Source organism: Nicotiana tomentosiformis, chromosome 7, assembly GCF_000390325.3.
Source record: "Nicotiana tomentosiformis chromosome 7, ASM39032v3, whole genome shotgun sequence".
NCBI lineage: Eukaryota > Viridiplantae > Streptophyta > Magnoliopsida > Solanales > Solanaceae > Nicotiana > Nicotiana tomentosiformis.
Genome location: NC_090818.1, coordinates 106439773 through 106511534, shown reverse-complemented (window position 1 = coordinate 106511534; position 71762 = coordinate 106439773). Strand labels below are relative to the sequence as shown.

At 38.7% G+C, this 71762-nt stretch overlaps 6 protein-coding genes and 1 pseudogene across 6 annotated transcripts in view; 1 reads left to right on the top strand and 6 right to left on the bottom strand.

The window, feature by feature from the left end:
* Positions 1 to 5904: 5904 nt before the first annotated feature.
* On the bottom strand, positions 5905 to 11707 carry LOC138896155 (uncharacterized). Its single transcript, XM_070180940.1, has 5 exons — positions 10727 to 11707; positions 9274 to 9549; positions 8691 to 8871; positions 8208 to 8534; positions 5905 to 6068 (listed from the first exon to the last, which is right to left on the bottom strand). Exons 1-5 carry the CDS (start codon positions 11705 to 11707, stop codon positions 5905 to 5907), a joined length of 1929 nt encoding a protein of 642 aa, XP_070037041.1.
* Positions 11708 to 12054: 347 nt separating this feature from the next.
* Positions 12055 to 12981, bottom strand: LOC138896154 (uncharacterized). Its single transcript, XM_070180939.1, has one exon. It carries the CDS (start codon positions 12979 to 12981, stop codon positions 12055 to 12057), a length of 927 nt encoding a protein of 308 aa, XP_070037040.1.
* A 17457-nt stretch (positions 12982 to 30438) lies between these two features.
* On the bottom strand, positions 30439 to 31258 carry LOC138896555 (copper transporter 6-like). Its single transcript, XM_070181809.1, has one exon. The coding sequence runs from the start codon at positions 31086 to 31088 to the stop codon at positions 30609 to 30611; it is 480 nt and encodes a 159-aa protein (XP_070037910.1). The 5' UTR covers positions 31089 to 31258; the 3' UTR covers positions 30439 to 30608.
* A 4371-nt stretch (positions 31259 to 35629) lies between these two features.
* Positions 35630 to 37770, bottom strand: LOC138896153 (uncharacterized mitochondrial protein AtMg00810-like; annotated as a pseudogene).
* A 3013-nt stretch (positions 37771 to 40783) lies between these two features.
* Positions 40784 to 42562, top strand: LOC138896152 (uncharacterized). Its single transcript, XM_070180938.1, has 4 exons — positions 40784 to 41036; positions 41671 to 41819; positions 41931 to 42035; positions 42158 to 42562. The coding sequence occupies exons 1-4, from the start codon at positions 40784 to 40786 to the stop codon at positions 42560 to 42562; spliced, it is 912 nt and encodes a 303-aa protein (XP_070037039.1).
* A 5676-nt stretch (positions 42563 to 48238) lies between these two features.
* On the bottom strand, positions 48239 to 50554 carry LOC104090713 (18.1 kDa class I heat shock protein-like). The gene is made up of 2 exons (XM_009595881.4): positions 50169 to 50554; positions 48239 to 48677 (listed from the first exon to the last, which is right to left on the bottom strand). Exons 1-2 carry the CDS (start codon positions 50454 to 50456, stop codon positions 48435 to 48437), a joined length of 531 nt encoding a protein of 176 aa, XP_009594176.1. The 5' UTR covers positions 50457 to 50554; the 3' UTR covers positions 48239 to 48434.
* A 17088-nt stretch (positions 50555 to 67642) lies between these two features.
* The window catches only part of LOC138896151 (uncharacterized), a 5043-nt gene continuing 923 nt past the window's right edge, over positions 67643 to 71762 (bottom strand). The window contains exons 1-4 of the mRNA XM_070180937.1: positions 70197 to 71762; positions 69578 to 70014; positions 67749 to 68308; positions 67643 to 67648 (exon numbers count right to left, since the gene is read on the bottom strand). The exon at positions 70197 to 71762 is cut by the window's right edge and continues 923 nt beyond it. Coding sequence (XP_070037038.1) covers positions 67643 to 67648; positions 67749 to 68308; positions 69578 to 70014; positions 70197 to 71762 — 2569 coding nt within the window. The remainder of the gene's footprint in view (positions 67649 to 67748; positions 68309 to 69577; positions 70015 to 70196) is intronic.

Here is a 71762-nt window from a genome sequence, read left to right as displayed (position 1 = left end):
GTGTTTTACCCCTCTCTTATTTTTCTTTAGGTTCCATCAGGGGGGTTACAAGAATGAACATGGTGCCTGTTCCCTCATTCATGAAGAGAAGGGTCGCCACGCCTTCCGCCTCCGCCCCTATTTCAGCTCTTGCGCCCGTTCCTCCCTTGTTTTCACTTATTGACAAAGATGATGAGGTCCCTCCTCATGACACGGACCTGAGGCCCTGCAAAAGGAAGGCCGTGGATGTAGGAGGATGAGTTCACTCAGCTGTCGACTTGGTAGAGGATGAGTTCGTTATACAGGAGACGACGACGATACATATCGAGGACGATATTGGGGTGACTTTTGAGAGGAGAAGAGGATGCGGATGGGACAACTAGTGAAAGTTCTGCACCTTTAGGGCAAGAGGAGGCTTCTTCTTCCAAGCGGGCAGGGGATGCTTCTCCTGCCGATGGGGAAAAGGCAAAAGTGTCGTTGACGAGGGCGACGGATTAGGTTCTGACATGGACCCTGATGATCTTACGATGATCGACAAAGGGACTACCCATAAATAGGTACGGATGAGGGGGAGGGGGGGGGAGGGTCAAGGACTATCGCGATTCCCAAGGATCATTATCTGCTGAAGAATATCGAAGATGTGGTCAACGCTCTCGGTCCTCTCTGCTTCGAAGCTGAGCGGGTTACTCTCAAGGAACTGACTAAAGGCACTCTGTCGAAGAGCATTGCCGGCCTCGCCCTCAGGGTAAGTGTGGTTGTTCCTCATTCTTCTTCTTTTCCTTTGACTTGTTTCTAGGCTCTAACTCTTACTTTTCCTTGTTTTGTAGACTATTATTCTTGAGATTGAAAGTGTGCGGAGGGAGAAGAAAAGGAAAGAGATTTATCAGAGGCTAAAGGGCAAATGCCAGGAGTTTCGCGACAAGTACTGGGATGCTCGGAGGCGGCTTCGTGAAGAGGGAAATGTGTCGGCCATGATGGAGGAGCTAAAGAATAAAGATGAGGAGTTGATGGCGGCAGTGGAGAGTGATCGGTGCCAAACCTACACCAATATTGAGTAGCGAAGATAGTCGATGCAGTTTTACCCAACAAGGCCGAGATCGATTTCCACAGGGAGTTAATTGATTTGGAGTTAGGTATTTATCTAAATTTAGATGTGTGTGATGTTCCTAATTTCACTTCCAAACATGATGGTGTTGATTCTATTTCTATTTCTATTGTATGCTAAGATAAAAGCTAAATACAATATTTTTTATAATAGCTTTTGTTTAAAAGGACTAGGGTAGTGACTTCCGCCTAGGTGGATATCTAACGGGTATCGAGAATCTAGGGCGAGTTTGATTTGATTGGGGTCATACTATAGCTATCACACCCAAGTACTCACTCTATACCTCTCGGTAGTCCAAATGGGTATTCGTGCAATACAAGTGATATTAGCTCAAGTCGGGATTACTATCTCTAGGTTTAAAGCTCAAGTCGGGATTACTATATCTAGGTTTAACCCTTTTATTGGGGCTATCAATTTCTTGAGTTCACCCCAATTCCTTGTTAGCCTAGTTTTCCTAGACTTAGTCCCTCTTTCTCAAGAAGAGCCTAAGTCACAAAGGCATGAATCAGTATTTGCAATCACTAATTCTACAATTCTAGCATGAACTAGGCTAAATATCACTAACCCATAAACAATCAAGCCCTAAAATTCAAGACCCATTGAATACCGACACTAGGGTTGGGTCACAACCCTAGCTATCGGTCTAGCTACTCATAATAATAGCAAAAATCAAAAATAAAGAGAAGATATAATCCATAATACTAAATTAAAAGATGAAAATCTAATGTTATAAGGTAAATCCTATATAAAATTGCCCCAAAGGGAAAACCTAGTTGTCTCACGTACTCAGCAAAAACATAACATAACCTAAAATTGACAAAAATATCTATTTATACTAAGATGAAATTTAGGACAAAAATACCCCTGCGGAAGTTTTTGCGGCCGCGTAATTCTGACCGCGGCCGCACACGTGCTTTCGCGGCCGCGTAATTCTGATCGCGGTCCGTATTTCTTCACATCTGGACCTGGGTTGAACCTTGTTTCGCGAACCGCATAATTTTCACCGCTTCCGCGTGAGAGACTTCCGCGACCGCGTAACTTTGTCGCGGACCGCCCTTTTCATTTTTGCTTGAATTAAGCTCTCTCTGAACCTTAGCAATCGCGGTTCGCGAAATTCCCATCGTGGTCGTACTGGTAATTTTGCTGCCGCATCTTCTTGTCGTGGTCCGCGTTCATGTACCATCTCTTTGATTCTTCATATCGCGGACCTCGAAATAATGGCTGCGTCCGCGTTGATACTTTCGCGGCCGCACTTATTTGTCGCGGTCCGCGTTCCACACCTCTTGGCCCAGTTTTGGTTTTTGTTCAAGTTTTGACTCTTTTAAGAGTTGATTATGGCTCCTTTGTCTCAGTTTGAACAATCCATGTAAGCAAGCATATTAAGTTAGTTTTTGGGAATACCTTCACACATTTTTGGCCCAAAACACAGGTAAAAGAGAGCAATTAATAGGCCAAAATTCCTCCTTATCAACTCCCCCAAACTTAAGCTTTTGCTTGTCCTCAAGCAAATAAGATAATTCCCACCTCCACAAGAAAAAGAAAAGGATATTTCAGCTGGCCTAAGGTAACTTCATCAAGAATCAATTGGGACTAACAATTACCCTCAATACAAATGATTTATCAACAACGTCATGTTATGACCTTTTGAGTTCTATAGTTCTAATGTGACACTAGAGCATCAAGAGTTGACTCAATTCATCAAGGAAGCTCACTCTCTCACGTAAGTCATTGTGGATCCCACACTCCTCCTCCTCTAATCTCCATGAGCAAATCTCGCTTTTTAGAATGTAACACTCAAAATAAGGATTGTGAAAAAGTGCGCTCATCACTCTCAAAAGAATCCCACAAGTCCAGCTCTAAGTACCATAAGCTTGTCCCTTATGTAAATCACCACTAATGTAAGCTCACTCAACTTGAAATCATATAGGGCTTTAGCAGGGATGTAATGAAGGCTTTTGGATCAAGGTAGGACATAACAAATTATGATGATTTCATCTTTCCTTAAGCACTCCATTTTCTTATTTTGGCTCATACTTTCTTGACTCTTTGAGTCATTTTTCTTCTTCCTTAGGGGAACTAGAGAGACAAACCGTCAATCTTTCTTACTCATGACAATCATTTTTCTCCTTTTTTCATCATTCCTTGCCTTTCATCATTATGTTCTTTGAATCCCTTCAACCTTCTCTTTCTTTTTGACGTATTTCTTTTTGGCTTTTCTTCCTTTTCTTTGCCTTTCCTTTTCAACAATTCTTTTTCTTCTTTGAACCTTTCATCACTTTCAAATTACTCGTCTCTCCCCCAAACTTATGCTTTTTCCAATTGTTTATCATGAATGCTAAGGAAAGATTGGGTGCCAAGAGAGGGTCATTATAGAATGGATTACGGCTTGTAATGTGGCTATTGAATGAAAAAGGATTAGGCTCAAAAGAGTTGACTAGGGATATCATATTGATAGGCTACGTAAGCTTTCAAAGTTCAACTTGGACCAAGGAGATCCTACAATCATTTCTCAAGTCGAGCTACACTTAGAATTTCGCCTAGACAAACATTCAGGGCTAGTTCTAGATTTATTGGCACGAGACTTGGACTTGCAATTCAATACCCCACCTCTCAAGCCGATGGATTGTTAAAGAGAACAGAGTCGAGGGCCCACAACAACCCTAGATAATATTGAAAATCACAAATGGCTCAAGGAAACTACTCGATGATTATTTTAGCCAACGCAAGAGTCTAAAGGTCACAACTAGAGCTAATCTTTGCCAATCAACTTGTCTCTAATCATGAGGTCGAAGGTAAATGAGACACTTTTATTCATTACTACTACTATATACACCAAAACAAAAAGAAAATAGACTCGATCCCTTAAGAAGGTTGTCACGCTATCCATCGTTGGGAAGAGCCATCCGGTTCACACAACATCCACCTTTTGAAAAAACCGTGGCATTAAGAAAATCAAAGGCTTATTGATCATGCAGAATGCAAAAATAGGCTAAAAACTCAAAAATAAGCTACTAAAGGAAATAAGAAGCTAAGCTATTAAGGAAAAATACAAAAGAAGTTATGAAGTAAACTATGGACAGTAAAATGAATATGTACAATAATGGAGTGAAACAAATATATACAAAATGGAAATGAATATATACATCGAATGTAAAGTTATATACATACCAAAAGTGAAAAATAACGATAAATAAAGGTAAAGAAAAATAGTATCATAGTTATTACATACCAATGTCATCAAATCATAACCAAATCAAAATGGACCACCCCCCAAATAAAAGATAGCATTGTCCTCAATGCTAATATCAAAATAAGATCAGTGAAGGGTTAGAGAGTAAAGAAAACTCCCTATGCGGTCTCTGTCTGCATGGGGTCAGGAATATGAGTGGGGTCCTTAGACTGCATAGGATCATCAGCTCCCTCCGGGTCCTCTAACTGGATCTCCAAATCCTCAGACTGGGGGACCACAAATCTTCTAACTGGAGCTCTATCTGCCTCATGCTCTGCTACCTGTGCTGCTGGGGAAGTCTCCTCTATAAGCAAGTCAAGTGGGATATCTCCAGCAGAAGTGAACTTCTCTACCTCCTTCTTCAGCTTCTCTACTGACTCCTTTGAGGCCCGAGTCTTTCTCATCTTCTTTACCTACTTGCCCAAATCCTTGATCACCTTGCCATGAGTATCCAAAGTCTCCAGGATCTTCTTTTGGTTGTCCAGGAGCTTCTTCTGGTTGTCCAGAAGCTCCTTCAATGAATCCTCCACTGATGGAGGTACCTGAAGCTGTTCTGGGGCTGACTGTGCTGCTAATGCACTGGATAAGACAGGCAACTTTGATGTAGCTGCCTGCATCAAGTTGTTGATGCTGGATAAGGTCTGAGAAACCCGCAGTGCAGTCTGGGGGTAAGTCGAAGATGAGGGTACAGATAGTGGCACAGTGATGGATGGCCTGGATGGAGGAGGAGGCATGGCAGCTGAAAGTCCCTCTGCTGTGGAAGGCTCTGACCCGGTGGCAACTACACTTGGCTCTTCAGACTGGCCAGTGGAGGTAGTGGATTTACCCTTTGCTTTAGGGTTGTCCGGTCCTTGGAGGCTATACCAGGAGAAAGGTTTCTTCGGCTTCACCTTCGTGTCATAGTGCCTCCCCTCTACCCTTTGGTCCTCGAGATACATAGTGATGAAGTTGGGGTAGGGGCATGAACTTTCTCCTTTTCCGATTGCTTTGGAGATGTGGTAGGACATAAGGTTTCCCATATTGATTGGATACCCCGCCATGATGAAAGCTATTAGGATCACCCGGGAGAGTGGAATGACACTATCATGCTGGCTAGGATCAAGTCGGCTGCATACAAATGTGCACTACCCTTTTGCTTCAAAACTGAGGGTGTTTTTGGCGATTGGGACTCCAGCTGCGAGCCAGACCGGTGTTGTCCCTGGGATGGCTATTATTTCCGCTAGCCAAGGCCGGGCTACTTCATATAGGGCCATCTTCTCCAAATACTATACAACTTCCACATCCTCAAATCTGGCATATTTGTTCAAGGTGTCGCCATCAACCGTATCTTCATGTTCTGTACCTTTATAACAGTGGTGCCCTTATTGATGTGGGCAACATTTGCGTAGAACTCCTTGACAAGGTACTCATTTACATCCGGAACCTTGCTGGTAAAGTACTTCCACCCTTTTCTCTCCTCAAGCTGTCTCTTGACATTTGGATTGTGGGGAAGGAGATCTCTGTCTAAAAACTATCGCTCAAGGGTGAGCGACCTTTGGGGCCACCATTCTCGGAATTTGAGGTATGCTTTCTCGCTCACGAATCTGTCCACCTACACCTCGGGCTTCCTTGATCTAGCAAGACCACCCACATTGGTATCACCCCTTTTCCCGTCATCCGGGACCTTGTCATCCTCATCTACATTGATAGGAGTAGTTGTTGAGGCTAGAGTTGCAGCAGGTGGGGAAGATGGCTCCGATGCCTCACTACCTCCCTCTGAGCCATCAGACGACCCAGAAGAGGAGGTAGCTTCATTGATTAGGCGAAAGGGTTGTGATTGGGCCTCTTGTCAAGGTTGTGTAGATTCCCCCTCAGAAATCTCCCGGGATGGGAGATATTCACTTGTGTCTCATAATTCGGTAGGAGGTCTAGTGAGGGTTTTCTTTTTGCTTATGATTCTTTGAGCTGCTAAGGGCAAAGCCTGCTTTCCTTTGCCCCAGCCTCGGGAGGATTCTACCCTCCATTTTGATGTGTCTGCTCCTCCACGAGATCGCACCATTTTCTGCAACAAACAATTAGTGAAAGATAATTAGAATTGGGGTTCAATCATGCCTTAAAGCAGTACAGATGAAATGAACAACAAGGCTTCTCAAAACAGGGCATCGCGGACAGCGAAAAAGTGGACGCGGCCACGAAATGCCCATCGCGGACCGTGAAAAAGTGAACGCGGCAGCAAAGAGGTCAGGTTCAGACTACTGTCTCTCTAATCTTGGACACACGCGGACCATGAAAAATTAAATGCGGCCGCGAATGACCAACTGCGGACCGCAAAAAAATGAACGCGGCCGCGAAAGCAATTAACAGACTATTTGAAGTTCACAAGCGCGGACCGCGAAAACTTGAGCGCAACTGCGAAGGACCAATCGCGAATCGCGTAAAAGTGACCGCAACCGCAATCTCTTAGTAATCACTCAGTAACTAAAAGCTGGGGTAGCGCGGACCTAAAAAAAATGAACGCGGCCGCCTACCCTATCGCGGACCGGAGCCGCGAAATTCAAATAGGATCGGCACTAAGAACACTGATAACTAGGGTTTTCACTAAGTGTGCAAAAATTTATTCAATTAACCATGCAAAGTTACTAACCCCAGCCCCCATTAGGCATATAAACACTACCCACATGCATTTAAGTATCAATTAAGCATTAATTTGAGATCATGGCATGCATCTAACCCTAACTAAAAAGAAAACACTAAAGCAAAGAGAAAATAAAATAAAAAGATAAAATCATATCATGGAATTGAACATACCAGTTATAAAATTGTAGTAGGAAATGAACTCTTAATGTGTATGAGAAGAAAATTGAGAGCAGGATGAGTTGAACAGTGCTTTTTATGCGGCGAAACGTTAGGGTTCGAAAAGTGTAAAATGTTTAAGGAACCCTAATTTAGATTAATCAACTGGGAAACCCACCGCCTTAACTGAGCGCGGCCGCGAAATTCTATCGCGGTCCGCGCTATTTTACCTTGTGTAGACCAGCTTCACGCACATGGGCGCGGTCCGCGGAATATTGGCCGCACCCGCGAAATTCAACGTAGTCCGTGAAAATTGGAACACGGCCGTGATCTCTGAAGGATTTTTGATAGTCCAACTTCAGAGAGTTGGCATTTTTCTCTTTTTCAAGTATGCGTCCGCGGGCAAAAATATGCTGCCGCGAAATGCTCACGCGGAGCGCGAAATTTTGGGCGCGGTCCGCGAACTTCCAACACTTAGCCAAATTTTTTCTTATCAAAATCCTGCACTGCACAACCAATTCCTACATACACTTCACAACAAGTTAGTCCAAAACAATGTCTAATCTAGGAAGAGAATCAAAAGCAAGAAAGAAAACACACATGGGTTACCTCCCAAGAAGCGCCTGATTTAACGTCGCGGCACGACGCATGTTACCATCATCATTTGAAATGGATCAATGCCACAATGTGGCTATCATCAATCTTGCCAAGGTAGTGCTTCATTAGGTGCCCATTGACTCTAAAGATCTCACTATTCTTGTTTTTAAAATCTAGAGCACCAAACGAAGTTACATACCACTTCAAAAGGGCCACTCCACTTTGACTTGAGCTTTCCCGAAAACATCCATAACCGAGAGTTGAATAGAAGAACCAAGTCACCCTCCTTAAATTCTTTGTTTCGGATATATTTATCATGTAAGTACTTCATCTTGTCCTTATACAAGGACGAGATGGAATAAGCATGGAACCGGAACTCATCAAGCTCATTTAGTTGCTCTACCCAGAGATTGGCAGCTACATCCCATTCAAGGTTCAACTTCTTCAGCGCCCACATAGCCTTGTGCTCTAATTCAACCGGAAGATGGCATGCGTTCCCAAATACCAACCGATACAGAGACATACCAATTGGAGTCTTGTAAGCTGTACGATAGGCCCATAAAGCATCGTCAAATTTCCTTGACCAATCAGTCCGATTTGCATTGACAATCTTGGATAATATGCTCTTGATCTCCCTGTTGGAGACCTCAACTTGTCCACTAGCCTGTGGGTGATAAGGGTTTGACACCTTATGATTGACACCATACTTAGAAAGTAAAGTGTCGAAGGCTTTGTTGCAAAAATGAGAACCCCCATCACTAATGATAGCCCTTGGGGTGCCGAACCTTGTGAAGATATGTTTCTTTAAGAAAGCCATCATACTTCGTGCCTCATTGTTGGGCAAAGCCACAACTTCAACCCATTTGGAAACATAATCAACAACAACCAGAATATAAGTGTTCCCACATGAACTCACAAATGGCCCCATAAAGTCGATGCCCCATACGTCAAAAATATCAATCTCAAGGATGGTGGTGAGAGGCATTTCATTCTTCTTGGAAATTCCACCGGCTCTTTGGCATTCATCACAACCACTAACGAGCTCGCTAGCGTCTTTATACAAAGTAGGCCAATAGAATCCACAACTTAGGACTTTTGTAGCAGTTCTCGCCCCACCATGGTGACCATCATAGGGCGAGGAATGGCAAGCTTCAAGAATACTCAATTGCTCTTCTTCTGGAACACATCTCTGGATAACACCATCATTGCAAATTTTGAAAAGATATGGCTCGTTCCAATAATAATCCAAGCAGTCCCGTTTGAGCTTATTCCTTTGGTTTGAAGAGAGCTCATTCGGGACAATGCCGATCACACGAAAGTTAGCCATATCGGCGAACCAAGGTATCCCAGTCACAGACACGGAGAGGAGTTATTTATCCGGAAATAAATCATTAATCTCGAGGCCATCATGGGGCTTTCCCTCCTCTTCCAAGCGGGACAAGTGGTCCGCCACTTGATTCTCACTCCCTTTTCGGTCTCTGATTTCAAGGTCAAATTCTTGTAGAAGAAGAACCCATCTCATCAACCTAGCCTTATAGTCCTTTTTACTCATCAAATAACGAAGTGCCGCGTGATCGGTGTGCACAATCACTTTGGCACCCATGAGGTACGGCCTAAACTTTTCCATGGCGAAGACAATGGCTAATAACTCATTCTCGGTCACTGTATAAACTGGATGAAATATCTTGTTGATCCTTTGCCCCAAAATCGCTCCTACTGCAACGTCGCTAGCATCACACATGAGCTCAAATGGTAAGCTCCAATTTGGTGCGGTAATGATGGGAGTGGTAGTCAATATATACTTGATAAGCTCAAAAGCTTTCATGCAATCATCATTGAATACAAACTTTGCATCTTTTTCCAACAACTTGCACAAGGGGTTCACCACTTTTGAGAAATCCTTGATGAACCTTCGGTAAAACCCCGCATGACCAAGAAAGCTCCTCACTCCCTTGACGGAAGTAGGAGGCGGGAGTTTTGAAATCACTTTAATTTTTGCTTTGTCCATTTCAATACCGTTCTTTGAGATCTTATGGCCGAGGACAATGTCCTCCTCGACCATAAAGTGGCACTTTTCCCAATTAAGCACTAAGTTGGTCTCTTCACATCGGGCCAACACTTTGTCAAGATTATCCAAATATTATTCAAATGAATCCCCCACAACACTGAAATCATCCATGAATACTTCGAGGAAGTCCTCCACCATATCCGTAAATATTGCCTTCATACACCGCTGAAAGGTAGCCGGTATATTACACAAACCAAACAGCATCCATGAGAATGCAAATGTGCCATACGGACAGGTGAAGGTAGTTTTCTGTTGGTCTTCAAGTGCAATGAGAATCTGGTTGTACCCGGAGTACCCCTCCAACCGGTAACAGTTCTGGTGGGGATCAACTCATTTTTCTCATTTGTGATCACAGTCATACCCCCTTCTTCGGGACACATTGTACTGGCGAAGTCCATGAACTATCCGAAATGGGGTACACAACCCCTGCATCTAGCCATTTGATTATCTCTTTCTTGACGACGTTTTGCATGGCCTTATTCAACCTTTGTTGATGTTCCACGGATGGTTTGGCATCTTCCTCGAGTATGATTTTGTGCATGCAAAAGGCAGGGCTTATACCCCGAATGTCAGCCAAAGTCCATCCTATTTCCTTCTACTTTCTTTGAAGCACCGCAAGGGTGGAATCTACCTGCACGTTAGTTAATCACGAAGAAAGAATAACAGGTAATGTGGAACAATGGCCTAAGAATTTATACCTGAGGTGCGAAGGCAAGGGCTTCAACTCCAATGTTGGTGGCTCCTCGATTGAGGGCTTTGTTGGCGGAGTCTTCCGGTTCTCAAGGTCCAAGGAAAGTGTACGGGGTCCATATGTGTAGGATCCCATTCCTTACAAAGCATTTGCACATTCTATCAAGCCTACCTTCGCATCATCCTCATGATTCAACAACACAGCTTCTAGAGGGTCTTCCACATTGATCATAGCACTCGTTTCATCAACAATCACCTCCGTCATAAGATCCACAAAAGAGCATACTTCATTGCTATTAGGCTGCCTCATTGACTTGCACACGTGGAACATAACTTTTTCATCGCCCATCCGAAAGGTGAGCTCCCCAGCTTCCACATCAACCAATGCCTTCCCTGTTGCTAGGAAAGGTATCCCCAATATTATCGGCACCTCATAGTCAACTTCGCAGTCGAGAATCACAAAATCTACGGGAAGAATGAACTTGTCGACCCGAACTAGAACATCATCAATAATCCCCAACGTCTTCTTCATTGTCCGGTACGCCATTTGCAACCTCATGGAAGTAGGTCTTGGTTGCCCAATACCCAATGTCTTGAACACAGAATATGGCATCAAATTAATGCTCGCTCCCAAATCACAAAAGGCTTTGGCGAAATTGGCACTACCGAGATCTTCTAGCTTTGGAGCCATGGAATTCACAATGGAACTCACTTGATGTGTTATATTGATCATCTCACAATTCATTGACCTCTTCTTTGTTACCAAGTCCTTCATGAACTTGGCATATCCCGACATTTGTTCTAGAGCTTCAACCAAAGGCACATTGATGGAAAAACTCTTCATTATATCAATGAATTTCTTAAATTGGTTTTTATTGTTTTGCTTTGCAAGCCTTTGAGGATATGGTGGAGGAGGCCTTGGCAAATGAGCCTTGGCTTTTGGCACTACCGTTTTCGGTATGTCTATCATGTGTTCCCTAGACGGGTTCACATCATTTTGTGTCTCCTCCATGTTGTCATCAATGTCTATCCTTACTTCATCATTCACATTCTCATCTTTGGCTTGGATCTCATCATCTTTTTGCACAACCACATCATCATTCACGATCTTTCTTGGATTGGAGGTACTAGCAACTCCACCTCTACCACTTCTTGTAATCACCGCCATAGCATGGCCAGTATTATTTCCACCCTTCGGGTTTACTACCGTATCACTTGGTAGTTCCCCCTTAGGGCGAGTATTCAAGGCTTGAGAAATTTGACCCATTTGGACTTCCAAGTTGCGGATAGAAGTGTTATGGGAGGCTATTTGGGCATCAAAGTCGGCGTTTCTTTCCATCATTTTCTTGAACATACTTTATATCTGTCCCATCTCATTGTTGGAAAAACTTTGCCCTTGTGACAGATATGGAGGTGGGTTGTTGGGTTGTTGATACATCGGGGGCCTTTGAGGGCCCGACCCCCGGTTCCTTTGATTACTGTTGTTCCAACCACCTTGGTTTTCATTGCCTCCCCAATTGTTATTATTGTTGCCACTTCAATTGCTATTATTGTTTCCTCCCAATTGCCTTGTTGATTACCCCAATTGTTTGGATTGTTGTTGTTGCCACTATTCTAATTCCCTTGGCCTTGGTTGCCCCAATTTTGATTATTTTTTTGTGATCTCCATTGTTTATTTGGAGCATTGCTCCGTTGGCCTTGGTAATTATTGGCATATAAAACTTCCTCACTTTGATCATCATAAGAATAGTCTTGATTGTAGCCACTACCACTCTGCTCAAATTGTTTTTGATTGCTTTGCACTTGTTGACCACGCTGTCTTCTCTTGTTGACCATTACATTCACTCCTTCCATGGCGTTTACTTGCTTTGGCCCCTGAACCTGCTGAAGCTGAGCCTTTGCTAACTGGTTCATAGTAGTTGTCAATTCTGCTATGGCTTGTCCGTGATCATGAAGTTCCTTGTGAAGTTGGATGACATTAGGGTCACCCTGAGGAACGTTTGCCCGACTTTGCCAAGCTGAGGAGGTGTTCGCCATCTCATCTAGAATTTCACATGCTTCCGAATATGGCGTGTTCATGAAGTTACCCCCTGCAAGCTGATTCACCACACATTGGTTGGTTGTGTTGATACCCCTATAAAATGTTTGCTGGATCATTGCTTCAGTCATATCATTGTTGGGGCATTCTTTTAGCATTGTCCGGTACCGCTCCCAGATTTCATGTAAGGGTTCATTTGGCTCTTGTTTAAAGGCTAAGATTTCATCTCTCAATGTTTCCATATGTCCCGGAGAAAAGAACTTCGCTATGAACTTCTCGGCCAACTCATCCCAAGTGGAGATGGAATGGTTGGGTAGCCTCTCAAGCCAATCCAAAGCCTTCCCTCTAAGTGAGAAAGGGAAAAGCCTCAACCTTAAAGCGTCTTCAGATACATTCGTCTGCTTTCTCCCCCAGTATGTGTCTATAAAACCTTTAAGATGCTTATATGCGTTCTGATGTAGAGCTCCGATGAAGAAACCCCTTTGTTCCAATAGAGTAAGCATGACATTGGTTATTTGAAAATTTTTCGCCCGAATCCGGGGCGGGACAATTGACACATAAAAATTAGAAAAACGGAAGGAAAGAAAAACAAAACACATAAATAGTTAGATATATAGCTAATACCGCTTAACTCCCCAGCAACGGCGCCAAATATTGATCGGTGCCAAACCTACACCACTATTGAGTAGCGAGGATGGTCGATGCAGTTTTACCCAACAAGGTCGGGATCGATTTCCAGAGGGAGTTAATTGATTTGGAATTAGGTATTTATCTAAATCTAGATGCGTGTGATGTTCCTAATTGCACTTCCAAACATGATAGTGTTGATTCTACTTCTATTTCTATTGTATGCTAAGATAAAAGCTAAATACAATATTTTTGATAATAGCTTTCAAGTGTTTAAAAGGACTAGGGTAGTGACTTCCGCCTAGGTGGATATCTAAAGGGTATCAAGAATCTAGGGCGAGTTTGATTTGATTGGGGTCGTACTATAGCTATCACACCCAAGTACTCACTCTATAGCTCTCGATAGTTTGAGTGATTTTACCCAATTTGGCTTTCTCAAGTCCAAATGGGTATTCGTGCAATACAAGTGATATTAGTTCAGGTCGGGTATTACTATCTCTAAGTTTAACCATTTTATTGGGGCTATCAATTTCTTGAGTTCACTCCAATTCCTTCTTAGCCTTGTTTTCCTAGACTTAGTCCCTATCTCAAGAAGAGCCTAAGTCACAAAGGCATAAATCAGTGTTTGCAACCACTAATTCTACAATTCTAGCATGAACTAAGCTAAATATCACTAACCCATAAACAATCAAGTCCTAAAATTCAAGACCCATTAAATACCGACACTAGGGTTGGGTCACAATCCTAGCTATGGGTCTAGCTACTCATAATAATAGCAGAAATCAAAAATAAAGAGAAGATATAATCCATAATACTAAATTAAAAGATGAAAATCTAATGTTATAAGATAACTCTTATACAAAATTGCCCAAAAAAGAAAACCTAGCCGTCTCACGTACTCAGCAAAAACATAACATAACCTAAAATTGACAAAAAGATCTATTTATACTAAGCTAAAATTTTCGGACAAAAATACCCTCCTGAAGTTTTCATGGCCGCATAATTCTGATCGCGGCCGCACACTTGCTTTCGTGGCTGCATAATTCTGATCGCGGTCCACTTTTCTTCACATCTGGACCTGGGTTGAACCTTGTTTCGCGGACCGCGTAATTTCCACCGCGTTCGCGTGAGAGACTTCCGGCCGCATAATTTTGACGCGGATCGCCCTTTTCATTTTTGCTTGAATTAAGCACTCTCTGAACCTTAGCAATCGCGGTTCACGGAATTCCTATTGCGACCGTGCTGGCACTTTCGCGGCCGCATCTTCTTGTCGCGGTCCGCGTTCATGTACCATCTCTATGATTCTTCATATCGCAGACCTTGAAATAATGGTTGCGTCCGCGTTGATACTTTCACGGCGACACTTATTTGTCGCGGTCCGCGTTCCATACCTCTTGGCCCAGTTTTGGTTTTTGTTCAAGTTTTGACTCATTTATGAGTTGATTATGGCTCCTTTGTCTCATTTTGAACAATCCCTACAAGCATGCATAGTAAGTTAGTTTTCGGGAATACCTTCACGCATTTTTGGCCCAAAACACAAGTAAAAGAGAGCAATTAATATGCTAAAATCCCTACTTATCAGAGAGGTAAAACATTCTTGAAAGGACGTTAAAGAGGAACTCTAACTGATCAAGGGCATGGAGTCCCAATGTAGCAACCTCTAGAGTCAGGGGGTTCAGCTGCATAGTCAGTTGGACTAGTGCCGATTTCAAATAAAGGCTCTCGGGGAAGGGGGGGGATCGCCGAGAAGCAAGAGATGTTCAAGCAGGCGGAGTCCTTCGACTAGATGCTCGGAGGAAGGTGGACATTCTCGAGTTGGCAAACAGAACTCTCCGTTCTGAACGGGATAATATTCAATCAGCTGCAGAAGCTAATGAAGCCATTCTCTAGGAGAGGATTGGGGAGTTGAGTAAGGAGAACTCCGAGCTGATCGAGCGAGCTTATGCTGACGAGGCTAAGAACGCTCGATTGCTTAAGCGGGTTTCTGCTGTTGAGGTCAAGAGTGCCGAGCGGCCCTCTACGGCTCATGCCTCTGAATTTCCTAATATTCTTCGGGAGAGGTACAAAGATTGGATCCTCGTTGAATCTCGACTGGACGTGATCCATGATTTAAAAAAGGCGGGTTGCGATTTTAAGACGGCCATTGAGGAGGCTCGAGTCAAAGCTCGTGATGCCTGGCTCGCCTGTGATTTTGATCCTGATACTCCTCAGCCTGATTCTGAGGAAGGCGATGGTGGGGATATGGACCAGCTCGCGGAAAGTGCCTAGTATGATGTTGCTTACGGTCGAGGCGGGGAAGGAGAGGATAATGGAGACCAGAGTGGCAATGGCCATTAGATATTTTGCCTTAGTTTTTGTATAACTTTTTGTACTTTTTGTTGGCGAATTCGAGCGCCTTTGTAAAGTCCCTTTTTCTAAATATCAAAGTTGATTTTTGTTTTATACGCATCTTTTTTATCTCTGTGTTTTATTTCTGTACCTGCAGTTTTTGCTTTTGTACTACCTTTCTTCATTGTTATCCTCTAGTTTGCGGTAGCCTTGGGGCCGAATAGCTGTGGGGTTGTCTTGGCCCTTGTTCAAATTAGTTGAGTGTGACTCTTAGTTGAGGTGCGACCAAGGATCGATAGGTATTTTTCGATATGATCGAACATACATTTAAGTTAAGTCGTGGACAAGGGTCGATAGGTGTTGCACGAACTAGTCGAATGTACCTTTGTGTTCGCCGAGGGCCGATAGGTGTTGCTCGAATTGGTCGAACGTACCTTTGAGTTAGTTGTGGCCGAGGGTCGCTAGGTGTTGTTCGAGCTAGTTGAACGTACCCTTGATTAGGTCGTACTGTATTTTACTTTTGTTTGAGCTTCAATGTTAGTGTATTGCACTTATTATGTATTTTATGCCTTGGAGGAAATGATTCTGAGCTATTAAGATAATTTGGAGCTAATTTGAACAAGTTGGATCTTTGAAGTCTAAGTAAAAGCCCAAGAAATTAAGCTGGGATCACGTTCGGGGGTCGAGGACCAAGTCTGGATGTCAAAAAGTGAGAAAACAAAATTACTATGAGAAAATTTCACTACCGCCCCGCGCCATGCGTAGCGGGGAGCTAGTGCAAAATTCCTGTAGAGTGAAAAAATAGGCCTCTAAACTTTCCCACTAATGCGGCGCATGGTATGCTGCCCGGTGCGGCGCGATAGTGTATTTTCTCACCCAACTTTTTCCACTTCGATTTGGAAAGAATAGTTTCCTCCGGGCCCGTTACTACATGGTATAAATACATCAAAAATACGAATTTTAGAGGACTTTTGACCTTAGAAGCTTTGGGAGAGCATTGGAGGCTACAAGACAGAGGATTTCATCATCTTTCCATCAATTTAATACGGGAGTTTGGATTGTAACGTTAGATTGATGCATTCTTACTCTTTAATTATATTTGTGATAACTTCCTCCATGATTATTGAGTAGTTTTCCTTAGGGTTTGACGGATATGATGTTTTAATAAATATTTATAGATTTTAACTCTAGTTCTTTGCTTGAATTAGTTTATGGAGCTTTGAATTGTTGCAACTTTATTCACCGATTTATTTAATCGAAAGAGAAATATTTTGGTGATTATCTTTGTATTATTTTATTTTGGTTTAATTCAGTGATTCTCTTAAGTAATCAAAAGAGCTTATTGAATTGTTGATTAAATCAAGTTAGGAGAATATTCAAGAGACATTTTCCTGCAGACTAATACATTAACGCATGCTTGCATATTTTCACAGTGCTTATATTAGTTCACCTCGTAGAGTTAATATTTAATTGAGAGAGGAGTCTTGACTACACATCTGCACTAATCATCAAGTGAATTCGTGAGAATTATTAGAACATTAGAGTGAATTAACTAGAGTTAAATCCCAAATAGCTATCTTGTACCTATCCTGTCATGACCCTTATTCCTCACATTGATAAGAACCCAACTTTGCTAATCTCTAGCTCTTGCAGTCAATTGTCAATTGATTTACTTTAATAGTTAATCGTAGTTCGAAATCATTCTAATTCAAGTTTTCATCATCCTGAATAGCAGTTAAACCAGAAATTACTAGAGCATTGTTTAAATCCAACCCCAACAGAGACGATAATTTTACTATACTATCTTTGGCAAGTGAGCATCAATTTCGTGTTGTATTTTGTGCTCATCAGTAATTGAGGAGGTGCTCGGGCTAGGGCTTTGAGAGCAAGGGTGGTGACGACAGGCACTCCTTCAGTTCTCGTAATGCTTTTACTCACTCGGGCGTCCACTCGAGGCCGTTGTCCTTTTTGACTACATTGAAGAACCTGTGACACCTATCAGATGATCGCAAGATGAATCTAGATAGGGTAGTAATTCGACCGGCCAGCCTCTGGATTTGCTTCTTAGTGGTTCATTGTTCTGGTATCCCGTTGATGGCCTTAATTTGATCAGGATTCACCTCAATGCCTCGTCGTGATACCAAGAAACCCAAAAATTTCCCTGAGGCCATGCCAAACGCGCATTTCTCGGGGTTTAGTTTCATTTCATACTTTCTTAATATGTCGAAGTCTTCCCTTAGGTGGTCGATATGATCCTCTGCCTTTACGGACTTAACCAACATGTCGTCGATATACACATCTATAGATAACCGTGTTGGTCTTTGAACATCTTCGTGACCAACCTTTGGTAGGTAACCCCATGTTCTTCAACCCGAATGGCATGACTCTATAACAATACATTCCCCTGTGTGTGATAAGCGTAGTCTTCTCCTGGTCTTCTTCCTCCATGAGTATTTGGTTGTAACCTGAGTAGGCGTCTAAAAAACTAAAAATCTCGTGTTCTACCGTTGTTTTGATGAGTTGGTCGATGTGTGGCAACGGGAATGAATCTTTTGGGCATGATTTGTTTGAGTCTTTGAAGTCCACGCACATAGTCCACTTCCCATTTTTCTTTTTAACCATCATTACATTGGCAATCCATTTGGGGTACTTCTCTTCCCTAATAGAGCCATTTGCCAATAATGTTTCTACTTTTTCCTGGACGACCTCATTGATGGTGGGATTGAACTTTCATCGGACCTGTCTTACTGGGGCGTAGAAAGGAGTCGACGTTCAGTCGATGTGTGGCGATTTCTTTATGGATGCCTGGCATATCTATATGACTAAAGGCAAAAAAATCCACGTTAGTTACTAACAATTGACTAAATTTACCTGGATCTCAGAGTTTGCAGCCGATGTAGGCCTTTTTGCTGAGGTCACTATGATCTAGCTAGACGGGGTCGAGGTCTTCTATGGTTGATTCTATGGCTTCGACCATCTCTGGCTCCATAATGACTTCTTTGGATTCGACTTGTGGCGACCTCGATCCTGCTGATTGCTATGCTTCTTTCCTTATCTTTCTTTTGTTAAGTTGTCGTGCTGTCCATGGTGATTCGGTAGCACTCTCGGGACGTACGTTGTTCCCCTTGTATGCTAAATTCCCCAAGTTGTTAGGAATTTAATCACTTGGTATAAGCTAGAGGGGACGACTCTCATAGGGTGTATCCATGGTCATCCCACGATGATATTGTATGTGTTGTTCTGTTCCATGATATGGAATGTTGTCTCTAGAGTCACTCCACCGGCGAGGACGGGGAGTGTAATTTCATCCGAAGTCCGTTCAACTGCATTGTTAAAATCAGTTAGTGTAATGCAACGCGACACTATCTAATCCTCAAGTCTCATCTGTGCAAGGACTCGGGGATGGATGATGCACGCCCCACTTCCGTCATCTACCATAATTCTCTTAACATCAGTATCTAAAATATTTAAAGTAATGACAAGTGCATCGTTATGAGGGAAAGTCAAACCGTCGACATCTCACTTATCGAAGATGATACTTTCTTCGAGTCCGTCATACCGTTCGTGGGTGATCGATCTTTTGAGCTTGTGGGTGGCGATGAATTTGTTGCCATTGATAGAGGTGTCGTCACTACCAAAAATAATCATATTGATGGTACGAGCTGGTGAAGGTGGCCTTGGTGGGCCTGGACGTTCTCGACCCCTTGCTATGGTGTTCCTACCTTTGTTGTTGAGTAGTTCTTTGAGGTGCCATTGCCGCAGCAAGTTTTCCACCTCTAGTCTTAGGGTAATGCAATCTTCTGTTTTGTGTCCACGTTCTTGGTAGAACTCGTAGAGGGCGTCATATTTCATGGTGCTTGGGTCGGATCTAATCTTTAATGGCCATTTTACCTTCGTACCGAGCTTCTCAAGAGCGTAGACCAATTCTCTAGAAGACACACAAAAGTTGTGAGAAAATAGTAAGGGGGCATACCTCGATCATTCCTGTGAGTGACATATCTCGGCCTAGATGGGCCGTCTTCATAGCGAAAAAAGGACGGGTGTCCTAACATAGGGCTGATGTCGTTCCCTATCTGGGCTCGATTCCCTCCTTATGTTATCTCTGCGTTCTTTTCTAGGCTCGGATTGTACCGAGGTGAGTCTTCGAGTTGGTCCATTAAGGCCATCGTCGTCTGCTCTATCCTCGGCATAGTAGGCATTGTGGCATTCATCACAAGTGGTCGGTGGGTATTTCATCAACTGAATCAGTAATTTTCTGGTCGCCCTCGAACTCTCTCTGCTCAACCCATTCTGAACACGGCCTTCCCTTCAGAGACGTTTGGCAAAGTCATCTTCACCCTGTTGAATCGGGCCAGGAAGTCCTTGTTGAATTGGGCAAGGAAGTCCCTCAATCCCTCTCATGGGGATTGTTTGATGGCGAAGATATCGTTTACCCTGGTTTTAGCTTTCTTGGTTCCGGCATGCGTCGTTATGAACTTATCGGCCATCTCTTTGAAAGTTCTATGCAATAAGCTGGCAGTTGTGAGTACCACATCAAAGCTCCTCCTGTGAGTGTCTCACCAAACCTTTTCAGCAAGATGGAGGACACCTGCTCTTTGGTGAGGTCGTTGCCTTTCACGGCGATGACGTAGTGGGTTACCAGGTCTTTGGGGTCAGTTGTTCCATCATAAATTTTGAGTTATGGGGGCATCTTGAAGGTCTTTGATATGGCGTGTGGAGCTGCTTCTTCCCTGTACGGTTGTTTCACAAACCTGCCGGCATCTCTTTTTGGCAATAATTTGGGAGCACCTAGTATTTTGTCCACCCGTTCCTAGTGCTATTTCATTTGGTCCCTGAGCATCTTGTTCTCGTTTTTCATTTCCTCTATTCTTTTCAGCACGACCACAAGGACACTGTCATTTGAATTGTCAGTAATTGTGTGAGTTTTACCTGAAGTCGGAGGGTTTGGTTGGTCGTCCTGTTCGTTCTCGCATTATGCTGCATGGACTCTCTTGGCTTCTGTGGTCGTGCATGGGGCTTGTTTACTGAGCACGCTGACTAGAGTATTAGTTAGCCATGCTTCAAGGTACTTTTTCATAGCGGGTGATGCCCCCTCTCCCGTGGACGTGGAGGACCCTTTCCTATTTTGTTTTGTTGTGCTGTAGAAAGGTGGAGGCAACCTTTCTTGTCTGGGAGAGACCGTGTGCGTTATCTCCTCATCATGGGTGTCATAGCCTTCGTTGATGGCACTAATGAGGTTGAGGGGAACATTATCTGTTACCTTAGTTCCGTTTCCTTGGTTACTCGCCATGGAGATTTTTGTACGCACAGAGAAAAAAAGATAAACTTGGTGGTTTGTTAGATTAACAAGTCACGTGACTTATGGATCTAATGAAAACTAAAAAAATTGGCTGAGAAAATTCCCACAGACGGCGCCAAACTATATGACCCAAAATTTAGATCTAGGCTTATACAACAAAGTTTTGTAATAAAGTTGGGTTAATCTTAGCCAATATTAATATCCAAAAGATAGACCAAATATCTTTGTGGTAAGATCTTACGTGTGCTATTTCAACAGCAATAAATAACAACAACAATGTTATAATCAATGATCCAAGAATATGAAAGATAACAATAAATAGCAATAAATAATAATAAATGGCATTAATGTAAATAAATGGATGTGGGTCACCCGAAAAGGAAGAGATTCCTTAATATTTCTTCTAACAAAGATAGATGGTGATAAGTCTTTAAATATTCGGATCCTCATTGGATCGTGGAAGAAAAGATAGATAAAGATCTGAGAAAAAGATGAATTTTGTATGTGTATGATAGAGTAAGAATCATCAGAGAATGTCAATGTATTATTTTTTACAATGAGTGTGCAATCCCCTCTGTAACTACATACCTTTCTATTTGTAAGGGTACATGAGCCACGAAACCCTAAATAGTACAGTTGGGAGGAATATTTCCTGGAATATTCTCTGGGGACCTTATTTCTAAAACTAGCCGTTATTGCTTTACTAAAGGGAGTGCTCGTCCTCATCTTCGTCCTCTGTTGAGCCACCTCGACCTTGTGACGTCGACCTTTTGAAACTAAATCGATCACATGTGGCAGCCTTCGAAGGCTTCCTTAATGTCGATTAAGCCCACGTATAATTATGGTAGTTTTTAGCCCATACAAAGTTGTAATCAATGGACTGAAAGTTTAACATTTTCTTAGCTTCTTTCCTTTTTAATAACTCTGGTGTTTGGACCAGCGCAAGTGATCATCGATTTATGATTATTCTAGTGGAAATCCCACTTCACTAGTATCTATTTGCAGGAACGGATCCAGTGCATTAGTTACGGGTTCACGTGAACCCAATAACTTTTGTCTAGATCATGTATTTGTATTGAAAAATTCATTAAATGCATAAAAATAATTAGCTTGGAACCTAATCAGTTAAAACAATTATTATTGTATATTAGTTTGAGATTTTTATAGGAACCCATAAACTTAAAATTCTGAATCCGCCTCTGTCTGCAGCCTACCAAAATTTAAACAAATGATAAAAGATTAGCTAATATTCGTCTTTACTGATATTGAACCTAATACTTTTCTTCCATTGTTTAATTATTCTCTATTGACTGCTAGGTCACATTCTTAGCCTTTAGGTGCTATTTTTTGTTAGCACCATCTGTATGCAATAGGTCCAATATTTCAGTTCATATTTACAAAGAACGAGCTTAATTACATATAAGAATGATGTAGCATTGAATAAGCCAATGGAAGAAAGAAAAAGGGTAAAAGGGAGAAGCTGATGGAAACCAATAGTATCTCCTATAAATGGTTAACTTGCTCGTTAAGTATTTTCCTCTTCGTACGCTTTGTGATCAGATGAATGCAAAATTCTCCTTTATTTAACTTTGTCAGATTGTATAAATTAAAAAAAAAAAAAAAGAGAAAGAAAGATTCAATCTATGATGCAATTGTTAACAGGGACTGCCCATTTGTCCCCAAAAGAGTGGCTTTGATTTCGTTATTATCAGGAAATTATGTCATGACGTTTCTCAAATGGTAGTGGATGTTTTTTTTGTTTTACGTGTTCACTTTCAATAGTTGCTCACCAACTAACAAACTTGTTCTTCAAAGTTGTTCGCCTAATTACTAACATAAAAAAGAGCTAGAATGATATTAATGACGGATTTAAAATTTGAATTTTATGAATATCGATTTTAGAAAGACGATCTCAAATGTTAGTGTAGATTTCATAACAAATATACATGATCTGTAATGGGTCGAACGCATATAGGAATATTAAACTCAACATGATCTGCCCTTGCGCTCGATGTCCATTTAATTAAGGATTACTTGTAAGAATCTTGAAAGCCGAATTGCAAACTCAGTTTAGATTTGAAAAAAATATTACTATTCAGCGCCTGCATGAGTGGTTGATTAACCACTTGAACAAGAAAAAACAGTTCTCGAGCGTAATGTATATAAGAATAGTGCGGAATAAGGTTTATTAGTAATGCATGTATTAGTAATGAATGAGTTAGTAATGCAAGCGTTAGTTATGCAGATATTATTTTTTATCTACGGTGTAGTGTGATGTATTAAAATTATAATGCATTACATAATTTTTAAGAAAAATAGTTATTTACAAAAATGCCCTCCATATTCTTAAGCTTTAAGGGACTTTAAGGATAATTTTGTCTTTAACCAACTTAATGCATGCATTACTAGCCTTGGTATTACTAATGCCATGGTTTTCTATGCATTACTTATACATAGGATAATACCAAGTATATGAAAAAATATACCAAACAAGGTATTAGTAATGCATAGAACTAATGCTTGCATTATTTTTTCTAATACCTCCTACCAAACCACTCCTAATAATATTACTTATACATAGTATGGTCATTAAGATAAAACTAGTACACGTTTGTATTATTTTGTTATACTAAAATTTATTGGTTGCTTTACTTAGTTGTCTTTATATTTTTATTTTATTAACTTTTTGAAATGTTTGCCCGTTATTTTTGGCAATGTCAAGATTTAGACTTGGAATATGTATGTCTTCTTTTTGGCTATGTAACGATTAATAGCCTGTTTGGCCAAACTGAAAAAATCAGCTTATTTTGAGAAGTGTTTTTAGTGCTTTTGAAAAAACTACTTTTGGAGAGAAGCAGTTTGTGTTTGGCTAATCACTCTGAAAAACATTTGAGCAATAATTTGTGTTTGACCAAACTTTTCAAAAAGTGCTTTTAAGTATCAAATTACAAATAAGGACATGAATAAATTTACTTAATAGTTAATATTATAAGTAAATAAATAATCTTAAAAATTTATTATTACAAGCAATAATTAAATCTTTTCATTTTATTTAAGTAAAATATGAAAATAAAATTTTAAAGTACTTAATTCTTTTAATATAAGTTAAATATATTAAAAATCATTCAACAAATATAAAAGCATTCACCCCTAAAGTTACTATATATTAGAAAGCTATCCTAAAAATAATAAAAAATATTTATACATTAATATCCTAAGTATTAGGTTTAACGGTTATTTTGGTATATACTATATTTTGTTAAGAGTATTTTTGGTAAGAAGAAAAGTCAAAACTGCTTCTGCTTCTGCTTTTGGAAAGAAGCTACGTTTTTCTGCTTCTTCCCAAAAATACTCATCCCCCCAAAAGCTTGGCCCTTAAGTTAGAAAAAAAAAATATTTTTGAGAAAAAAAATACTTTTGGCCTCTTGAGAATCTTAGCCAAACAAGCTATAAAAAGTCTAACCATCGGTTGAAGCATAAGAAGTATAAATTTGGTTTTTGTAATTTTTTAATTGAAATGTTTTATCTACTCTCATTGGGAAGTAAAAGAAATTGGAAAAACTGCATTTAGAAGGGTATGGCTCTTTTGTACTTCTGAGATTTCATGACCATCAATTAAAAAGAATCTTTAAATGGAATTAGTCTAAGGTATAAATTCAGCTTAAGCAAAAAATATTAAGTAATTTTTTTCCATTTATTCAATTCTTGGCTGACAAAATTATTTAGTTGTAAATGCTCGGTGAAATAGTTAAGGTCACAAAAAGGCGCAACGCCATCAATAAAAAAACATTTTTTTTAACAGTATGAGCAAAAAGGGAAATGGATGATAGCTACCTTCATAGAAATATGAAAAAGAATGAACATAATATGGCTTTAACGTATGTTAAGAAGAAACTGAAATTTATTCCCAAAAAAAAAAATGACAAGTCCTTTTTAATCGAATGTCCCAAAAGGGATAAGAAAGAAATTTACAAATCAAGTCGAGAAATTTGGTTCTCATGTTCTGTATAATAAATTTTATTTTACAAATCAAGTCGAGAAATAGAGTCATCAATATGGGCTTGGCTCGCTGGGTCGGTCCATCCCAATCCGTAATTTAATAGGATTGGACTAAGATTTTTGAAACCCATTTAAAAATAAAACTTTTAAGTCCAACCCAAGTAGGCCCGTGACCCATTTAAATGGTGGGCCGGCTTGTCGGGGTCTTTGACCACGTAGTAAAAATTACATGGGGCGCCCTATTTGGTCGCCCCTTTTTAACTTATACCCGTTTTGTTTTTCCGTTTGCATCCGTATCCATTTTTTGTTAAAAGCATTTTAAAAAGACGATTTTGCCCTTCTTTAATAAAAGACTTTTGACAAACTGTAGGACAAAAACTTAAACATGTTTAGGCTAAAATTTTAGCAAATAAACTAAAAAACTTTAGCTTGTTTAGACTTACGTTTCGGATAAAACTCAGGACAAAACTGTAGACTGCGTTTCAAAACTTCAGCATGTTTTGGTAAAAATTTTTAGCATATGAACAAAATAACTTTAGCATGTACTAGCAAAAACTCTTTAGAAAATTACATACTGCAAGGCAAAAACTTAAGCATGTTTAGTCTGAAGTTTTAGCAAATGAGCTAAAAAACTTCAGCATGTTTAGTCTGAAATTTTAGTAAATGAACTAAATAACTTCAGCATGTTTTGTCTGAAATTTTAGTAAATGAACTAAATAACTTCAGCATGCATTAACAAAAACTCATTAGAAAATTACATACTACAAGATAAAAACTTAAGCATGTTTAGTCTGAAGTTTTTGTAAATGAACTAAAAAACTTAAGCATGTTTAGTTTGAAATTTTAGCAAATGAACTAAATAACTTAAGCATGTTTAGTCTGAAGTTTTAGCAAATGAACTAAATAACTTAAGCATGTTTAGTCTGAAGTTTTGGCAAATGAACTAAATAACTTAATCATGTTTAGTCTGAAATTTTAGGAAATGAACTAAATAACTTAAGTATGTTTAGTCTGAAGTTTTAGCAAATGAACTAAATAATTTCAGCTTATTTAGTCCGAAATTTTAGCAAATGAACTAAATAACTTCAACATGTTTAGACTGAAGTTTCGGATAAAATTCATGACAAAACTGTAGACTGCATGATAAATAACTTCAGCATGCATTAGCATGAAGTTTTAGTTTCAATGTGAAATAACTCCATGCTATATTAGCATGAAGTTTTAGTTTCAAGGTGAAACAACTTTATGCAATTGTGATTCTGAAGATGAATCTGGACAAGTTTCTGATTTTTTTATAAAGTTGTTGAGAGGAGAGGAGAGGAGGAGATCGTTTTATATCTTTTGTCAGGGGTGTAATTGTCATATTATTACGGGTTTTTTGTGAGATGGCTACCAAATCAATAATTTTAAAAATTAGGGTACAGGTTAAAATGTGACACAAATATAGGATACGGCTGCAAATCCCCCCGTAGAGCTGGGTTACTATCATTTTAAGGTCCATCAAATTAGTGGGCCGGCCCAGCCCAACCCATCAAATATCAAAGCCCACGTAGTATTGACGGCTCTATCGAGAAATAAGCAGGCAGTTTCCATTTTCGTAGTTTAGCTACAAAGACCAATTCTAGACTTCTGGGGTCAAATTGGTATCGACACTGTACAATTGGGTTGAATAGTAACCCTCTTCATATTTAGTTATTAACCAACTCCAACGTAGTTTTAGTGATAGCGCGTTCTAGCCACTTTACAGTTTTCTAATTGAAAAATAATTATGTTATGGAGTCTCAAATTTTCCAGGTGAAATTTTAGAATATTATTATGGGTAAAATTTGAAACTCCATAGCAATGGCTATTTCTAAATTATATCAGTGGCTATTTGTGAACTTTATCCAACATATCTCTAGGCCTGATGGAACGAGCTTTTTCAAAAAGTACAACGGACTGGAGTTTGAATTGGGTTTAGAGGTCCAAGCAGCAGGCGTTTATAAATTGGGATCTTTACACATATAGCCTGCCATATCTACTGTTTATTTTTTCTAGCCATAAATATAGATTATACAATATTTATACATAATTATACATCTATAATATATAAATTATGCATATATTATACCTCTACCGACTATTTTTAGTTTAAGTGGTTGGATTGGCTATTACTTGGGTTAATTCTTCTTATAAATAATGTATAGTTTTCTTTTACTTAATTTCTTACTCGAATGAAAGAGAGCTTTGGAGCAACGACAGCTATCTTCATTTGACTTATAGGTCACGGGTTCGAGTTGTAGAAGCAGCTAATAATGCTTACATTAGAATAGATCCCGATCTTGCGTAAACGCGGAATACTTTATTCACCGAGCTACCTTTAATTTCCTACTCGGATAAGTAATCATTTTAGTTAGATTATATGATCGATAACTATCAACTTTTGAGGTAGAATTCCACGAAAGTCTTCACTAATGATTTCAAATATATACCTTAACCACAATTAGCTTCTCTGAAGATCCTGCTATTGCCACTACGGGCTAACAAAGCTTATTGGTTGAATTTTATCACGAATGCGGAATTAGGCTTTAATCACAAAGGTGAAAGTATGGAAGACTAGCGGATCACCACCGAAGATGAAGGCTTAATGAACTTATGGAAAACTTGTGGATCACCACCGAAGATGAAGGCTCCTTTATTTATGGAAGACTTATGGATCACCGCCGGAGAGGAGAGCTTCTCTGTGTCTTTTTTGATTCTCTTTTGGCCTTACGAAGACCACAATTTGTTGTTGTAGGGTAAGGGTGGCATGTGGGCCGGTTAGGATCGGGCCCGGCCCAGGACCGCAAGTTCAAATGGGCGGTGGGCCTAAACGGTCCTAACCGGATAGGACCGGGGCTGTGGGGAGGTGGGCTGGATAGTGGGCCGGTCCCATAGGCGAGGTCCGCTAGATCGGGACCGGCTGAGAAGTGGGTCGGTTCAAGCGATCCTAAACTGGTCTATCCGGGCCCAACGGCTAATTTTTTTTTTTTAAAAAAATCTGCCACATTATAGCCGTTATGGCATTTAAAATATGGCCGTTTTACCTGTCAAAATAGCCGTTGGCTATTTATAAAATAGCCATTTAACCTTCCCAGCTTTGTTTTAACCCCGAACTTTTTATAATTATACTTTTTCCCTATTTTTAACTATAAATGCCCCCTCATTCTATCATTTTTCTCACAAAATTATCAATCTCTCTCTAATTTTCTTTTATAATTGCTTACTTTATTGTTACAATTTGTGCAAAATTGTGAAGTTGGTGAATTGAAATCTTCAAGTCTTCAACGATAATTAATTTTTAACAAGTTGTTCGTCAATTCGGTAAACTCGTTCCAACTCTTAAGTTTTAATATTATAGTTTTGTTTGTTTTATTTACTTTGTATTGCTTGATTAATTAAGATGACTTATTCCTTAAAAAAATATTTAGTAAAAATAAGGAAAAATTCAAGAGTGGTGAATCTAGTGGCCAATGTGTTTCTCCTCAACTTCCCCCGGTTTTTCGACCCAAACCTATTACCCGTCCTACACCCCCTATTCTTGATAGCGATAATAGTTTATTACAATTTACCGATAGTCAATTTTGCCATAATATTGCACCCGGTGAACAATTAAACCATGAATATATGAATGTTCTTTATGGTAATCCAACTATTGATGAAAATGATGATGAAGAAATAGATTTTGATAAAACGCAACCGGATGACGATACACCCACTAGTCCTGCTCCTGAAGTTAACCCAACTAATAATAATTCAAATGATGCCCCGTCTGACCCTCCTGTTACTGCCCCTACTTTTTCTAGACAACCTTCTAAACGGGCAGAAACATCTATTGTTTGGCCATTTTTTACTCAACTAAGAGAAAAAAAAGGGCTAAGTGTAAAACTTGTGGCAAAGAGTTAGCTTTTAAATATGTTGGAAGTCGGGGGGAGGAGGGGAAGGGGGGGTTTAACTAGACACATATTGCTACACCCTCAAGATAAAGCTAGATATTTTCGTATGAAAGCTTTGGCCGAGGGGATAAGTGCACCTAGTCAGGCTGACCTTAGTACCAGGTCAAATCAATTTCAACCGAAAATTAACACTGTTACCGGTGGTATTTTATATTATGATCCAAAAAAGATCGGGAAGAATTGGCAAAAATGGTTACTGTTATGTGCTTACCCTATAGTTTTCCTTCTTACCCTCACTTTGTGCATTATATTAGAAAAGTTTATAATCCTACTTATAAAGGTTTTCCTCGCACAACCGTAAAGAGCGATATTTATAAATATAAACATGAATATGAACAATATTTGCGCTATTTATTTACTCATATAAATTGTCGTGTTGCTATTACAACTGATATTGGTAAAAGTGGTAATGACTGTGATTACTGGTACCAGTCATTGGATTGAATATCTCTTTAAAATATTTTTATCTTTAAATTTGAATTAAAAAATTTAGGTCACAATTTTATAATATAGTTTACAAGGAATTGCCTTAGATATTGTTATTACCATTTTTTCCCTCTAACTTCTTTAAATTTTTTTAAAAAAATAGAAAGTATCCATTGGGCCCACTTAGGCCTGGGACCGGCCCACTTAACTCGGGACCGTTAGTTCGTGGACCCGATCCCGGGCCGGTTCCAATAAGAAGCCCGAGACCACTTAGGACCGGACCCACGAAGCCCACTTAGGACCGGGCCCGACCCACATGACTCCCTTATTGTAGGGGAAGAGCGTTTGAGATGAATACAAACCTTTTTCTTCCAATTTGATTGGTCAACTTGTCATCAAGCTTATCACAAAAGTTATGTGATGAGCTTGTAAGTAATTGGTGAACCATGTTATTTTGAACACTTGACGACTTTTGATTAATCTTTGTATTTGACTTGGCATGCTACATCACTTACGCAAGTGGCATGATTTTATTGGTCTGGTTTGACTTGGCGCCTGCCATGTCATTTGACACATGGCATGTACCTTGAGCTAACGGAGCGGGCTTATTTTTTTGGAGAGCAACTCAATGGACTAGCCCAAAGAATTTGAACTTTAATTTAAATCAATCTTTTGAACTTAAATAATATTTCTTGAATTTAGGAATTTATTCAAATTTGATATAGACTTTAATCCTACAAAATTCACATGTTTACATCAACGTCTTGGGACTAACATGGAATCTGATCTAATGATTTAGGTAATGAATTGGAAAACCACAACCCTCCCTAAAAGGCCCAAATGTTGGTATTATATTAGCTATAAGGAGGGCCATATATCACTCTCTATAATTCTCTGTCTATCTCCTGTCAATCGAAGGGCGGAGCAGCACTTCGATTACGGGTTCGGTCGAACCCACTAGCTCTGGTCCAAATTTTATATTTGTCTGAAGAAATTCATTGAATATGTACAAATTATTAATTTAGAACCTAGTAACTTAAAAAAAAAATTAGAATCCCGAACCCATGAACTTTAAATTCTAACTCCGTCTCTGCTGTCAAGTGTACTTTCTAACATATCATTACATGACCTATGCTGATCGACGCATCAACTCGTAAAGAAGCACTAACTTTAATAAGCTTTCCCATAAATGTATTGACTTTCATTTCCATTATATTAGAATGTTATTGCACGGAGACATTAATCTTTGATGCAGGAAAATGGAAAGATTGCATGCAGGACCAACAAATGAAGATCACACCAAACCGAAAGCCAAGTAAAGACGAAATTTTTTTATATGAGCCAACCAAATTATCCAACAACAACAATTATGTCTCAGTCCAAACAAATCGTGATGAATCCTTACCGTTAATTATCCGCATGAAAAAAAAGAAACAGAAGTCTATATTAAGCTAAGATTAAAATTGCCACCATAGAATTAAACCTTAGGATGAGTAGCATTTGAACCCGTGGTCTCTGCTGGAGAATCAGCCGCCGCAAGTTCACGAAATTTAACGAACAAATACCCCAAACCATGGCCTAAGATTGCGACAATGAAAATTCCAACGTTGAAGGACATAACAGCGAGCATAACAAAATAAACAAGAACCATTCGAACAGTATAATAAATCGAATTCAGAATCAGTCCACCAACAATGGGATTCATACTCTTGTTGATTTTCAGGCCCATCGACATAATCTCGACTGCAAAGGCCATAAAGAAAACAAAGAACAAAGACAATATGTACATGCCTAGGTTATTGTCTGGCCAACCTTTGAATAAAATCGTCGCGTTTTTGCCCCAGTAGAAATTCATCTGCATGACCATGTTGCCCATGTTCATCATCATAGTATCATTGCCATGGGACGTAGGCATATTATGGATGTCCATGTTTTCATGGTTGTGTGTGTGAGACATTTTGAGATAGAACAATTACTTGGGACTTGGAAGAGAAATCACACAAAGATGAATTGTTTGATTTTAGGGGTTGTGAGTATTTAAATTTATTTATTTGCGAGAATCATTGTTAGAGTTGGGGAAAACAAGGATGAAAATGACTAATTTACTATAGTTTGTTGTCTGTTAATTTGAAATGGGCAAGGGAGAATATATTATTTGCTGGAGCCAGCCTAAATGGCAGAGAAAGACAACAGCGTCCGTTAGCTTTCGTTGTTGAAATGTTAATTTTGGATAAGAATCTGCATCGTTTGAATGAGTTACAGATACACAACAGTGTCCAATTGAAGTAAATAACCTTTTCTCGCGAAATCAAATAGTCCTAATGAAGTGACGTGAGGCCAATTGCCGAAGACTAGCCAACAGCCATTAGACACTTCGGTAATAGTTTGACGTTGGAGAATTTTGGAAGAGTTTGCTATCTTCCAGTTGGTATTGCCAAACTAATAAGAATATGGGGTTCCATTTAACTTTTATTAGTTTATACATTGACTATGAGAAGAGTACTAAAATTCTTTATACTTCCAATTTAATTTAATCTGTTGCTATTGCAACAAGTTATTTTTTTTTACATGTTTTTGAAATCTTATAGTTTTACTAAGTATGATCAATCATCTCTATTTTCTTAAGTGACTTGATATATAGTGTAAAAGTTCGCACCATCGTTCAAAAGAGTTAAGAGTGTATTGTGCAGTAAGGATAAAAGGACCAACAATATTTTTACTTTCTTCTTTTTCTTAAATTCTTTTTTTGGGGTGTGATAAGCCATAAATAATGCAGAAAACTTACGGGAATCAAAAAATAAGAGAAAAGATGACCTTAGAAAAAATTGGAACTGTTGTAACCATAGAACGTTTATGATTTAATTTCTTTGTTTCTTATCGCCGTAAAAGCATTGTAGCACCACTGGCACATGGAGATGCACTTTCATTTGATTGACGATATAAAACCGACTTCTAATATCGTTTTTATTTAATTTCAAGAATTTTTGTTTTCCTGGGCATAACTCTGTCTCTATTTTATCGCCTAGTCACATACATGTGTGTTTGGTATCTGAAAAAATATTTTTTGAAAAATATTTTTCAATTTTTCCATGTTTGATTGGCTTAAATATTTTGGAAAATATTTTTTTCGTGAACTCATTTTGCTCGAGAGAAGGAAAAACATTTTTCAAAACTCTTTTTCAACCTTCCCCACCAACCCACCCTCACACCCCACCAAACAAGGGAAAATAAATAATAAAATTACTCATTTTTCATGAAAATATTTTCTAGGAAAACATCTTCCATGAAAAATATTTTCCTTCATACCAAACACACCCATAATGACAACAATTGTACGTACTATGTACAATGAGTATATCTACAATTTTGACCACATATTTATTATGGTTCAAGTAATTACTTGTATAGGATAAAATTGATTCACATTACATAATCGAATGATAGAATGATACGTGGAACCAGAGACAGACGGAAGACGAAGCGAGTGAAAACCAAGACCGAGAACAACAACTTTGGTTGGTACCGAGCAGACCCGAAGGGAATATTGTTAACGAGCGCAAATGAATATTTGCCACCAAATGACATTCAATGAAGAATATTCCTCAGTATTAAATACACAATCTGTTACAGAGAATTTTGGTATTCATAGCCTGCCGTTATATATTCAACAATGGACCCCATTATTGTCATTTAAGAGGGGCTTGATCCTAGGACCTTGTTCCCTAAGTATAGCTATAAATAGTGACTTCAACCGCCATTGTAAGACACGAAATTTCTGACAAACTTATGCTGCACATTATTCCAAGCAAAATAGTACTTTATTTTTTTCTATCAATATTCTAATTATTGCATTCGGAAGCCTTGCTCCCGGAACCAAGTTGTCTGCCATTTGAAAGTACAAGAGGGGAGGTGAATTGTAATTTTTCTTTTCTTTTTGAGGTAGTCGACTAACTTGCGTTCTAGTCGACTACGTTTTTGAAAACTGAATATAGGCAAAATAAATTGCATGACACAGAATGTTTTTATATTGGTTCAGATTCAGAATGAATCCTATGCCCAGTTCCCTTGGGTTGCAAGAGTATTTTCTTTTAAGTATGAAGTGGCTTAATACAAATGCGTTGATGTTGTTATACACCAATAACTTTGTCACTTTGTTCTTCTTTCTATGCTCGATACAATGCCTCACCAGTATTCTTTTCTCTCTTTTTTCTCTTCCTAGTTACACAAGAAATCTATAGCAGACTACAATGCTTGTTTGAAGTAGAACAAAGAGATTTAAATAGGTTCGATCAAAGTATGTCCTTCTTTGGCATCTTCTGTAGAATATATAACGAGTTGGTCTCCCTTCTTCACGGCGTGATAGTGTAATGATTGAAAGGCAACCCAAGGGAGTTGATTCTCAGAATCAATCAAGATGAATTTCTTCCAAGAATAGAATGGACTTTCTTTTCGTTGCTTATTTGATTTCCTTTTCCTTGCAATCCGTTGAGATAAATATTCTCTGTAGATCTTTTATGTAGATTGATTGATCTTCTGTACTAATTGATTGATCTTCTATGCTGACTGATTAATGCCTTTTCGTAAATAGTTGAATCGGGTATTCGTTTTCCATAAAACATGCGGCCACATCAAAATTTACTTATTGATTCTTGCCTTTGGATCTTGACTTGCACGTTTGACTCTTTGATTCTTGCTTTCAGATCTTCTGCTAGAATCTTTCCAATTTTTGTGACATCCTTCTTTCGAATTGGTTTCCTGCAAGTAGAGTCAAGTTATTGTCTATCATTCAAATATATATCTAACAATCTCCTCCTTTTTGATGATGACAAAAAAGCTTAATTTATTTTACTTCCCTGTTTATAGACTCATGCTCTAGTTGGCTCCCCCTCAACTTATTGTGAGGTACGTCGAGTACTTGGAGTCGACTCCCCCTCATTCAGATGCTCCCCCTCACTCAGATGCCCAATAGTTGACTTCAATCATTCGACTGAGCCACATCCTACAAGTTAATATTCTATTTGAATTTTGTTCAATCAATCGACTATATCCTGCATCCTGCAAAGTTAGTATATTCTACTTCTCCCTCTTTTGCATCAATCAAAAAGAGGGCTAAGCAAGATTAACTACTAGCAGATGAGATTAGCCGATAGTATGTTTAATTACAGTCATCCACAAAGTATCCAAAAAAAAACATGCAAAAGAAAATAATCCAGAGAGACCAAAAGAAATTATCTAAACAGGCAATACAGATTAATGACAAAGGAAATAGGTAAGGGTGTCGCAGATAGCTTCTTTGAGGCGATCAAAACTAGCATTCATTGTGACTGAGATTCCATCCACACGATCATGCACTTCCTTGAATGCTTTCACTGCCTTTTCTGTGGTTTTCAGCACCATGACTCTTAACAATTGGTTTCCTTTGTCAAGGAAATAGGTAAGGACACGTCAGATCCTGTTTCCTTTGCAACTGCATAGATATCTCCAACTGAGGTCTGGGTGGCCAGTAGTAGCTCTTTGACGACAGTCAGCTTGTCATCAAGTGCAACTATCTTTTCAAGCAACTCTGGATTGTTGATGGAAATCTGAGAGGTATCAACCTTTACCTTGGAACTAAAGGGGATCACTTTTGCTTCAACTTCCTGCTTCTTTATCCAAGTACCATCCATAACAACATATCCCATACTGACAAATGCCCTTTTGTTATAGCACTTGGAAACAAATACATAGGGATAATTAGAGAGAGGGATATTGAAGGCCTCGAGGAGGTGAGTAATGATCATCCCGTAGGGTAGGCTTGAGGGATCTTCAGCACATTCAATCATGAAATTTATTACTCAGGATGACAGTTTCACCTTGTGCTTGATGAGAAAACAGTAGACCAAAAAGGTGTCCATTTGAGATAGAGTGGTGTAAGAACAAGTTCTGGGAAGAATGGTGGTGTCAACAATTTGGGAAAGAATACGAGTTTCAAAATTGATGTCACTGGGTCCTAATTGGTTCGGTAGAGGATCAGACAGGGGATCAACAAGATATTGTTTGGCTTGTTCAAACGACACTTCAAAATCATCAAGCCATCAGTTTTTAAACAAGGGCAGAACAACCCAAATTTTTACACCTAAACAGGGAATCAAAAGTAGAATAGTCTAGAATAATACGCTGACCTAGCACGAGTGACCCAATTTTATCAGATTTTTGGGAACGAAGATTTTCATAGAACATGCAAACCAAATCTTCATAGACCTTTGGAGGGGTTAGGGCAAAGAAGTTTTCCCAACCTTGAAAAGTGAAGAAATCTTTTATCTTGCAATTTAGGACTTCCATCTCTTCCAAATTGATGATTCTTCCATGAGTAATTAATTTACCTCTGAAGGAGACAAACTTATCTCCGTTGGGAGAATCCCAATAGTTCAGTACGGACTCCAGGTCTATATTCACCTTCTTTAAAGTGAACGCTTCTGCTCCTTCTTCCATGCCTCACTTTCCTAGTGCCTTTTCTGTTCATGCATCGTCGGAAAGGTTTTCTTGAGAAGACGAGAAACCCTCAGAGTGGTCAGAGCCAATAATGACTGGTTTTAATGGCTGAGAAGGGGGTTTCGCTTCTGACTGAGTGCTTTTGAGAGTGGAAACAGAGGGAATTTTTGAATCTTTAGCCATTAGAGAGGATGAGTGAAGGATGTATACAAATGGCTTCAAGGGAGAGACAAACTTATAGAGATGGAGGGAGGAGTGAAGCGACACGACTGAATCGACATGACTGACGGGGAAGAGAAATGACTGATTGATTCAGTTTCCATATCGGTAAACCAAAAAGGCGAAAAGAAGTGCTAAAAATGGAGGCGCATAATAAATATTGCATGCAGTAATAATGAAGTAACACAATACAAAAGATTTTTTACCAAAATTATTTTGACACGCAATCTTTGTGAAGTAAAAAAATTAATTCCTTATTTTAAGGTAATAATGCCAAGTAAATCCCTAAGGGTTTGAAACCTGTCCTCTAGAAGAGGCTTAGTAAAAATACCAGCTAATTGATTTTTTGTGTTAACAAACGATAATTCAATGTCACCCTTAAGAACATGGTCTCTAATGAAGTGATGCTTGATATCTATATGCTTTGCTCTAGAATGATGCACAAGATATTTTGAAAGACAGATAACACTAGAATTATCACAGAAAATTTTAACAGGCTTAAACGAAAGATCATAATCACTTAGTTGATGAGTCACCCAAAGTAGTTGAGCACAACATTGTCCAATGTCAATGTATTCAGTTTCAGTTGTAGATAGTGCAATTGATCCCTGTTTCTTACTATTCCAGGAAATAAGTAATTTACCAAGTAATTGACTAGTTCCACTTGTGCTTTTCCTGTCATCTTTATCACCAGCAAGATCTGCGCTTGAAAAACCTTCAAGCTTAAAATTATTAAGGCGTGGATACCATAATCCATGTGATATAGTTCCAATAAGATATCTAATAATTCGCTTCATAACTATTAAATGTGACTTCTTGGGAGCTGCTTGGAACCTGACAAATCTGCATACACTAAACATTATGTCAGGACGACTAGCAATTGAATAAAGTAGAGATCCAATAATTCCACGATATTTTGATTCATCTACTGGTTTTCCTTCTTCATCTTTGTCAAGAGATGTATCTGGACTCATGGGAGTCCCAATTGCCTTGGTATTGCTCATTCAGAATTTTTGTATTAGCTCCTTTGTGTACTTTGTCTGACATATAAAGATTCCTTCATCTGATTGATGAATTTGAAGTCCAAGGAAGAAATTCAATTCTCCCATCATGCTCATTTCAAACTCACTTTGTATGAGATGTGAGAATTCCTTGCATAAAACAGGGTTATCACCTCCAAATATAATAGCATCAACATAGATTTGAATAATGAGATTTCTTGAAGACGATCTTTTGATGAAGAGGGTAGTATCAATCTTACCTCTTGAAAATTCATGACTAACCAAAAATGAGCTTAGTCTTTCATACCAAGCTTTAAGTGCTTGTTTTAGCTCATAGAGAGCCTTAGTAAACTTAAACACACGATAAAGAAACTGCGAGTTTTCAAAACGGTAGGTTGTTTAACATAAACATCCTATCAATGAAGCCCTTTAAAAACGCACTTTTAACATCCATTTGAAATAGTTTAAAACCTTTAAAAGAGACATATGCTAATAAAATACGAATTGATGCTAGCCTTTTTCTTTAATGCTCATTGTGTTTTCATTCCATTAGTTAGATTTCCAATGATAAACTTCTAAGGATATTCTGGTTCGATTTTCCTTTCGTTTGGTACTACTTCAGTACGTCGATTAGTCGACTAATTCTGAGGTTGATGATGCTCACTGATGTCTTCATTAGTCGAATATGGGATTTCAGTCATACTATCAACAGTTTCTTTTGAAGCCTTTTGTTCACTGATCTTTGGTAGATTTTGACTGATCTCTTCATCACCTGGAAAATTTTCTTTATTGGCCATAGAGTTATTATCATCAACAATAACATGGGCTGATTCTTCTATGCATAAGGTACGCTTATTATAGATTCTAAAAGATCTATTATTATTCGAGTAGCCGAGAAATTTACCGTCATCACTTCTTAGGTCAAACTACCAAGATTATCCTTGCCATTGTTGTGGACAAAACATTTGCTTCCAAAGGGGGTGAAAGTATCCAATGTTGCGCTTCTTACCTTTCCATAGTTCATATGGAGTCTTCTTCAAAATAGGTCGAATTAAGCACCTGTTGAGAATGTGACAAGCTGTGCTAACTACTTATGCCCAAAAGTGATTCGGAAGGGAATGTTCTAGTATCATGGTTATTGACATATCCTGCAGAGTTCTGTTTTTACTTTCTACCACTCTATTTTGCTGTTGTGACCTTGGTGCTGAGAAATTATGAGTGTATCCCTGATCGTTGCAGAATTATTCAAAAGCTCTGCTTTCAAATTCTCCTCCATGATCACTTTGAATGGTTGTGATAAGATGCCCCTTTTCTCGTTCAATTCTTTTATATAAAATCTCAAGGTTTTTCAATGCTTCATCTTTATGATATAAGAAGATCACCCATGTAAAACTTGAGTAGTCATCAACAATAACAAAAGCATATCGTTTACCTCCAATGCTGGTAGTTCTAGTGGGTCCAAACAAGTCCATGCGAAGCAAGTTTAAAGGCTTGGTAGTAGATACAACGTCCTTGGTTTTGAAAGAGTTTCTAGCTTGTTTACCAATTTGAAATGCATTACATATATGATTTCTAGAAAAAATGAGCTTAGGAAGACCAATAACTAAATCATGCTTTGAGAGTTTTTCAATTAGATTCATGCTTGCATGGCCAAGTTTTTTATGCCAGAGCCATGGATCATCAGATGTGGATGCTAAACAAATATGACAATCTAGATTTTCAATGCCATCAAGAATGTAGATGTTTACAAACCTTTTACTAGAAAGAATGATTTTACCTGCCTCATCTTCAATAGCATATCCTGTTTTCTTAAATTTAACTTCGTACGCTGAATCACACAGTTGACTTATGCTCAAGAGATTGTAGTTGAGTCCATATACAAGATATACCTCTGTAATATTGCAATTATTGCGGAATGGAGTTATGCCGGTACCAACTATCTTTCCTCTTGAATCATCTCCAAATTTGACATTTCCTCCATTTATTTTTGTGATTTCTTTGAACAGAATTTTGTCACCCTTCATGTGACTGGAACACGCACTGTCTAAATACCACTTTCCTTTGCGACTCTTTCTGTGGTGTTCCTGCAAAATAGAGTTATCACCTTCTTTTAGGTACCCAAGCTTACTTGGGTCCTTGTTGGTTAGTTCTACTGGAATCAGGGTTATTTTTGGGTTTCCAAATCCATCCTAAAATATTAGATTTATGAAATCTATAAAAAGAGTATTTATGTCCAACCTTGTTACAGTAATGATACACAGGGGTTGATCCAGTTTTCGATCTCCCACTTGTGTTAGTACTTGTGGACTCAGTTTTAGCCAGCCATTTTCCAATTGACTTGTAAGTCACCTGGTTAGACTTGACAGAACTGTGACTGGTGGACTTGCGCAATCATTAAGTTGCATTTTCAATTCCTGAACTTCATCTTGAAGTACATCTCTTTCGATTTCACAGACTTCAAACTTAAGTTTCCAGTCCTTCTTTTCCCTATTGAGTCTCCTTAATTCATTCAACATTTTTTGAGACTCCATCAGGGTAAGGTCAAGAATATCATGTAATTCATTACATTTATCACAGTCATAGGATCTTACCTCGCTTGTTTCACCTCGTGCCATGAAACAATTTTCAGTATCTTCTTTGCATTCATCGTCTGATGCATCTTCATCAATCCAGCAACCAGAGTATTTGTTCATGTCATTTTCCAAGATGGTCATGAAGCACATATTTGCTATTTCTTTGTGTTCTAAACTATCTTCATCACTCCATCTTCCAAAGGATTTATTTTAATTGAATCCTCTAGAGATTTTCCTCTTAAGTTCTGGGCATTCAGCTTGAACATGGCCATATCTTCCACATTCAAAGCATTTTCTGTTATTTTTGTCTTGTTTATTGTATTGCCTGGTTCGTTTGGATGACATCCTTCCTTTCTTTGTGTTTCTATATCTTCTCATCAATCCATTCATGTTTCTTGACACCATGTCGGTTTCTTCTTCAAGAGCTTTTGGATCATCATCAACCTCATTTTCAGGTCCTTTAGTTGTAGTTTAGAAAGCAATTGTTTTCTTCTTTTCTTCCTGACGAGTTTTCTTGAGATGAGTTTTCTCAAATGCTATAAGATCTCCTCGTAGTTTATCGTATGAAAGTTTGTCTAGATCTTGAGATTCAAGTACAACTACCTTTGTCTGTTAGGTAGTAGGCAGACTTCTAAGGATTCTTCGAACTTGATCACCGCTTGAGTAGGGTTTACCAAAGGCTTTCAGATCGCCAATAATTTTACTGAATCGTGCAAACATCTCCTCAATGGATTCTCCTTCTTTAATCTAGAAGAGTTCATAGTCTTGAACAAATAAATTTATCCGGGTTTCTTTAACTTTGCTGGTTCTTTCATAGGTAACTTACTCAGGCCCCACGTATTCCATAGGGCCCTCGGGCTTCTCAGGTCGTCGTTACCGCACCAGTTGCCACTCCACCTTCACAACCGGCCAGGGATGGAGGTAGGGAAGGTAGAGGTCACCCTAGAGGGAGGGAGGCTAGGCCAGGATAGATGTTATGCTCTTCCTACTAGTATGGAGGTAGTTGCATCCGACTCAGTTATCACAAGTATTTTTCTAGTTTGTCATAGAGATGAATCAGTCTTATTTGATCTAGGCTCCATATATTCCTATGTATCATCTTACTTTGCTCCATATTTGGGTATATCTCATGATTCTTTGAGTTCTCCTGTCTATGTGTCCACGCCTGTGGGAGATTCCATTGTTGTTGGCCATGTGTATCGGTCGTGTTTAATTGTTCTTGGTGGGTTTGAGACAAAGTCAACCGATTATTACTCAGTAGATTTTTATGTTATCTTGAGTATAGATTGGTTGTCGCCCTATCATGCTATTCTTGATTGTCATGCCAAGACAGTGACATTGGCTATGCCAGGTTTGCCACAGTGGTGTCTTTCCTTAAGGCACAGTGGATGGTTGGGAAAGAGTGTGAGGCATATCTAGCCTTTGTGAGATATGTGAGTATTGATACTCCTACTGTTGAGTCAGTTTCGGTAGTGAGGGACTATCCAGATGTATTTCTAGCAAATCTTTCGGGCATGCCGCCTAATAGGAATATCGATTTTGGTATTGATCTGTTGCCGGACACTCAACGTATTTCTATTCCACCATATCGTATGGCCCCAATAGAGTTAAAGGAGTGGTTGCAAGAGTTGCTTGATAAGGGTTTCATTTGGCCTAGTGTATCACCTTGGGGGTGCTCCAATCTTATTTGTAAAGAAGAAGGATGGTTCGATGCGCATGTGTTTTGATTATCGACAGTTGAACAAGGTGACAGTGAAAAACAGGTATCCGTTGCCACGCATTGATGACCTATTTGATCATCTACAAGGTGCAAGAGTGTTCTCAAAGATTGACTTGCATTCAGTCTATCATCAGTTGAAGATTCGAGAGACGGATATTCCGAAGACTGCCTTCAGGACTCGGTATGGTCATTATGAGTTCTTTTTTATGTCATTTGGGCTAACCAACGCCTTAGCAGCATTCATGCACTTGATGAACAGTATATTTCAGCCCTATCTTGACTCATTCATCATTGTGTTTATTGACGACATCTTGGTGTACTCCCGGAGACGGGAGAATCATGAACAACATTTAAGGACCGTGCTTCAGACCTTGAGAGAAAAGAAGTTGTATGAAAAAATTTCAAAGTGTGAATTCTGGCTTGATTCGGTGGCATTTTTGGGTAATATCGTGTCGATTGAGGGGATTAAGGTAGATCCAAAGAAGATTGAAGCAATGCAGAGTTGGCCCAGACCGTCTTCAGCTACTGAGATCCGAAGTTTTCTTGGTTTGGCAGGGTATTGCCGTCGATTCGTAGAGGGTTTCTCATCTATTGCTGCACCTATGACTAGATTGACTCAGAAGGGTGATCCGTTCAACTCGACCAAGGAGTGTGAGGAGAGCTTTCAAAAGCTTAAGACATCTTTGACTACATCCCCAGTTTTGGTGTTGCCTACGGGTTCAGGGTCTTATATTGTGTACTGTGATGCGTTGCGTGTTGGCCTCGGTGCGATGTTGATGTAGGATGGTAGGGTGATTTCCTATGTGTCTATGCAGCTGAAGGTGCATGAGAAGAACTATCTTGTCCACAACCTTGAGTTAGCAGCTATTGTTTATGCCTTGAAGATTTGGCGACACTATTTGTACGGTATCCCTTGTGATGTCTATACCGACCACCGGAGTCTACAACATCTGTTCAAACAGAAGGATCTAAACTTGCGGCAATAGATATGGTTAGAGTTGATTAAGTACTATGATATCACCATTCTATATCATCTCGGAAGGCCAATGTGGTGGTCGATGCCTTGAGTCGTAAGGCGGAGAGCTTGGGCAGTTTAGCATATCTACCGGCAGCGGAGAGGCCATTAACATTGGATGTTCCGGCCTTGGCCAACCAGTTTGTTAGATTGGATGTTTCGGAGCCGAGTCGAGTTTTGGCTTGTGTGATTTCTCGTTCTTCTCTTTATGATCGTATCAGAGATCGTCAGTATGACGATCCCCATTTTCTTGTACTCAAGGACACATTTCAGCACGGCGATGCCAAGGAATTCACTATTAGGGATGACAATATGTTATGTATGCAGGGCAGGCTGTGTGTGCCCAATGTATATGGTTTGTGTAAGTTGATTCTTCAGGAGGCTCACAGTTCGCAGTACTCCAATAATATGGGTGCCGCTAAGATGTATTAGGACTTGAGGCAGCACTATTGGTGGAGGAGAATGAAGAAAGATATAGTGGAGTATGTAGCTCGGTGCCTATATTGTCAGCAAGTGAAGTATGCGCACCAGCGGCGAGGTGAATTGCTTTAGAGGCTAAAGATTCCAGAGTGGAAATGGGAGCGGATTACTATGGATTTTTTTGTTGGGCTCCCATGGATGCAGTATGGGTAATTGTGGATGGGTTGACCAAGTCGACTCATTTCATTCCAGTGGTGACTACTTATTCTTCAGAGCAGCTGGCTCAGTCTATATTCGCGAGATTATCAAACTTCATGGTATGCCCGTATCCATCATCTCTGAGCGGGGTATGCATTTTACATCGTTATTCTGTAGGGCGGTACAGTGTGAGTTAGGAACGCGGGTTGAGTTGAGTACATCATTTCACCCTCAGATGGACGAATAGTCCGAGTACATTATTCAGATACTGGAGGATATGCTTTGTGTATGTGTGATGGAGTTTGGGGGTTCTTAGGATCAGTTCCTACTGCTTGCAGAGTTTTCCTACAACAATAACTACCAGTCAAGCATTAAGATGGCTCTGTATGAGGCCTTGTATGGGAGGCGATGCCGGACTCCGGTGGGTTGGTTCGAGCCGGGTGAGGCTAGGCTATTGGGTACAGACTTGATTCAGAATGCTTTGGAAAAAGTTAAATTGATTCAAGATCGATTTCATACAACCCAATCTAGACAGAAGAATTATGCGGATCGGAAGGTTCGCGACATTGCATTCATGGTTAGGGAGTGGGTCTTGCTCCGGGTTTCGTCCATGAAGGGTGTTATGAGGTTTGGTAAGAAGGAAAAGTTGAGCCCTAGGTATATCGTACCTTTTGAGATTCTTGAGAGGATTTAAGAGGTGGCCTACAAGCTTGCACTACCACCTAGTCTAGCTGCAGTTCATATAGTATTCCATGTTTCTGTACTCCAGAAGTATCATGGTGATCCGTCTCATGTGTTAGATTTCAGCTTAGTCCAGTTGGACAAGGATTTGTCTTATGTTGAGGAGCCGGTGGCAATTTTGGACAGGCAGGTCCGAAAGTTGAGGTCGAAGAACATTGCTTCAGTGAAGGTCCAACGGATGGGTCAATCAGTCGAGGAGGCTACTTGGGAGACCGACCATGATATGCATAGCCGCTATCCTCATCTTTTCACCACTTCATGTATGTCTCTATACTCGTTTGAGGACGAACGTTTGTTTTAAGAGGGGGAGGATGTAACGACACGGTCGGTCGTTTTAAGTATTTTAGCCTCGATCCCCTATTTATTGTCTTTTCCATGTTATATTGTGATTATGTGACTTGCCGGGGTGCTTGATTTTGGTTTCGAGTGAGTTTCGGAGTGAAATAGGACATATAGTGCCTAAATTTGGAGGTTTAAGTTGTAAGAATTAACCGTAGTTTAATTTTTGTGTAGATAACTCCGGAATAGAGTTTTGATGGTTTCAATAGTTCTGTATGGTGATTTTAGACTTTGAAGCATTCTCAGGTGTTGATTTAGAGGTCCGTAGGTCGTTTCGGCATGAATTAGCGAAAGTTAGAAAGTTTAAGGTTCGGAAGGTTGGAAAGTTTGACCGGGAGTTGACTTTATTGATATCGGGGTCTGATCCCGATTTCGGAAGTTAGAATAGGTCCATCATGTCATTTATGACTTGTGTGCAAAGTTTGAAGTCAATCGGAGTTGTTTTGGTATGAATCAGCATTAGTTTTAAAATTCAAAAATTCATAAGTTCATTAGGCTTGAAACAATGTGTAATTCATGGTTCTAGTATTGTTTGATATGATTTGACACTTCGAACGTGTTCGTATGATGTTTTAGAACTTGTTGGTATATTTGGTTGAGGTCCTGGGGGCCTCGGGTGTGATTCAGACAATGTTCGACGCATTTCGGAACTTGTTGAGCTGCAGATTTTCTTGTGTCCGGTGTCCTTATACGCGCTCGCGAGAGAGGTCTCGCATTCGCGAAGGGTACCTAGGAGGCAGGTGAAGTTTTTTCTTCGCGTTCGCGAAGAAGAGGAGGGCTGGGGGGGGGGGGGGGAGGGCTCACACGTTTGGCCTACGCATTCGCGAGTGAGACTTCACGTTCGCGAAGCTTGGGATCGTTTGGTCATCGCGTTCGCGAGTGGGTTCTAGCATCCGCTTAAGAGGAATTTGGGCAGCAACATCTTTGTGCTTTGCGAACGCGACGCACCTTCCGCATTTGTGAAGAAGGAATCATTGGGCAGCATAATATAATTTAAAAAACGAGGGTCCATCTCACTTTTTATATTTTGGACCTAGAGAGCTCGGTGTGAGGCAATATTTTGAGGGTTCTTCATGGAGATTGTTGGAGTAAGTGATTCTAACCCGGATTGGACTATATTTCATGAATCTATTTCTATTTTCATCATCTAATTAGGGATTTCAGTTGGAAATTTGGTGAAAATTTGAGAAAACTTCCTAGACTAAATTTTTGAGTTTTAAAAGGCAATTTGAGATCGAATTTGAGTAATTCTTGTTTGGTTGGACTCCTTATCAAATGGGTGTTCGGATTTTATAATTTTGGTCGGGTTTCGAGACGCGGGCTCAGGTTGATTTTTTGAGTTGACTTTTTATTTCTTTGCAAAGATCGTAACTTTATTGTTCGAATTAGTTTCCTATAGTTTATATTTATGGTATGAAGTTATTTTGGCAAGATTCAAGTCGTTCAGAGTTGGATAATCGAGGAAAAGGCCTACTGGTGGATTGATTAGCGTGTTTTGAGGTAAATATCTTGCCTAACTTTGTGAGGGGAAATTTCTTTTGGGATTTGGTGTTGTTTATGATAATTATGATATGCGAAAGCCGTATACGCAAGGTGACAAGTGTGTGCATGGGCTAAATATGAATATTACCGGTTTTAGCTATGTAGATTCCTTTAATTCCTTAATGGAGCTATCTTAACATGTTATCTTCATTGATTAGTCTATTTTACATGATCTATTTGTCTTAGCTCTTATTTGTTAATTGCACTACATGTTTAGTTGAAGTTCTTGTTTCCTTTATTCCATTATTTAACCGTTGAATTCTTACTCGAAGTTGTTGTCCTAGGAATATATTGTTGTTGAAATTGGTATTGAGTTATAAAGGTCGTGATTCACATTTAGGCAAAGTGTTAAGTTGTGAAATATCATTTATTTGAGTTATTCATTTCCGGTTGTTATTGTCGAGACTCTTGTGTACGTTATGGTTGAGCCATGGGCTCTTTACTGTGAAAACACTGTTAATGTTGGTTTCTTTCGCAAGTTGTGATGTTGGGCACTTGAGGTGCGACTTGTGATACGTTGTGATATTGATACGCATGCGATGGTATATGGTTTTGGGACTTAAACACATGTGGTGAGATAAAGCGGGCTTGATATGCGTGGCTAGTAGGGGAACTACTAGAAGTCATGCAGTGTGATAAGGTGGGCTAAAACACGGGATGCTATTTTGGGAAAAATGATTTTTAAAACTAAATGCAAGGCTCCCGCTGTGATATAAGGGAAGATTGTGATTTATTCTTGTGATTTGAGACTATGAAGCGGTACCTCGGCAGTGATTCTGGTTGATATTTCTCTATTGATGCACCTGTCTTTGGTTATTTTGTTTCCTTAGCATATCATTCCTTGTTCTATCCGTATTGCATCATTTGCTTAGTTCTGTGTAGCTAACCTTAATATGTTATTTGTTGTTTCAATTTCATTACTTTCATTACTACACTGCCTTACACTTGTACAATATTTTTTATTTATTTCAGTAGGGCCTTGACCTGACCTCGTCACCACTCTACCGAGGTTAGGCTTGTCACTTACTGGGTACCGTTGTGATGTACTCATGCTACGCTTCTGCACATCTTTTTGTGCAGATCCAGGTACCTCCTACCAGTCCAAGCATCAGTGAGTTGAGTTCGTACGTGGAGACTTCAAGGTACATCTGTCAGCGTCCGCAAGCCTCGGAGTCACCCTTTATCTACTTTATATTTTTCTTCTTCTACTAGTTACAGTTGTATAGGGATGACTATGATACCGTTGTAGAGCTTGTGACTCAATATCACAAGGTTTTGGGGAAACTGTAAATGTTGAGCATCGAAGTTTATTCTATGTAGATGTTGAGTATTTGAAAGTTTATTTTCTATTTCAGTTATATTCCGCATATTTGTTAGGCTTACTTAGTCTTAAAGAAGAGATGCAATCACGACATCCTACAAAGGGAAATTGGGGTCGTGACCCTCTTTTTGTTAAAAATAGAGAACCTGGGAAATGCTCATTGTCTGTATATATGTTAATGAACTTATATTTATTGGGAATGATATTACCATGTTTGTTGATTTCAAAATGTCTATAATGCATGAGTTCGAGATGCCTGATCTTGGTAAAATGCATTACTTTCTTGGTTTAGAAGTAGTGCAATCTAATGATGGTATATTTGTTACCCAAAAGAAGTATGTGCAAGAAATTTTAGACAGGTTCAAGATACAGAATTGCAATCCCGCAAATACTCCAGTTGAGTTTGGCTTGAAATTAAGTAAAGCTGGAAGCGCAAGAAGGTGGATAGCATACTCTACAAGCAAATTGTAGGTAGTTTGATGTATCTTACTGCTACAAGGCCTGACATCATATATGTTGTAAGACTCATAAGATACGTGGAGAGCCCAACTGAAATTCACCTAGTAGCTGCCAAGAGAATCCTCTGTTACTTATAAGGAAGTAAGGATTTTGTTTAGTTCTACAAGAAGGGTAAAAAATCTGGTTTGATTGGTTTTACTGACAGTGATTATCTAGGAGATCAAGGGGACAGAAGGAGCACTCCATGTTATGTTTATATGCTAGGCACATAGGCTATTTCGTGGTCCTCTAAGAAGCAATCAATTGTCACTTTGTCAAGCACCGAAGCTGAATTTGTTGCTTCTAGAACTTGTGCTTGTGAAGCTTTGGTTAAGGAGAATTCTTGAAGAACTGAAATTCAAACAAGAAAGAGCAACTACAATTTTTGGGACAACAACTATGCCATCAAGTTGTCAAAGAATTCAGTGCTACATGGAAGAAGCAAGCACATTGATGTGAAGTAGTATTTCCTGCGAGACCTCAACAACGAAGGAACAATAGAGCTGCAATATTATCGAAGTGAAGACCAATTGGCGGATATTTTCACCAAACCTCTCAGATTTCCCCCTTTGCAAAATCTGAGGAAGTTGACGGGCATTGGCACTATGGAAGAGTTTTAGAAGCTAAAGTGAAACTGAAGCTTGAGAGCTTTCAGTTTAAGGGAGGGTATTAGCAAATAAATAATTATTATTTAGCTTTGTCCTAATCTTTCGAATAGTATTTTATCATGGGTTTATTAACTAGTACTTAGGAGTAAGTGGAGGTGAGTAGCTCCAAATTTCTTTCTTAAGTTTGTTGCATCTTCTGAGAACTAAATAGTGCAGAAAATAATTTCTTTTATCTCAACTTGTTGACTCTTTATTCTCTGTTTTTGCTTAATACTGTTGTCTTCTTTTTTTCTCTGTTTCTTCCTATCAAAATGCCCATTCACATCACAGAAAATTAAAGAAATGTTGAGTCATGTATTAGAAGTAGACGTGACTAATTCTAATTACTTTATTACGTCTTTAATACTAATGACGACCGAAACAATAGTTTAAGAAGAACAATGAAAGAAATAGAAGCACGATTTATTTATGTAGTTACTACTAATATTACACAAGCATATACCAAACTCACTTTTCTTTTCTCTCCATATTATCCAGTGCAACCTTTTGCTTTCTCTTTATTTTACTTCTCTCATTCCACAATTATATGTGGAGTACCAAAGAAGACATACTATATGCATCAAATTCAACCTTTTAGTTAATGTATTTCAACATCTCTGAGGTGGTGGTGATTCCTGGTGATTTCCTTCTTAGGAACAGTGATAGTGAGCATTCCATTCTCCATGGATGACTTCACATAATCAGCCCTAGAATTGATAGGCAGTGAAAAGGAAGTGAAGAATTTTCCACTGCTGCGTTCATAATGGTGCCAATTATCGTAATTATCTTCTTTCCTCATTCTCTTTTCCCCAGTAATCTTCAGCACTATGTCATCCTCCACCTGCACAAGCACACGTAACACATAATCACAATGGGTTTAACCGCACGAACCATAGATAGTCTCTCTCTCTCCTGTTTTAAGTGTCATTTAACGTTTTTGCAAGTCCATTAAAAAAATACCAAGTATAAAGTATAATTTGTTAAATTATCCATAAATGATAACATTTGACTATTAAATATTCCTATTGGAAAGTGTATACTACCTCCGTCCCAATTTATGTAAAACTGTTTGGAGATCGGGAATCAAACCTTTTAAATTTTGATAGTGTGCAATCATGTAGCCTTTAAGTTTTTTGAAATAAAATATAAATGTTCAAAAATAACATAAAAAGTTCTATAAGTCACAACAATTAATAATTCAAATATTTAAAAGACATGAAAAATGCGGTAAAAACGTGTTTGAAGTTCCAAAACTGAATGCTGCCACATATATAAATTAGGACGAAGGGAGTAATCAATTACTAGTATAATTACACCCAAAGACCTTGAAAATGGATGGTCTTGATTTTTTGACTCCCGCTTGTCCTATGGGCAAAGCTTTTAAGGTCAAAAATTAAAAGTGTTGCCCATGGGGCAGTTGGGCTAAAACGGCCCAAAGATACTCTTAACATGGTGTGATATTTTCCGCTTTGATCCAAGCTCGCACGATTTTTTCCTAAAGGCCTCACACCATTAAGAGTATTCAACTTGTTATAAGTAGCTTATTTTTCTATTCTACTTTCTATTTCTATGTGGGACTTTGTTCACACACTCCCAACAATCTCCCCTTTGAATTAAGTTTTACATGACCCATCACAGTTTATGGGCTAATTTGGAGATTAACTGTGTGTCACCCACATAATCTGAGTATTTACGGTCACCGAAGCCCAAAGAGAAATCAGACTATATATGCGTCTTTGAAGCTATAGGTAAAGGAAGTGAACCGGCCCATAGACGGGCAAAGGCACTAAACCGGGACCTACACCATCACTTTGCCATCTCCATACTCATGTCGCCAAACCATTGGCTCTGATACTAGTTGTTGGGCTAAAACTGCCCAAAGATACTCTTAACATGGTGTGATATTGTCCGCTTTGAACCAAACCTGCACGGTTTTCCCCACAAGGCCTCACACCATTAAAAGTATTCAACTCCTTATAAGTAGTTTTTTTTTTCCTACTTTTCCGGTGGAACTTTGTTCACACTTCACACATTCTCAACGGGGACAAGTATATGGCAACAGTTGTTAAACTTTTTGCCCATAAGGCAAGATTGGTCAAAAATCAATAGTCGCACCGAATGTATCCTATTTGTGCAAGTCACCCTTAATCATTTTTGACCTCCTTAATAGCAAAGATAAAATTTGAAAAAATAATCGTCTTGGGTTTTTAAAGCGGCACAGTTTCGGGCTAAATAACACTTGAAATGGGAGGGAGAGAGTATATATAAGAAATCACTAAAATTTGGACCCATAATTTCAAAAGCATAATATATTTAGTGGTAAGAAGGATACCTGTATTTTCACTTCTTCTTTCTTGTAGCCGTGCAAGTTAGCTCTAAAGATATGAGCCTCAGGTGTTTCTTTATACTCAATTTGAGCCATCGTTGCAGGTGCATGGTGGAAAGATGGTGCTGGTGCTATGAGAGATCGAGGGGTTTCCAAATAAAATTCATGGAAAGGATCCCAGACTTCATTATGATGAGCAAAAGGGTCGTGTACTTGGTAGTGTGCGTGGTGAGAATAAGGATCGAACACTTGGTGTTCATGGTTTCTTCGACCAAATGCAGGCATGTGCGACATTTTGTTTTTTCTACTGTTTCTTGCTGGAAGTATTATGAATGGGAGAATATATATAGGGGAAGAGATTTAGAAGTTTCAAGAAATGGAATTTGTTTGAGAGGGATGTAAAGTTAAGGAGATGGTGTAATATGGAAGATTTTTACGGTTGAAATGAAAGAGAATGGAATTCCTTAAGGATTTGACGGACACAATGGCGAAAACATGGGAAAGATTCGATCGATCTGTATAAGAATGGAATAAAAAACAGAGGAAAATCCACTCAGGTTGTGATAGCTAGCAAAGGTCTTGTACTGTGTAAATATGCCTTTGGCTTAATTTCTATGTCAATTGGATGGAAATTGGACTTTTCTCCAAACAAATTAAGCTTATAGAATTAGTTTAATTAGATGTGAAGATTAATCAGAAAATATACACTAACACATATATATATTTTTTCGAAAGAAGCTGATGATATGTTAAAGAACTTCAAACTAGGGGCAGATCTAGTATTGTAATTGTGACAACTTTTAGACCTAGATAATTTATTTGTCTAAAATCCACTGAAATTGTTGAAAATATTAAAACTATGAACCAAGTACTCAAATAAGATTATATTAAGTGGTTGAAACTTGAGTCAGAAATGCTTCAAACATAATGAGATTTCAAATTGCTTTTCTTAGAGGTTCGATATTTCTATTTTGCTCAAATTGCCTTACTTGTTGCAAGAATAATCATTGCATTTTATGTCTGTCAAAAATTCTATGTTGGACGTGTCTCCTCTAATTCTGTTCCCATCTATACTTTATTCTATCCGATATCTCAGTTCCGCCCACAACTTTTTATGATCCCTATCCAGATGGAGGAATATCATATATTATATATGAATTAATTAGGAGTTTAAGCACTGTGTAAATGTCTTGTATTTTCTGGTATCCTATATTGGATTTTGCTATGTCCTCGAGAAATAGTTGATACTCCCATACGTCTCGTCAAAGTAGACCTAATTTTATATGCATAGTTCTAACTAGTTGCCATATGTGATACTACTTATTAGTTTGAACTAGTTAATTTACTCGCGCTACGCACGATCATAAAAAGCTAAAATATATCTAAATCAGTAATGGCATATAACAGAAAATCAATCTTTACTAATAAAAAATTTCTTTCACGATTTTACTATAAACTATTAAAATGGATAATGACATGAGAATTGGTAAAATTACATTAACAGTGAAACATCTTTTACACAATTAAAAGTTAAATTTTAATCTTTACTCACTTAAAAACGAAAGATCTAACTTCAGATAAAATACCTCGCCCTTCGTCTAATTGAAGTGAATCCTTCATAGTACTATAATACTCTACTATTTAAGACACGAAAAGAATGCTTTAAATAACAACTTAAAAAGTTAAGAATAATGAATCCAATTTTTGTCTTACTAAAATAGTATATAGGAAAAGGGAAAAAGAAAAAGGAGATGATTATTAAAAAAGCTTTTACATATATAGAGTAGAATGTTCCCCAGCTAAACTGATTTATTTGTTGTTTACTGCTCCCTCCGTTTCAATTTATGTTAACCTATTTTCTTTTTAGTTCGTGCCAAAAAGAATGACCACTTTTCTTATTTGGAAACAATTTACCTTTATGCAATGATTTATAGCCACACAAAATATATGTGCCTCATTTTACACCACAAGTTCAAAAGTCTTCTATCTTTTTTTAAACTCCGTGCTCACTCAAATGGGTTCACATAAATTGAAACAGAGGGAGTATATCATACTATTAGGGGTGTTCCTAAAAACCCGAAAAATCGAACCAAACCGAAAACCGAACCAAACCGACTAAAAAAATCGATACTTTTTAGGTTTGGTTTGGTTTTGGTTTTAAATTTTAAAAATCGATTAAATTTGGTTTGGTTTTGGTTTTAATAAAAAAAATAACCAAAATAAATCGAACCAGACCGACTATAAAAGTAGCTATATAAATTTATTATTACACCTATATATATGTATATTTTTATATAAAGTTTCTGAAATTTTATGGTACATATTAGTCATTTGTATTTTTAGTCTAGTTCCTTGCTATTATAATAATCTAATTCTTTGCATTCTAGTTTGATTGGTAATTTTATTTTGCTAAGTACAAGAATTTATTTCATGTTAAAAATAATTAATTTTTAATTGAGTACTTAAATTATTCATCACTATTTGAGTCAACTGTCATGAATATATCTTGGTAAATAATAGATTTCTCAAAGAGCAATTAGTTTGATAGTGTTACGTTGAAAATGTAGTAGCCGGAATATGCGTTTGGTAGTGTATGTCTCATATTTATAAAAAAATAATAAATAACCGAAAAAATCGAACCGACAAAAAATGAATCGATAAAAAATCGACTTAATTGATTTGATTTGAATATTTGAAAAATCGACTTAGTTGGTGCATGTGCTGCTATTGGTGGTGGCTTCACTATTCTCAGCCTCTACCTCAAGTTTTTTATCCTTGTATTCATTTTAATTGTCGCAAAAGTAAAGGCATGTAAAGCATTGTGGCGCCCAATAAATGTTATTACACGTTAAAGATTTAGCTTTCAAATTAGATTCAGCCGCAATACAGTTTTTCTTTTTTCTTTATTTTTTTACTGAAAATGGGTTATATTAGTATTATATGGAACAACCACTTTCATGTTGAGCATAATATCAACGCTTTGGTTATCATACCATGCAGCAAATGCAATTTTTTAATGAATATGGCTTTAGATAATTTCAACGACTGCCAGACCATATTAAGCAAGAACCAAAAACAGAAATGACCATTTGTCTCAGAATTTTATTAATAATAAAAGCTATAGTTATAACATTTATAGCAGCAAAAGTTTACACAGCAGAAATCAAGTATATGACACAAACAACTTTATTTTAAGGCACCTCATATGTATAAAAGCTGACTTATAACTATATTACATTGAAACTTTTATTAAGCTAGTCATGAATCATTCAAATTCTCTTTCTAATACAAGTACAAAGGAAACAAAAGATCTTCTTTACAGTCCAAAAAAGTTTCAGGGCTCCCCATAATCCGAGCAGAGGTGGCTATCATAATAAAACCCATTGAACTCACAATAATAATTGGTTCATGAGTTTTTTGTTGACCTTACTTCCTAAATATCGACCAAATGGAGCAACAGTCATACTCTTAGCTTCTCCGTCAAAAGATAAGTCGCATTTGATGTTTCTATAAACCCTCCGATCACAAACAGATTTGAGTGCGAAATTCCAATAGCAACTAAATTCAAATGGCCAAAATGACATGGTTGATAGTAATATATTAAGCAACACAAAATGACATGACAATTTACTGGAATTCACACAAGCAATAGATTAAATATGGGAGAAATGGTTTGAAAAAAAAATAATAACACACACACTCACTGCAAAGAAATCCTATGGCAAGATAAAATTTAATATCATGTACACATTTAAAGTAGAAATTGGTGAGGAAGAACTTTGACATCTTAGCCTTAACATAATAGTAGTAATATACCGAGCACAACTAGAGAGAAAATTGTAGAGACCAGGAGAAAACGAAGTCTACTACCACCAATAATTCTCAGCCGTTAGTAAGAAAATATGTTCCCATGATGGCAATAAAGATAGTAAGAAGAATATAATGAAAATTAGAAAGAGCAAAGGCATAAAACCATAAGTATAATACATATGCAGAAATTAAAATCAACATGAAAATAGTGGAAGAGCCGAAATTCTAAAACAGGTCCATGATGATGCATGAATCTTTCTTTATTATAGAAGTGTTCAAATATTTTAGGGAACTTATGTCAGATAAGAATAAATAAAAAGATTTAAGTGCATAACTACTTAGAATTTGATTCTTCAGTATTCCTATAAAATAACCACTGCAGAGTTTCTCCTATAAATCTGAAACAACAATGGGAAATAGTCTTTCTTTGCAAAAAACAAAAACAAATCGATAGACAATTTTAATGCTCATGAAACAGCTAAAATAACAATCAAAATTAATTGAACACAAAAAACTAAAAGGGCAACACCATAGTTACACTAATTCCAACTGAAGCGGAGCACTCACCGATACCAAAAGGAATATTCAAGAACATATAAGAAAATTTTCATTCACATTGATAAATAATATGCTTTAAATGTGTATACAACTCAAAGTTTATCCCATGAAATTCAATACCTTCTGATTCCATCAAAATGCACACTGAAAATAAAACATAGAAGAAAGCAAAAGGATATAGGATGGACGAAAACACACTAATATAAATGAAGAGGCATAGGAGTCGCAACAAAAACTGAAAAGACAACACATTAATAATAAAGTATAGCCGAGAGAAAGACCAAAATATTTAATTGCCTCTTTCAATTTAATGTTTTGGCAATTCCTGTGTGAAGGACTTTAAGAAGGTTAAAGGGAAAACAAAAGAACCAAAAATCTTTAGAGGGGCAAAACATGGAGAGAAAAGACAAAAAAAAAAAGGATGAAAAATATAATAAATGACATTCGTAAAAACGTTTGTGGTGCCACTCTGGTAAAAACTCATGATCATCTAAGTTATAAGCGAAGGATGAAGAAATGAAGAGATGATTAATTAAGTTTACTTTTATCAAGACATTGTCCAGGACCATCTCCGGTATAAATAACTGGAATACTTGATGTTAGCAACATCACCCAACATGTATTAAAATAATGATATCAGAATAGCCTACTGTCCTCATGGTATAAAACAAAATCTATTATCATAATCCAAAATCCAACCTAAACAAATTCCAAAAAAAAAAAAAAAAATCTAACAAAGAGAAGCTTCCAAGTGTTCGCTCTTTTACTGAAAATAATTATTCAAAATGTTCAAATATTGCTCCAACCAATTTCAAGAGTTCGCATCTCAATCAGAAATGAGAAAGGTAATATCTTTACCTCATTATGTATCTGGATGAGAAAAGTAACATCTTTATCTCATTACATGTCCAGATAAAATTGACTGGACCATTAACTTAAAAACTTTCACAGTAAATGAGAAAGTCTCATCATTTATGCATATAGAAAACCCAAAATGCTTATAGTTCAAAATTAACCTGAAATCAAGATGCTGATTGAGAAAATAGATACAACAAATGGCAAACAAACATTCTAACATCATTATTTCTGCATAAAAATGTTAGATGAAAATTTTATTAAGAGCACATTCAAGATTAAGTAAACGTTACAAAATGGACGACAAAATAACCAAAAGATACAAACTTTATTGCTAAAACCAACATAAAAATCAAGAAAAATCAAGAACATAAGACATAGAAATATATCTCTTAAATTCAAATAATTAGATAAGTTTCACGAATATTAAACAATATCATTTAGAGTTGGACACAATATTATTTTTTTTGCCTCGGAGAAGAAAAGCGGGAAGAGTGAGATAATTCTTGACTGGTGGGTCCTCTCTTTTCTACTACTTTGCTTGTTCCTTTGTGCAACAATCATATAAGTACAATTTAAACATGGAGTTTGACCTAGAATCTCCGGATACCTCAAGTTATTGGTCAGTATAAACACAATGGAAACTAAAATATTATGTCACTTTTAACATTACTAATCATACTTCAATATAATTATAAAACCTATATATGGTGCAAACACCAATTGGAGATGCTATTCTCATTTTTTTCCTCTAATTTTCACTCTTTTTTCTTAACATAAATCTCAATCTCAGGATAAACAGTGTAAAAGCTAAATAAAAAAAGAAGAAGAAAAACATCAAGGAAATATTTCACAGGAATCTACATGCTTGGACAAATTGGCTCCGCCGACTGTAGTGCAAGGACGGGAAAAATCAATATAAAGACCTGCAATAGAAAATGATAAAACAAAATTTAACACATAAATACATGAAGTCGACCAACCAAATATGAAGCTTTGTAACTTAGATCTTTCTCACAGACCGTAAAAGTCTTCTGCCATGTTCACTTGTTCTCTGGCTTGATATGGGTATTGGTTGAATTTTTCTTCGTCGATTTTATACTACATATTTGGGAGGAATGAAATTGAAGTAGATTCTTGATTTACTCTTTATTTTTGGTGTCGTGGGAATTGAAGGAATGATTTTGGTTTGGAACGGGTTCCAAAGAATTTTGAAAGACGTACCTTTACTGATTGGTTGTTATTTTTTTTTAATTTAATAATTGAATTTATTTTGTGAAAATTATAGAGAAAAGCCTGAAAAGTTAAAAAAGTAGATAAGAGATCAATAGCACATGCCACGTCACTCCTCTAGGGCCCTACTTTATATTAATATATATATAGATATAGAATATTGGAGAGAGAGAAAATTATTCCATTTAAAGAATCAAATTTTCTTTCGTTTTCTCGGACGATCTCAATTACTGGGATGAAAAGAATAAGTGGGAGACCATGGAGAAAAGCATTTTTTGTTGAGGTTTTTGTTATTTAAGATGAAATAGTCTTAAAATGAGGGTGAATGGGAAATGGAGGGAAAATAAAATTTTTGAGTAAAATTTTAAGTTTTCCCCTCTTGACAATGAGACATTGTCCCATATTAGAAGAAGAAAAGATTTTTTGTGGGTATATATATAATTGCTCTTCTTGTAGCTCTTAAAGAGTTAAGAAGAAAGCAAGTCTTGCGCCGTTGTCGTTGCTCGCTCTGCTCGGCTTCGGCTTCGGCTTCAAATGATTGATTGATTAATTTTTTGGACCAAATTAATTTGTTAATAGTAAATATTAACGTAAGATTATCCGTATTTATAACGGATATGTTTCAATCCGTGTATTGACCACCAGCTGCAATAGCAGCCGCCTAATGCTTTTCCCACCATGGCCAAGTGCTTGCTCCATAAACAAGCTAGTGCATGCTCCACCATGGAGGGTGGAGGGTCGTTCATCTTCAAAGCTGACTGCTATAAATATGTGCAGCAGCTGTTGAAGAAAGACACCAAAACTGAAAACGCTCAACTTTGGCTATACATTGCACTCCTTCCTCTCAGCATTTTCATATGATTTTCTGAGTTTTTACTCCTTTGTTCTGCATTGTTTTAACTTCAAACAAAGCAACTGTAGGTGTGATTTGCTACCGAACTTTGTGTTCGTTGAAACACTGAGGTTTAAAGTACCGCTACACCAGTGTGTGATTCGTTCTATCCTGGGAGGAAATAATCCATAACCTTGGATACTAGGAGGGGATTAAATTCCTTAAGGAAACACTGTGAATTCAGTGGGCTCGAATTAATTACTGTTTCATTACGATAACTTATATTTTCCAGAATTATTATTTACAAATAAAGTAATATTGACGGGACTAACAATCTTAAGAAATTTAATATTATTTCTGTATTTGTGTTATTCTTATTATTCTGTAAACTAAAACCTTTGTGGTTTTGTGTACTCCCATTTTGGAGAGTAAAGCCTTCGTGAAAAGCAATATTGAAAATGTTTATTAAACGTTTGTTTGTGTCATTCTTTTACAGAAAAAATGACGACTGAAAGCGAAAGCCAAGCTGTTCCGACGGTGACTGCCAACGCATCAACAAGCCGAACACCGGCGTTGGCACCGGCAGAAAAACCCGGAAAATTTTCCGAGATTGATTTCAAGCGCTGGCAGCAGAAGATGTTCTTCTACTTAACTAAGTTATGTCTACAGAAGTTCATCAAGGAAGATATTCCTGATCTGCCAGATAAAACTTCAGAGAATGAACACTTTGTCGTGATTGAAGCGTGGAAGCATTCTGATTTTTTATGCAAGAATTATATTCTTAGCGACTGGATGATAATCTGTATAATGTATACAGTGGCGTGGAGACGTCAAAAAAATTGTGGAATGCGCTTGAAAAGAAATATAAAACTGAAGATGCTAGGATGAAGAAATTCGTTGCCGCAAAATTTTTGGACTACAAAATGGTAGATAGCAGGTCTGTTATTACCCAAGTTTAGGAATTACAAGTGATTATTCATGATCTACTTGCTGAAGGTCTTGTCATCAATGAAGCATTCCAAGTAGCAGCAATGATTGGGAAGTTGCCTCCGTTGTGGAAGGACTTCAAAAATTATTTGAAACACAAACGAAAGAAAATGTCCCTTGAAGATCTCATTATTCGGTTGAGAATCGAAGAGGACAATAAAGCTGCTGAAAGGAGAGGCCGTGGAAATTCAACAATAATGGGAGCAAATATTGTTGAAGATAACAAAAAGAGGAAGAAGGCTTCTGTTCCGAAATACAACTCAAGCAAGAAGCGGTTCAGTGGAAACTGCTACAACTGTAGGAAAATCGGACACAAATCTACGGAGTGTCGTGCTCCGAAGAAAGACAAGAAAAGGGGTCAAGCAAACATGGTAGTAAAGCATGATGATATTGATAACTTGTGTGCCATGCTTTCTGAATGTAACTTGGTGGGAAATCCTAAATAATGATGGTTTGATTCTGGAGCCACTCGCCATGTTTGTGCAGTTAGAGAAGCTTTTGCTACTTATGCTCCTGCTGGACCCGGAGAGACAGTTTATATGAAAATGCTTCAACAGCAAAAATTGAAGGATATGGGAAGATATTTTCTGAAAATGACTTCTGGCAAGGTCATGACTTTGAACAATGTCCTTCATGTTCCCGAAATGAGAAAGAATTTAGTCTCTACTGGATTTCTTGTTAAGCACGGTTTTAAGTGCATTTTTGTGTCCGACAAGGTTGTTATAAGTAAGAATGAAATATTTGTAGGAAAAGGTTACCTCACCGAGGGCCTTTTCAATCTGAATGTAATGGTTGTGGAAAACAATAATAATATTTCAGCTTTTTCTTACTTACTTGAGTCAAATGATTTATGGTATGTACGTTTGGGTCATTTCAATTATAAAACCTTGCGAAAAATGATTAACTTGGAAGTACTGCCTAAGTTTGAATACGAAAAATTAAAATGTCAAACATGTGTGGAATCTAAGTATGTTAAACATCCTTATAAGTCAGTTGAAACGAATTCAAATCCTTTAGACTTAATTCACAAAGATATTTGTGACATGAAGTCAATACCATCTCGCGGTGGAAAGAAGTATTTCATAACTTTTATTGACGATGGTACTCGATATTGCTATATTTACTTACTGAATAGTAAAGATGAAGCAATAGACGCATTCAGGCAATACAAAAATGAAGTTGAAACGCAACTTAACAAGAAAGTAAAAATGATACGAAGTGATAGGAGTGGTGAATATGAATCTCCTTTTGAAGAAATATGTTTAGAATATGGAATTATTCATCAAACAATAGCCCCTTACACGCCCCAATCTAATGGGATTGCGGAAAGAAAGAATCGCACATTAAAGGAGATGATGAATGCGTTGTTGATAAGTTCTGGTTTGCCACAGAACTTATGGGGGGAAGCCATTCTTACGGCTAATCGAATATTAAATCGAGTGCCCCATAGCAAAACACAATCCATTCCATATGAAAAATGGAAAGGAAGGAAGCCCAACTTGAATTATTTTAAAGTGTGGGGGTGTTTGGCAAAAGTGCAAGTTCCTAAACCCAAAAGGGTAAAGATAGGACCGAAAACCGTTGATTGTGTTTTCATAGGATATGCGACAAATAGTAAAGCATATCGATTTCTGGTTCATAAATCAGAAAATCCCGACATCCATAATAATACGGTTATAGAATCAGATAATGCTGAGTTATTTGAAAATATATATCCGTATAAAAAGGAATGTGAGTCATTTGGTGAAGGATCTAAACGACCTCGGGAAGAAACAAAAGAAAGTACATGTAATCAGGAGGATCCAAGACGTAGTAAACGTCAAAGAACTTCTACTTCATTTGGACCAGATTTTGTGACTTTCTTATTGGAGAATGAGCCTCAAACATTTAAAGAAGCTATGACTTCTTCGGAATCATTGTTTTGGAAAGAGGCAGTCAATAGTAAAATAGAATCCATATTGAACAATCATACATGAGAATTGGTTGATCTTCCTCCTGGAAATAAACCTTTAGGTTCTAAATGGATTTTTAAGAGAAAAATAAAAAATGATGGCACTATTGATAAATTCAAGGCAAGACTCGTAGTCAAAGGGTATAGACAACGAGAAGGTCTAGACTACTTTGATATATACTCTCCAGTTACAAGAATTACATCCATACGGATGTTAGTAGCATTAGCTGCAGTGTATGGTCTTGAAATTCATCAAATGGATGTTAAGACGTCCTTCTTAAATGGAGAGTTGGAGGAAAAAATTTACATGGAACAACCTGAAGGGTTTGTGGTTCCAGGTAAAGAAAAGAATGTATGTAGACTTGTTAAGTCTCTTTACGGACTAAAACAAGCACCCAAACAATGGCATGCGAAATTTGACCAAACAATGTTGTTGTCACACCTCCTTTTTCCCTAGGGGGATATGGGGAATAAGGGAGTTTTTCCAATTAAAGTGACATTAATCGAAATGGGATTATTTATTTATTTCAGAGTCGCCACTTGGAATAATTTATGGTGTCCCAAGTCACCGGTTTATTTTAAATCCCAAATCGAGGAAATTAACTCTTATTTATGGTCTGCGAACACAGAAAATCGGGTAAGGAATTCTGTTAACGCGGGAGAAGGTGTGAGGCACTCCTGAGTTTCGCGGTTTTAGCACGGTCGCTCAACTATTAATAATTGGCCTAATTATCTGATTTATTACATATTTAAAGCCTATTGTGCATTTTTACTTTTTAACCGCTTTTAATCATTTATGGAATTATTTCTGGGACAAGTCACGATGTCGTACACTTGTCATTTTGGCACATATTGTGAATCACGTCACGTGAAACGCACCCGCGACTTACAACATGTTTATTTTTATTATTATTTGAAGTTGTAGTCGAGTCACGTGAAACGCACACTCGAATTGGGGAATTATGTATCATGACTATGCCACGGAAACCGTACCCATAGTCACGAGGATTTATTAATCGCGCCTAAAGCATTTTCTACGAATATTCATTTAAAAAAAACGTACTCGTGTCAAGCGAACGTCGAAAATCCTAAAGATTGCCTACTCGGGTGAGATCGGCTTAAGCATACTCCTAGCTAGAGCAATAAAATAAAATAGTGAATATGTAGTTCTCAAATTTCAATTATGTTTCCTTAAAATCCCAACTCCACGGCACATTTCAATCATCAATAAACATATGTTGCATCTAAAACATTAGAAACCAACCAGACACGACATGAAGGAAAGAAAATTAACAAACAAACAAAATAAGGGAGAGTAAATAAAAAATATGGTAAGAGCTATTTAAGTATTCTACTAATTCCTCTTCTGCCAACTAAGGACACTCATATTGCTCACTTAACTCGCACAATCACAGTCTTTACACATCAGATGCTTAGCTAGATGAATAACCTTCACAAAAACTCATTATATTCTCTAAATTTCTTCAAAAACAGTGACCTCCTTTTAAAATTTGAAATTTCAAGAATGAAATAAGGGACTATGGTAAAGCATGAGAAACAGAGACTAAACCAACTTTCAAATCTGAAGACAATACCTCTACAATATCCATGGGCTACTCAATATAGCAAAGATAATTCCTACGAACGCATCTAAATTAAAATATCACGAAAAAGATTCAACAAATCTCAAACAAGAAATCAACCATTGAACCAAAGGCTAATACCATTCTCCAAATCATATTGAAAATCAATGCTAAATTAGAAGTAAGAGGGGGAAGAATGAACCTGTTATAGCCAAAGAATTTAATAACGGCAGAAGAGATAGCAATTCCAAAGTTCGACTCAAAAATTTTGTTTGAGAAGCGACTGTACAAACGAGTAGGAACCGCGAGCCAAATTAAAACGGCAAACCCCGGACGGGATCTCGAATCGGCACCGGAATTTTGAACTCAAACACGAACTTCAAACAAATTCCATCTTCATAGAAATGGAAGGAGCTATTGCTGACCGAACCAAAAATTGGAAACCTCAAACGGAACCCGCCCACTTCGCCGAACCTTGCTTTCACTCGATGGACTGAAGCGATGGAAATAGAGGATAGTTCACGGTGATTTCAAGCTGATATCGAGAATTATTTTAGCTAGTTTTTGGATCTATTTTTGTTGGGTTTTAGGAGAGGATGAGGGCTGTTTGAAGGATGGAATTGAGCAGATTTTCAGCTACTATTTTGGGTCCTTTTGGGGGCTATTTTCAGGTGGTATTTGTTGGTATTTACCACTCGTTGAAGTGAGATTATCGGGGCTGGTCTTCAATGGTCGAAACAAGGGTTGAGAGTGGAGTTTGGCGGGTGCATTTCAAGTGATGAAGATGGAGGTTTTTAGGTAGTGACCGGAAGTGAAGTTTACTGGAGGAGAGATGATGGCTTTTTATGGCTAAAACCCAGGTGAAGAAGGAGGAGCTGCTGGGAAAAAAAAATAGGAAATTGAGAGTAGCCCCCCTTTTTTGTGTCCCCCCGGGCCTCTCAAAATTAGGTGTTAGGGATTAATTGGTGGCCAAGTAAAAAGAGTGTATGGGCATGTGAGTTTCTTAGGGAGAGCATGTGAGTTTGTTACAAAAGATAAGGAAGAATCTTGCCACATGAAAATGACTCATTGATTCTTGCTTTAATTAATAATAATTTTTTTTCTTTTAAGAGTGTAAAATAAAAATACTAGCTAAATATTTTAAAATCAAGAACATATAATTTTTGTGATTTTTAATTTTCTTAAATAAAACCTACTAAAAATGAAATAAAGGTTAAAATATGTAGATTAAACTTAAAATTATTTACATACTAAAAAGTGTTGAAAAATCACAAGTATGGTAAAAGATTAGGTGCTCACAGCTGCCCCTCTTTGCTTGGAAACATGAAGAATTTTCAGGCAAAGACAAAGTGAGCCGTGTGACTAATTTTTGACCATAACGTTATTCAAAAGAGGAAGAAAATAAAAGGAAAAAGGTGCAACCGAGTCCTAACTTTGGACAACCTACATATCTCGGGTTATAAGGGAATCAGGTCGCGTGTAGTTCAAGAGGTGAATGAAGGGATGGAGTGTGTGGAGAGGATGAGAGAGTCGAGTGAGGTGCCGTTCCGTCGAGGTTCCGGTCCGCGATCCTGTTATTACATCAAAATCAAAAAATAAAAAAGACTAATTAAGCCTGTCAGCTATGAGTTACAAGATTCCTATCTATAAGTCTTCTGAAGCTTGATCTTGAGTCTTGAATGGTTCTTCATGCGGACTTTTGACTTAAACCTTGATGTTTGCTAGCTGCAGGTGCTAGTTCTCTCTTCTTCAGCTTTTCGGATCAAGACGGGACATGCAAAGCTTGTGACTTCAGCCATGTCTTGAGCAGTTCACATCTTTCATCGGCTTCTGCATTTTGGATTCACCCTTTTTCTTTTATTCTGGATTGAGACTTCTTCCTTTGGTTATCTCGGACTGTCAGCTCGCATTCTCGAGGCGAACTTTTGCTACTTCTAACTTGGATTGAATTATTAAATGACTTCCCTCGTTCTCCAGGTGGGCGCCTGATGACTTTAAACTGAAATGAATTCCCTCGTTCTCCAGGTGGGCGCCTGATGACCTAAAAATTTGAAATATATTCCCTCATTCTCCAGGTGGGCGCCTGATGACTTAAAAACTTGAAATAAATTCTCTCATTCTCCAGGTGGGCGCCTGATGACCTAAAAACTTGAAATATATTCCCTCATTCTCCAGGTGGGTGCCTGATGACTTAAAAACTTAAAATAAATTCCCTCGTTCTCCAGGTGGGCGCCTGATGACCTAAAAACTTGAAATATATTCCCTCATTCTCCAGATGGGCGCCTGATGACTTAAAAAACTTTGCAATAAATTCCCTCATTCTCCAGGTGGGCGCCTGATGACCTAAAAACTTGAAATATATTCCCTCATTCTCCAGGTGGGCGCCTGATGACTTAAAAACTTGAAATAAATTCCCTCGTTCTCTAGGTGGGCGCCTGAAGACTTAGAAACTTGAAATAAATTCCCTCATTCTCCAGGTGGGCACCTGATGTTGACTTAAAGCTAAAATGAATTCCCTTATTCTCCAGGTGGGCGCCTGATGCTGACTTAAAACTTGAAATAAATTTACTCATTTTCCAGGTGGGTGCCTGCTGACTTAGAAACTGAAATGAATTCCCTCGTTCTCCAGGTGGGTGCCTGATGCTGACTTAAAACTTGAAATAAATTCCCTCATTTTTCAGGTGGGTGCCTGCTGACTTAGAAACTGAAATGAATTCTCTCGTTCTCCAGGTGGGTGCCTGCAATCATGACAACACAGACAAAACAGAGAAAAGTTTTTGCCCCAGTTTGTACCAGGAACATTCATTGATTGTTAGTTGCATCCCATTATCCAGGAGGGTCCTGAAAACTTAAAACTAGATCCCATTATCCAGGAGGGTTCTGAAAATTTAAAATTAAATCCCATTATCCAGGAGGGTCCTGAAAAGTTGAAATTAACTCCCATTGTCCAGGAGGGTCCCGGAAACTTAAAACTGAACTTATCTGGAACATGCTTTCTCATGGAGGATTCTTGGCAAAGCAAACAAGATTTCTTGCCCCTGCTTGAAACAAAGAAAATTTTGTCAGTTTGAAACTGTGGCGGTTAGTTTGTGGCATCCTTGCTGAAGGTGTCTGCTTCTGTCACTATCCTGCTTCACAAAGAATTGTTTGACCTTTCAATCGGACCTCGAACACAAAACCTCTGAATGCCTTGAATCCCTTACACTCAACTCGCCGTATGGTACTTTCATTCTGACAACTGTCGAACCTTTGCATTTCCTACAAATTCACGAATCACTTGACCACCTGAACTTCAGTTACCCCCGCACTGCTAATTCTACATCATGTCACTTGGGATGTGCCTGGCCGAATTTCGCTTAGTGCAAATAAAAAGCTGGTAGTGGGCTTTGAAGTCCTTTCTTGCTTGCTTGACAACAGACTAATTTGACTGAGACTTAGAAGAATAGACCCAAAAGAAACGAAGCGAAGTGACTTCGAGAATTAGGAATAAAATAAAAGAAAAAAACAGCGATGACTATTTGAAGAAAAATGGAAAAGAGACTTATCTGAATGAAGCAACTGGCTCCAATGATCATGACATGCATTTCGGACTGATCAGCCTAATCCATCCAACTAATCACATTTCAGTTCATGCCATGTCTTCATACTTCAAAATCGGGTTTTCCATAATTCAATTTCTTTGTAAAGTCATGAACCTGATTCAGCCTGTAATGCCCCGAGGGGTTTTCACCAGCAAACCTCTCTCATTTGCTTCTCTCTCAACTCATTGTCGCCTTACAGTGCCCGTAAGGGTTTTCACCAATAAGACTCTCTCATTTGGATTTTCTCTCGACTCACCATCACCTTATGGTACCCGTGAGGGTTTTCACCAATAAGACTCTCTCATTTATTCATTTTTCCTTGTGCCCATGAACCAAGGTGCTACCCGTGATGTAAATCGCACCTCTATCTCATTTGGCTTGGCATCCTCAAAGTTGATCAGAAGGTCTTTCTTTGGACTGTAGTGTAGGTTTTGGACAGGGTTAGAAAGAAAGGGTGGCATGCAGGCTCAAAATAATTTAAGATGAAGGGGTTTAAAATTATAACTTTTGGAATCAAATCTTTTTACAAAACTAAAACTTCTGCCCCAGTTTCTTCGAATTTGGGGAATTTTGGACTTTTATTTTGAGGGGACCGAACCGTGTAAGGCTGCCTACGTATCCTTAAAAGGAATCAGGTCGAACGTAGTTCAAACATAAGAGTTTTGCTTTTGTTACTTTGCTTTTCTTTTTCTCCTCTCTTTTCTTTTTTTCTTTCTTTGCTTTTCTCTTTTCTTTCTTTTTTTCTTCTTTTTTTTTCTTCTTTTTTTTCTTGATTTTAATTTTCTCTTCTTCTTCTTTTCTCTCTTTTTTCTTTTATATTTCTAACACTGCTTTGATTCCAAAAGAGGGGTATGAAAGAAAATAAATAAGGCTCAAAAAGGGTAACAAATGATAAAAGTGTTTGGGATAGCAGAATAAAATGCCTTCGTCATTCCAACTTTGAACGTGTCTAGTACAAAATGCGATAGAAGATAAGCAAAGAAATCATACATAATATCTCTTGACTGCATCAGAATTAATAGCCATATCCACACATTTACCTTCTATGTCTGTTAAATACAAAGCACCATTGGGCAACACCTTTGTCACAATGAAAGGCCCCTTCCAGTTTGGGGCGAACTTGCCTTTAGCTTCAGCCTGATGTGGAAGGATGCATTTCAATACCAGCTGACCCACTTCAAATTTTCGGGGCCGAACCTTCTTGTTGTATGCTCTTGCCATTCTTTTCTGATACAATTGACCATGACATACTGCTGCCAATCTTTTTTCATCAATCAAACTCAATTGCTCTAGCCGGGTTTTGACCCACTCATCATTATCAATTTCAGTTTCAACAACGACCCGCAGGGATGGAATCTCAACTTTCGCAGGTATCACTGCCTCGGTTCCATATACCAGCAAATAGGGGGTTGCACCTATTGAAGTGCGGACAGTAGTGCGATAACCTAGCAAAGCAAACGGTAACTTTTCATGCCATTGCCTCGAACCTTGCACCATTTTACGAAGTATCTTCTTTATGTTCTTGTTAGCAGCCTCAACAGCTCCGTTTGCCTTAGGACGATATGGAGTGGAGTTTCGATGCGTAACCTTGAACTGTTGGCATACCTCTTTCATCAAATGACTGTTGAGGTTAGCAGCATTTTCTGTGATGATTACCTTGGGAATTCCGAACCGGCAAATGATGTTTGAATGAACAAAAACTACCACTGCCTTCTTGGTCACGGACTTGAAAGTTACAGCTTCGACCCACTTGGTAAAGTAATCAATGGCCACCAGAATAAACCTATGCCCGTTTGACGCTGCCGGCTCAATCGGTCCAATGACATCCATGCCCCAAGCAACAAAGGGCCAAGGTGCCGACATTGTGTGCAGCTCAGATGGCGGGGAATGAATCAAATCACCGTGAACCTGGCATTGATGATATTTGCGAACAAAGCTGATGCAATCACGTTCCATGGTGAGCCAATAATAACCTGCTCGAAGAATCTTCTTCGCCAAGACGTACCCACTCATATGTGGCTCGCAAACCCCGGAATGCACTTCGGCCATGATAGTCGAGGCTTGTTTAGCATCTATACACCTTAGTAATCCTAGATCTGGAGTTCTCTTGTACAATATTCCCCCACTTAAGAAAAATCCACTAGCCAGACGTCGAATGGTTCTCTTTTGATCGCCTGTGGCATGTGCCGGATATACCCCTGATTTGATGTATTCCTTGACATCATGGAACCAAGGCTCACCATCAAGTTCCTCCTCAACCACATTGCAATAGGCATGCTGATCACGGATTTGGATTCGCAGAGGGTCGACATAAATCTCATCCGGATGGTGTAACATTGATGCCAGAGTAGCCAAGGCATCGGCAATCTCATTATGAATCCTGGGAATATGCCTGAACTCTACCGACCTGAATCGTTGACAAAGATCATGCAGACATTGTCGATACGGTATGAGCTTCAAATCACGGGTTTCCCATTCTCCCTGAATCTGGTGAACCAGCAAATCTGAGTCTCCCAAAACCAATATTTCTTGAACTCCCATATCTATAGCTAGCCTCAAACCCAGAATGCATGCCTCATATTCAGCCATGTTGTTAGTGCAATAAAATCGAAGTCGAGCTGTTACAGGGTAGTGATGCCTTGTTTCAGAAATGAGTACAGCCCCTATTCCGACACCTTTCAGGTTAGCAGCTCCATCAAAGAAGAGTTTCCAACCTGGCTTTTCATCATAATCAGCCCCGTCAACATACATCACTTCTTCATCAGGAAAATAAGTCTTCAGTGGCTCATATACTTCATCCACCGGATTCTCGGCCAAGTGATCGGCTAGGGCTTGGGCTTTCATCGCGCTTCGAGTCACATAGATGATGTCAAATTCTGTGAGTAAAATCTGCCACTTTGCCAACCTCCCTGTGGGCATAGGCTTCTGAAAGATATACCTTAGAGGATCCATGCGAGAAATGAGGTAAGTAGTGCAGGATGACAGATAATGCTTCAACTTTTGCGCCACCCAAGTCAGGGCGCAACATGTCCTTTCAAGAAGAGTATACTTAACCTCATAAGGAGTGAACTTCTTGCTGAGGTAATAAATGGCTTGCTCTTTCTTGCCCGTGATGTCGTGTTGACCCAACACACAACCAAAAGAATTATCCGTGACTGTCAAATAGAGGATTAAAGGTCTCCCAGGTTCTGGCGGGACCAACACAGGGGGGTTCAGCAGGTAATTCTTGATCTTATCAAATGCTTCCTGACACTCATCGGTCCACTTAACCGCAGCATTTTTCTTTAGTAACTTAAATATGGGCTCACAAGTCGTCGTGAGTTGAGCAATAAACCTGCTGATGTAGTTTAACCTCCCGAGCAGGCTCATCACCTCAGTTTTATTCTTTGGTGGTGGTAGTTCTTGGATGGCCTTAATCTTTGACGGATCCAACTCGATGCCGCGTCGACTGACTATGAATCCCAACAGTTTCCCCGACGGAACACCAAATGCACATTTCGCCGGATTGAGCTTGAGGTTGTACCTGCGGAGCCTTTGGAAAAACTTTCTCAAATCCCCAACATGGTTGGACTGCTTCTTTGACTTTATGATCACATCATCTACATAAACCTCAATTTCCTTGTGTATCATGTCATGAAATATAGTAGTCATTGCCCTCATGTAAGTTGCCCCAGCATTCTTTAAACCGAATGGCATTACCCGGTAGCAATACGTCCCCCATGGCGTGATGAATGCTGTCTTTTCTGCGTCTTCCTCGTCCATCAGGATCTGATGATATCCCGCATAACAATCCACGAAAGACCCGATCTCGTGCTTGGCACAATTATCAATCAGAATGTGGATATTCGGCAATGGAAAGTTATCTTTTGGACTTGCCTTGTTGAGATCACGATAATCAACACACACCCTCGTCTTACCATCCTTCTTTGGTACTGGTACCACATTAGCTAACCAAGTGGGATACTGAGTGACCCGAATGACCTTTGCCTCCAGTTGCTTTGTGATTTCTTCTTTAATCTTCACACTCATATCAGTCTTGAACTTTCTTAACTTTTGCTTGACAGGAGGGAATGTAGGGTCGGTTGGCAATTTATGAGCTACCAAATCAGTACTCAAGCCCGGCATGTCGTCATACGACCATGCAAAGACATCTTTGTATGCAAATAGTGTTTTGATTATTTCTTCCTTGATTTGCGGTTCCAGATGCACACTTATCTTGGTTTCTCTAACATTATTTTGATCCCCTAAATTGGTTGCTTCGGTTTCATTCAAATTAGGCTTGGGTTTTTCTTCGAAGTGTTTTAGTTCTCTACTGACTTCCTCAAATGCCGCCTCTTCATCGTATTTTGTTTCATCATCACCCTCTACTTCTTGGATCGTTGTTTCAGAATTAGATTGGCTTTTAAGATTTGGCTGAAAATTCCTCATGCATGTCATGTCATTGAAACCAGCATAAAAGGAACTGTACAGAAAGAAAAGCAAAAACAAAAAATGAAACGCTATCAGGATCAATGGAAAAACTGGAAATTGTAAAAAATAAAAGGATAGAAGGGTTTGTACATTGAAACAAACAAAAACTAAGAAAAATCTGGGTTACAACCCTGGAATAACCCAGATGACAGAAAGGAAAACAAAGCAAACTACCAAAACTCCTTCCGGATGGGGAGAGGAGTAGCTTTCCAATTGCTAAGCTTCACGTTTGGTCCGACAAACTGCACATCGGCATTACTGGAACCTTCCCCAATTTCGACCATATTGACCTCATCAAACAGACTCTGAAACCTCTTGATCAAATCTTCATCAAAGTCGACCACAGGTTTTGGGACCACTGACATTGGGCGTTTGGCGACCCCTGACTTGACGAAAGACTTGGAGATATGCGGAACAGGTTTAGGGAGTGACCATGCCTTTCCTTTCAAACTTTTAGCCTTTTTCACGTCTTTCCCTGTGAGTGTGAATCCCAAACCAAATGTACCAAAACTTTCACGTAGGAACAACGGGTGCACAATACCTTGCAGAGATGAACCCAGACCTTTGCCCGGCAGAAAACCATTCTTCAACATTTCATTTGCTACCATGACGGACGCGGATGGTATCTTCGGACCTGGAGTGCATTCCCCTTCGGGAAATTTCTCGACAGACACTGTTTCGAACATTTGGTAAACCCAAGGCCCTTTGTCATCTTCAACTTCAATAAATGGAACGATTGTGCCGTTGTAAGCAGATAAGTTCTCATCACCGTGCACAACTATTTCCTGCCTGTCCCATTCGAACTTTACCATTTGATGCAGAGAAGACGGGATTGCCTTGGCAGCATGGATCCAGGGCCTGCCCAACAACAAGTTATAAGAGACAGCCACATCTAGCACTTGGAACTCCATAGTGAACTCAACTGGCCCTATTGACAAATTGAGCATTATATCACCGACAGAATCTTTCCCTCCTCCATCGAAGCCTCGAACGCATACATTATTAATGTGGATCCTTTCAGTGCCAATCTTCAACTTTTGCAAAGTGGACAGAGGGCAAATATTTGCACTAGAACCGTTATCCATCAGTACCCTTGAGACAGCAGAATCCTCGCACTTCACTGTGAGATAAAGAGCTCGATTGTGTTCTGTACCCTCTATAGGGAGTTCATCATCCGAGAAAGTGATCCTGTTTGCTTCGAAAATCTTGTTAGCAATCTTTTCCAAGTGGTTCACCGTGATCTTGTCAGGAACATGAGCCTCGTTCAAAATCTTCATCAGGGCTTTGCGGTGTTCATCGGAATGTATCAGCAACGACAGAAGAGAGATCTGAGCTGGTGTTTTCCTCAACTGTTCTACAATGGAATAGTCTTGCATTTTCATCTTTTTTAGGAATTCCTCAGCCTCTTCTTCGGTGACCGGCTTTTTTACTGGGATGTGGCCGTCCTTGGATGGCTTGGTTTTCCTCAGTTCTTCTGGGGTAAAACATCTCCCGAAACGAGTCAGCCCTCCGGTTCCATTGACTTCTTCCTCTACTTCTTTCCCTATATAAGTTACTATCACCTGTTTGTAATTCCACGGGACAGCCTTTGTGTCAACCATTGGCAACTGGGTCACTGGCTTAATAATAACGGGGGTAACACGAGCCCCTTCCACGATTATGACCGGCTTGCCCGGGACCCCTGGCACGATCACTTTTTGCCTTTCCTGGTTCGCTTCGACATCAACCGGAGGCCCTTTC

Coding starts and splice junctions, on each gene's coding strand:
- LOC138896155 (XM_070180940.1), bottom strand. CDS start 11,707: ATGGGTCAAATTTCTCAAGCCTTGAATACTCGCCCTAAGGGGGAACTA. Junction 9,550..10,726: donor GGCAGCCTAATAGCAATGAA/GTATGCTCTTTT, acceptor CCCTTGTGCAAG/TTGTTGGAAAAAGATGCAAA. Junction 8,872..9,273: donor CGTACCTCATGGGTGCCAAA/GTGATTGTGCAC, acceptor GGTGTTATCCAG/AGATGTGTTCCAGAAGAAGA.
- LOC138896555 (XM_070181809.1), bottom strand. CDS start 31,088: ATGTCTCACACACACAACCATGAAAACATGGACATCCATAATATGCCT.
- LOC138896154 (XM_070180939.1), bottom strand. CDS start 12,981: ATGCTTACTCTATTGGAACAAAGGGGTTTCTTCATCGGAGCTCTACAT.
- LOC104090713 (XM_009595881.4), bottom strand. CDS start 50,456: ATGTCGCACATGCCTGCATTTGGTCGAAGAAACCATGAACACCAAGTG. Junction 48,678..50,168: donor AAGAAGAAGTGAAAATACAG/GTATCCTTCTTA, acceptor GTGCTTGTGCAG/GTGGAGGATGACATAGTGCT.
- LOC138896152 (XM_070180938.1), top strand. CDS start 40,784: ATGGTTGGGAAAGAGTGTGAGGCATATCTAGCCTTTGTGAGATATGTG. Junction 41,037..41,670: donor GCAAGAGTTGCTTGATAAGG/GTTTCATTTGGC, acceptor TTGGTTTGGCAG/GGTATTGCCGTCGATTCGTA. Junction 42,036..42,157: donor TGTACGGTATCCCTTGTGAT/GTCTATACCGAC, acceptor TCATCTCGGAAG/GCCAATGTGGTGGTCGATGC.